We start from the raw sequence: 70852 nt of genomic DNA on the forward strand, positions 1-70852 counted from the left end.
AATCTGAGTTGGGCTTCTGTCACTTGCAACAAAAGGAGTCGAGGTTGAAATAGCCAGTGATGGCTACAGTTCAGGGGGAAAAGCAACCCCAGAATCCAAGGACTTAAAAACCCAAAGAATAGCACTAGGGGCTCAAGAACTCTCGAAGGAGGGTTTCTGGGGCTGGTGCCCTGACCTGCAGCCCAGCAGGTGACCCCTGCTTTCCCATCTCCTCCTTCCTTCACACTCTCCTCTCCTTTCCTTCCTGGGCCATTGACTGTTGCTGTGATTATAACTGCAGAGTTCGTTGTCCCATTACAAAGTCATTCATGTTTACCATCGCATTTTAAACCCCACATTTCCATAAATTTAAAAGAACAGAGAAAGGACACCTGGGTGGCTCAGTGGTTGAGTGTCTGCCTTTGGCTCAAGTCGTGATCCCAGGGTCCTGAGACCAAGTCTGGCAACGGGCTCCCTGCAGAGAGCTTGCTTCTCCCTCTGCCTATCTCTCTGCCTCTGTCTCTGTGTCTCTCATCAATAAATAAATAAAATCTTTAAAAAGAAAAACAAAAAGAGCAGAGAAGCTTTTTTTTTTGCAGTGAAAAAAACATTTTGTTACAGCATTACCTCCAGCAGGCAAATGCTAGAAATAGTGAATGTGTTCAATGACGGGATAGAAATGTTCATCAGGATGCTTCTGTTCCATGGGATGTGCATGGAACGCATGCATGGAAGCCAAACACGAAGACATGAAGAAACATGGAGAATGTTCATGAAAACATATGCATAAAAAGAGCAGAATACAGAACCCTGGGATGGTAAAGATAAAGTGTCCCAGGACAGGTCCCTGAACACAAAAATAATAGTTAGAGTGGTGGGCAGGCATTGTGGATAATTTTTCCCATTTCACGTTTTTTTTTAATGGTATTTTTTATACATAACTAGAAATCCAAAGGGTAGAAAATCCACCTTTACGAATTGCTTTCCCTCTTGGTCGGATGTGGGAAGGGAAACAGACCTCAGCTTTGCAACCATCGTAGTTAAATTAATGGAGAGGCTAAATGAGGAGGAAGGGACTGCAGTAAAAACAGAAGTCATCCTCCAGCCCAGCCCCAGCTTTGCTCTCAGGGTCAGCAGACATCGGCCCAGTCCCCCCAGTTGGGTGCAGCCAGCAGGTCTTGGTGACAACGGCCTTCACCTGGCTACCACCCCCAGCTTAATGATGTTCTCTGCTGTGGATCAGCAGAAACAAGCCCTTGGGAAGAGGAAGCGAGAGCTGGCCAAAGTGGAGGCCCTCTCTCACTTGGAGCCCAGGTCTGGGGATCTGATGGAGGCTGGGGAAGTGCAGATGGCCTGGCTCCGGGATGGCACTGGCTGAGCGCTGCTGTTTTACCCAAAGGCAGCACCTTCTTTCCCAGGAGCACCTGCTTCTGAGGTGATCCCATAGTTAAGGGTGTAGACTTGGATCAGATAGACATTGGGGCCTTTGCCAGTTGGTAGCTGGACCTTGGGCAAGTTAGGGAACCTTTGATGCCTTGGTTTCTCATCAGCAAAATGAGGTCTTAATCTGAGCTGTGGACACTGTGGCTGTGGTGGCAGTGGCCTTTCACTGTGTCCGTGAGCTCCAAGGTGTGGCCATGTCCAATAGGAGGTCATAATGACCTTCAAGGGCACTTCTGACAGAGTGGTGCAGGTGGAAGTAGGTAGGGGGGCCACTGAGAAATCTGCTAGCGAGGAGGGAATTCCTGCAAAACAATCTTTGTGTTCGAATGCTGAGAAGTGGCAGAGGTGGCTAATGAAGCAGAGGAGGCATTTCCCAAAGACGGGGGTGTGAACCCCAAATAACAGAGGGATGGAGGATTTGAGAGAACGAGGAGCATGGTCTCCATGTAGATAGGGTCTTTGTTTCCTGAAGGATGCCCTGGGCTGGAACAGAGCCCGGCCTTGAGCCAGCAGCTGCTCCGTATCTAAACTGAGTGCCCCTTCCCTGGGGCCTGGCCCCCTGAGGCTGGGCCGTGAGGTGCTGCATGCTCAGCCTGCACCCCGTAAATGTATAGGTGGAGGGATGCATGCAGCCAGCACACCGTGGAGCCCGGGCCTCCATGGGAGGGGGCACGGAGAGGGAGGGTGCACATTCAGAAGACAAAGGAGACGCAGTCATGCCTCCACCTTCCTGGATGGGCGAAGGTGAATTTGGGCATCAGAAGTGTGACATAGTATGGCACGGAGACCACAGGAGGCAACTGGGAGAAACATTAGGAACCCTGGACGACAGCAAAATAAAAATCATAGAGCTACCAAAATCCAGAGCCAGGGGTGGGGGTGCAGGTGACGGGAAGCTGTGTGAGAGCCCATGTCTTTACCTATTGAAGTCAGCAGACCCCCAAATCGAAATCGAAGCATGGAGTTAAAAAGCCATGCTAAAAACCAGTGAGGACCCCAGCCTCTTAATGTTTTCGATACTTCTCATGTTAAAGAACCCTTTTTGGAAATAGTAGGTCTCGTGTGACCAAGTATTTACATGGAGTTCAGCAACACTTTCAATTTCAAGGAAAATAATTAATGCACTATTGAAGTTGAAATTAGCTTCAAGAGAAGGATCTTGTCTTTACAAAATATTTTTGATCTGTTCTATTTGTATCCATGTCTTGCAAGAAGTTCACCTAATGCCACTGTTGCTTGTTTCCGGGGATTTTTTTTTTTTTTTTGCATTTATTTGTGTCCTTTTGGGTACAGTTAAAATTCAGTTATAGGGATTCCCTGGGTGGCGCAGCGGTTTAGCGCCTGCCTTTGGCCCAGGGCATGATCCTGGAGAGCCGGGATCGAATCCCACGTCAGGCTCCCAGTGCATGGAGCCTGCTTCTCCCTCTGCCTGTGTCTCTGCCTCTCTCTCTCTGTGTGTGACTATCATTAAAAATAAATAAATTAAAAAATTCAGTTGTACCCAGCATGCATTATTTTTACCAAAATATGCGATTTTGTTTTTTTCAAAAAAAAAAAAAAAAGGTCAATATCCAAAGATCTTATAATGGTTAATGCTGAGTGGAAGTGATCTACATGGATTAGTATTCTTTTTTTTTTTTTTAAAAGATTTAATTTATTTATTCATGAGAGACACAGAGAGAGAAAGAGGCAGAGACACAGGCAGAGGGAGAAGCAGGCTCCATGCCGGGAGCCCGATGCGGGACTCGATCCCAGGACTCCAGGATCACGTCCTGAGAAGGCAGACGCTCAACTGCTGAGCCACCCAGGTGCCCCTAGTTTAATATTCTTATCTTTGCTTTTCTGTATTATTTTTTTCTTTCTGTTAAAAATGAAAGCATGTGGAGCAGCAGGGAGGGTGTAAGTGGTGGCATGAGCCTAGTTTTATGACTTTTATTTCCAACAATGCTTCTTCAAACAAAAAATATGATGGCAATGTCCACAGGCCTGTTGGGGCTCGGGACGAGAGAGGGGAGCGGCTGTGCCCACACCCCTCAGGATGGGAGGAGCGGATGAGGCACAGGGGTGGGGGGGTCACGCCTGCCAATGTCCGGCAGCCACATTGACCCCTGGCCCCGCTCCCCATCTGCAGTAAGCCGGAAAGTCCCAGGTGTGAGGGTAGACCTTGCCTCACTTCTGCATCCCCCCCATCACCCCAACATGAGTACTGGCGCCCGTTGCAGCTGCTGCTGTGAAGTGGGAGATGCAATCTCCCCTGGAGGTGATGCCATGTATCAGTCTCCCCTCTGGCTGCAACACCCACCTTGTCCTCTACCCATCTGGCCTCTTGCATTGGCTGCCCTGGCTTCGAGAAGCTCTGCCAATGGCGCCCTGTGGAAGCTTCGCGGTCCCAGGCACCAGCCCTGTTCTGTCCTCACCCACAGACACCTACCTCGGGGCTCCCCAGCAGACCTGCCTGAGCCTCTCTTGGTGACTCTCCCCCAGGCTCCTGCTGGGATAGCCTCCCTGCATTACTGAGATGGCCCTGCTCAGTAGGTCCTCCAGGAGGAGGCACCTGTGAGCAAGGACTTCAGGACAGTCCCTGAACTTTCCCAGCCATAGCTGACAATTTTTGTCCAGCTTTCACGATCACCCTCTATCCATTCGGTCACACATTTACTGCGCCGCAGCCATGTAGAGTCTCTGGGGTCTTGGTACTCACTCAGTGGACAGGTCAGGGACAGTGGGCAGATGGGGGAGAGAACAGGACAGCCAGTGGCATCCAACCACACCGTCCCCCTCTGCTGGGGGCCCAGGGTGCAAGCTGACGCCCTCCAGGGCTCTGGCTGTGGTCCTGCAGGGCTGGGAGGAGACTCCGGAGAAGCCCTTTAGGCCAGGGTTTCCTGAGCTTGTCCGCCAAGAGCTCCATCCCTCCTGCCCTTCTGACTTGCTTTGCAAACACTTTGGTCAAGCAAGAAAAATGGTCCAGATGAAGAGACCACCAAGAGCCAAAGCGCTATAGCACTGGGCCAGCCAGAGCTGGTGTGGCCACCCTGGACTGATGAAAGCCTGGCCTGGACGGAGCCATCTGCCCTCCTGATGGGCCCCAGCCACCTCTCGGGTCACTGTGGGGTTTCTGTTGGGCTTCCTCATCCCCCGCCCCTCAGCTGTGGTGCCTCTTAAGTGTATTCCTTGCCACAGGTGACAGCCCTATTTTCACTAATTGAAGCTCCTGCAAATCAATGATCAGTGGGCAGTATCACAGTGCGACTGGTGTCTGGGTCTGGGGTGGCTCCCTGGGCTCTGCTCTGCCGTGCCCCTCACTCTCAGGCTCCTCGTGGCGGGCGAGGGCTGCCAGCAGGTCCAGGACACAGAACAGCTTTGGCTCTCATCCTTGAATTCACTCTGATTTGATTGACAGTCCCCACCGAGCCAGTCACTGCAGCTGTGGGCATCGGACATCTTGTCTCTCCAGGACCCCTGAACACAAGTACACGGAGGCTCCCAGGGAAGGGGGCGGGAGGGAGGGGAGACTCTCCACTGCTGCCTTCACAGACACCAGCTGGGCCCCCAGCAGACAGTAGGGAACCAACACTGGTCTCTCTCCCAGCTCTGGGCCACCTCCCCAGAAGCACATTCTCCGCACACTTCCTGGGATGCAGCAGAGCCGAGGACTCTCTGGTCCCTGGGGACATCATTCTCTGGATGAACCTGTGGCTCTTGTCACTGCCTCGTGAGGTCACCACACCTCCTTAGGGCCCACAGCCAGTGAATCTCTGGCTCCCATACCCCCACCCCCCATGGTTCTGACACTTTATCTGACCCCTCCCCCAAATCTTTAGGTTCCTGGGAACATGACACAGGTTGGAGGTGAAAACCGACTAGAGGACACAAAAATGACCAACTATGGCCATCAAGCCCTGCAGCTTTCAGAGGAGCTCCCTCCTGGTGTCTCCCTCTCAGACACCACAATATACCCCCTCTGGGCAAGGTTTTCCCCAGCTGGTAGGCTGCCAGAAATGCTGGGCGAATGGCTTAGAGACCCATGAAGTCCAGTCACCTGGCCCACTGCGGTCTCTCCCAGGAGGCCTGTGGGTCTCGTACCAATGGGATGCAGCTGGCTTGTCCCCACACACCTGCACCTGCAGTGAGGACGTCAGGAGGTCTTCCCTCCCAGACCTTACTCACCTCCAAGAGCACGCAGAGCACAATGGCCAGGTCTGAAACCCACGCACCCTGTCTCCCAGAGGAAGAAGGAGAGCATGGACTGTGGCAAAACAATTTTATTGTTTAAAAAATAAATGTTACATTTGACATACAAAAAGTCTTTTTAAAAACTCCATTCTGAATGTGTCTCATGGTCTGAGACATCTTTGAGTGTTCACCACTTCCATAAAAACCAGGGGCAGTTTCTCTGCGTGAGAAAACAAGGCACATTCCTGCTGCCTGGCAGAGAGCAGTTTTCATGCCTACTGTCGCCCGGCCACATAAGGGACATGGTCCCTCTGAGAAAGGAGCTTCCCTGTCTCTCTGCTCGCTAGAAGCCCAGGATGGAGTGTCCCAGCATGGGACAGAGAAGGCCCGGCACGGCCCTGATTGTAACAGACCCTGGTTTCCACACTGGCCACCCCCACACCGCCACACCCCTGTCTAGGTCTCCTGCAGGCACCGGACCAGCACGGCCTTCCGGCTGAAGGCTCTGCACTCAGGCCGGGGCAGCACCACCCTTGGGCCCAGTGGAGGCCCTGCTGGTTGTGGGGCCTGGAGGAGCAGACTGCACAGGTCACACCTCAGACAGCTGGATGCACCCTGGGCCCTGGTCTGGAGCTAACCCAGGGTCCTTTCCTTTCCCAGTTATGTATCTTGTGACATGTTCTAACTGACCTTCCTAGACTTCCGTAGCGGTAAGGCTAAAGACCCAAACCGACAAATTTATGTAGTGTCTGTTTGCACTTCCACTTTCAAAGCAAACGACTAGCCAATATGCTCCACTGGGCTCTGAGCAAATGCAAACATGTTTACCTGGCCCTACACCTGAGGGACAGAAGAGATGCAGAGACGCGCTGTAAAGCACCTGAGAGCAGGGCAAGAGGCTTAGACAAAGACCATCCTTGGGAATCAACAAACAAGTGGAAGCATAATTCACCTAGACCTACACCCTATCTCACCTTCAGGTCACACACAAATGCAACCCCAGGGATCTGCTTTGCAAACAGAAGCGACCAGAAGCTGGCTGGGGAGGTAGGTTTCCTGGTGTGCTATAATTTCAGAAAGGCCTCAAATCCTGCCACTTCTGTCTCATGCTGGTGACAGTGCTAATGAACTTGTACCTCATTTAGTGATGAGCTGTGGAAGTCGTGCTCAAAGACCACCCAGAGCTGTTGGCTGGGCAGGGGGGAGCGGAGGGAGGCCAGAGCATCGCTTCTAGGGAAGACATCTGCTACTGTGTGTCCCCAGAAAACATGCTGGCCTGGGTTCCCGCTTGCTCCACCCGGTGGAGACCTGTGTGGAGCGAAGGCTGCTCTGAAGGGGGGCAGCGATCTGCTCTAGTGCTGATAGGGCACCCAGGGACTGTGGCTTCGTACTGAGACTGCACAGCGTGGGGCACAGGGCACCCCATAGCCAGAAACACGAGATGGACGCTGGGCCGCAGAGCCTGTGGCTCGGGTGACCTGCCGGTGAGCCGAGGGAAGAGAGGGCAGGCAGGACTCAGGCAGGAACCAATCCACGCTTGCAACCAGGCGACACCCGTTGCTAGAACTCAAATGCCCAGAGCCTCTGAGAACTGGGAGAACCAACTGAGCCCATTTTTTCCCGTTTATCTGCCTAGACACCCCCTCAGGTTCCCATCGGCTGCCAGATGCTGGTTAGGCTGGACAAAGTCCCCTCTTCCTCGAGGGGAGGTCACCTGAACAAAGCGAGCAGCCCCCCAGGCGCCACCAGCATGGGCTGCAGACTGGTCCACAGGCCCAGCAGAGCAGTGGTGGGAGGTATAGGAGGGGTGCAAGCAACAAGGTCTTCAGGTCAGGATGCTGACAGCAGGGGACGGCCTGACACCGGTCTGGTGACATGGGGGTGGGGGGTGGGCAGCAGCCCTCTTCAGGCCCTTGCCCCCCTGGGGTCTACCTTTCGAGGGGCAGGCAGCTGCGGATGGTGCTGGCGGGCCATCACGGGCATTACCAGTCTTTCCTGTGCCTGGTTCATTTGAGAACATGCAAGGCAGCTTCTCTACAAGTGGAGAAAGTTCTGCAGGGTCCTGTCTGCTCAGGATAAAAGCCTAACTGGATACAACTGATGCTGAGTCTGCTTATGTGAGGCTGCGTGTATTTTTGTCGGAAAAAAAATTTTTTTTTTTTTGTTCCTGAAAACTAAATTGCGGGAAACTGCCCCTTAAGGCCTGGTGGAAGCTTCTTCCCTCCTCTGTCACACTGCCCTCAGCTCTGTACAAACGGGGAAGGAGGGAGCAAGGCAGAGCAGGAGCAAGCTCTGGGCCTGGGGCCAGAAGCCTGTACTTGGGGGAGGACGCCCCAGAGGGGCATCCTGAACCATCAGTTTGCTGGCAGCGAGCTTTGATTCTTCGCACCTGGAGGCCCAAGAGCGGGAATAAAGCACTGTCTGCAGAGAAACAAGCAGCAGGAAGGTCAACAAGGCACCATTTTTTCACTTGCTTAGCAGAAAACTGCTCCCAGATCAGAACCACAATCTAGTTTACAACAGCCTGGAAAGTCCCTAGTTCATTCCACACAACAAATAGTACCGTGCTTGCTCTAGAGATGCTCATTTGCTGTGGAGGGGCCCTGGGCCTCTTCCAGGACCCCAAGGGCATGCAGGCTTGCGACCACCTTGGAAGCGCCCCTTTTGAGCAACAAGAGCCCCCTGGGAAGGAGGGGGCAGGACAGCGCTGGCACCCAGGCCTGCTGTCAACAGACAGGTTCAGGTTCAATGTCATCCAGAAAAAAGACTGCACCCCTTTCCTCAGGGTTGGTTGAGAGGGTAGATGAGACCAAGTGAGCAGGGCAAGCAGGGTGTGTAGCCCCAGGCCTGGTCCTCTTCACTCCCCTGATGAAGGCTCCTCTGCCGGCCACGCCCGGAGGGCCGGGGCGGTGCAAGAGCGCCCCCACGCGGCCACAGGTGGCACCACCCGGCCTGCAACCACCTGCGTCCCCTCAGGAGCACGGCCCACCAGATGCAAAAACAAAAACAAAAAAACAAACCAAAAAACCCTAAAATGCGGACCCCCAGAGAGAAAGAGAGAGACAGACAGACATCCAGACCCAGCAGTGAGGTTCCGCTTTTCTGAGGTTAGCTCTCTTGGTGTAAGGAGATGTCCTGTCCAGACGGGTCAGAGGACGCCAGGGACTTTTAACACCAGTGCCTTTCACATAGAGAACCCCCACTCGGGCACCCAATTCACATGCACGCGTCTCAAATGAAAGCCAGAATTCTTTGAAATCCATTGCCTTGAAGAAAGTGTAAACAATCAAAAGCAGAGAAATACACTTTGCGATGCTCCTTCTCACGAAAGCCCTCGGGGTGACACCAACACCTGACACAAAGTGTGACTTTACAACAAGAGAGCAGTCACACAGAATGATTGGTCTTATTCCTTTACGGTAATGTCTGGGGAGCATGATGTGGGAAGTTGAAATAATAATTAGTGAGAATATTTTAAAAAAGATTTTCAGAGGGACCTTCCACACACTAGTACTGGCCCAGCACTAATCAAGAACAGAGGACCCAACCTGCTCCAAACAGAAGCTATCTATTGTTCCCTAGGTGGTCAGCAGTGTTGGCAGTGACATAAGAGGTGGCAGGAGGGGCCAGCAGATAGCAAGTAGGCAGGCTCCGTGTCCCCGAGGGGTAGCGAGGAAGGTAGACTGCCACTTGTCCCCCGAAGGCTGCAAACTGGCCACATTCCTGAGAAGCTGGTGGGTAGCCAGTGCGGCCTAGGAGCCACCTGGCCTGTGGAGGAGGCCTGGCTCCTGTCTGGAGAGATCAGAGCACCTGGAGGGTCTGGACCACTTGACATCACATCTCTCCCCACAAATGATGTGTCCCATCACAGAAAGACTCAACCGAATTTCCTGGTAAAGTGAGAGGGTATACTGAGAGTATACACCCACCGGAAGTCCCCTGAGGTGCAAAGGACCCTCTTGATTGAGGGACCCCTGGAATGGCCGAATCGTCTATGCCCACTGTGTATCACGAGGGGGTTGGCTAGAGAAGGGGGAGTGGGCAGGGGCCTCCCCCACGCAGAGCTGTTCATCTACTGAGAAAGGAAGCTCCAAATACCAGTTGTGAGATTTCTGGGGCCTTTTAACTTCCTAGTTATCTGTTGCTGTGTTACTACTACCATCCTTCATCTGTCTGAGAGTCAGCACAGAGACAGAGCAGGAGGCAGCCACAAAGAGGCCAGGACAGTAGACTAAATGTCAAAGTCTCAGAAAGAAGGGAATAGATGGGAGAAATAGGGACTCAGCCAACTCAAGGTCTCTGAACAGTTTCTAGCACCCTGCTTTGCATGGGCTCTGTACCTGATGAACACCTGTGCTCCCTTCTATCATCCATATTTTTCTTTTGCACAGGAGCCTGTTCAAGGATCACCCCTTCCAGGAAGCCTTCTCTAATTAATCCTAGCCATTGTATTGCTATTGAAGTTGGGAGCTTTCACAGTGTCCTATTTGTGCTGGCTGGTATTAATGTGTAACTGCTACAGCTATGTTCTTAAGGGGGCTACTTCTCTCCTAACTTGGACTGGAAGTTCTCAAGAGCAGAGACTCCACTTCTTCCTTATGTCTGTGCCTACCCACCACAACTAGATACAGACTGTCAAAGGGACTGGGATAAGGCCTCATCCTTTCCTCTCTGGGGCTTAACCCTGAGGCATCGGGTTCCAGAGAGCCGGGGCAGGTGGTGGGATGAAGAGGAAGGGGGCAGTACAGGGGAAAGCAAGCATGGGAGTGAGCAAAGGCCAAAGGTACCATCACCCCAGAAATGCCTCATAGTCCATATACCAAACCAGCTGGCCAGAACTAGGCAGGACACCTGAAATGGGCCACTTCTTGGGCTCATGGCCTGCGCGGCTCACCAGCATGGTGATCTCACGCTTCACTCTGCCCATGACCAGGACTGCCACCTTCCTGGCACGGTTGATGAGGGGCAGGCTAAGGCTCATGCGCTGGTGTGGCTTGTAGGGGCTCCTGGTCAGCACTACTGGCTGTGTGCCATCTAGGCCAGTAGGGGACTGTGGGAAGAGGGAGGCTGTGTGCCCGTCCGTGCCCATGCCCAGCAGCACCAGGTCAAAGCTGCTGTTGGCCACCAGGGCTGAGATCTCGCTGGCATACATCTGGGCCCCCTGGTCCTCCTCAGCACAGAGCCGCTGGTGCAGATGCACAGGCATGGGGTGGATATTGTAGTAGGGGACCCTGATGTACCGCAGCAGGTGAGCCTGCAGGCCCTGGAAGTTTGACTCAGGATCCCAAAGTGGGACACAGCGCTCATCCACCAGCCACAGATGCGTCTGGGCCCAGGGGAAGCCAAAGTGCCCAGTGGCCAGCTGCTCCAACAGGGGCACAGGGCTTGAGCCACCAGAGAGTGCCAGATGGAACTCGCCAAACCGCCGTACGGCCCGCACAGCTGTGGCCTCGATGTCATCGGCCAGCTTAGAGATCAGCTCCTCAGGCCAGGCCGAGATCAGGGGGCTTTCCCGGTACTTGGCCGTAAGAACCTGGAAGTTACTGGGCATTGGAGCAGAACCTGGCCCAGGCACCAGCTGCTCCAGCTGCTGCTGGCAAAAGCGCAGCTGGGCGCCACTGAGCTCAAAGTCCAACAGGTACCCATTCTCAGCTCCTCCTGGGTAGAGGCGTGGGACCTCTTGGGCCAGGCTGTCCAGCAAGGGTGTCCAGAAGACCCAGGAGGCCAGCAAGTTCTCCGTGGTGATGAAGGAGTCCTTTCGGCCGTGGAAGATATGAGATATGAGGACAGAATAGGCATCCTGCTCCCTCACGGGGCTGTAGGCATAGTAATCAGAGATAGGGCGGCCGAAAAGGTGGAGCCCGGGTCGGCCCTCCACTTCCTTCCAGCTCTTGGAGGGCAGGGAGGGTCTGAACAGGTTCCGACTGACCAGCACGGCAGGGCTGCCCAGCTCACCATGTCCAATGTAGAAGATGATCTGTCGAGGCAGGCACTGGCTCTGGTCCACCACCCAGCGCTTCTCATTCTGGACACAGTAAGCCTGGTTCCTAAACAAGATCCGAATGTAGCCCACTCTCTCATCCAAGGCTTTGCCAGACATCAAGATGAAAGGGACGCCCTCCCAGCGAAGGTTGTCCACGTGAACAAGGATGCCTGAGATGACAGGGGACAGTGGAGGTGACACTCAGGCACAGAGAACCCAGGACTTCCAGTGCACCTGCCTTCCCTTCCTTACCACCCCACCAACCTTTCTCCTCTCTGAATGGGGCACCCCTGGCCTTGCTATTCTCATCCTTTCTAGCATCTTCTCCCCCAAACCAGTCCTCAAAATCCAGCCTCTAGGCCACCTCAGATGCCCACCTCTGTGAGGCACCTTAGAGTCCTGGCCTCCCCCAGCCCCAAGCAAAGAAAACTGAAGTCTTATGGTGGAGGCATTTCTGACTCTTGGTGGGGGGAGGATCCTTGAGAACCCAGATGCGCATGAGTCAAGGCCAGACAGCAGAGAAGAGGTGGGCTGGGGTTCTGAGCCAACAGCAGGGTGGGGTGCAGGTAAGGGGGCTGCAGTGGGAGGGGGGCAGGCACCAAAGTGGTGGAAGCCAGTGGCTGAGGGCACACCTGATTTGAGTTCCAAGCCTGGTTTTTCCATGTACTATCTGTGCCTAACCTTGGGCAAGTTTCTGAACTTCACTGAACCTCTGGTTTCCTGACCTCTGGATGGGGTAGCAATCATGGCTGCGTCACGGATCTGTGCACCTGAGGATTATATAAGGTAGCGTATATCAAGTGCCTGGCATGTCAGAAGTGCCCCATAAACAGTCACTGCTCTTGTAGTAGAGTTTATTATCTGCAGCCTTAGGGAGTCAGCCCTTTCCAGGAACGCTCTGGGCCTAGGGAAGTGTCCATAGGATGGCTCGAGAGGACATTTGTCTGAGCAGCAGGGTGACTGCCTCCTGGCAATGCTGTGGGCTGTGGCCAGACAGATGGATAACCTCACTGGGGGGCTGGATATAAGCGGGAGCCAGGTCTGAACCCGGCTCAGAGAGCTCTGGAAGTGTGTGTGGATGTGGATTGAACTGAGACCATCACTGGGGTGTCCTTTACCCAGAACGACCCAAAAGGTGACCTACTGCTGAAAGACGGTGGAAGGCCAGAGAGGCAAAGGACTTTCCTCCTTGGTGATGAGCACCCCCGTGAATATCCCTCCTGAGGTCTCTTCCAACCCAAACCAAAGGGTGTCTGGCCTTGGAAAGCTGTGGCCCCAGAGCCCACCTGCGAAGGTTGGCGTCAGGCTGTAGAAGCTGTCTGGCTTTTGCTGCTCTCTGCGCACCTGCGTGCTGTACGCCTGGTACTGGCCCAGGACAGCACTGCCCTTCTGCAGGCCCCGCAGAGCTTGGAAGGCTTGCAGCTTGTGCTGCAGCACAGCCGTGGAGCTGCTGATGTTGTAGGGTAGCTCCATAGCCACGAGGGTGAGGACCTCTGTCAGGTGGTTCTGGAGCACATCTCGGATGACACCATACTCCTCATAGAAGCTGGTGCGGCCTACACGGGAGGAGGAGGGGGGGCAGAGGTTGTCAAAGACTGGCAACATGCCCAACTTCCCCAAGAAACACCTGGACCCCCGCCCTGCACCCCTGCCCTGCCCGCCCACTCTGCAGCTGGAGTCCTCATCCCTCAGAGAGCTTATAAAAATGACTTATGTCAGAGCAAACCATTTTTTTTTAATATATGAAGTTTTTTTAAAGATTTTATTTATTTATTCATGAGAGACACAGAAACATAGGCAGAGGGAGAAGCAGGCTCCATGCAAGGAGTTCAACGCAGGACTCCATCCCAGGACCCCAGGATCACGCCCCGGGCCAAAGGCAGGCGCTAAAGGGATCCTAAGTTTTTATTTTTTTATTTTTTTATTTATTGATTTGAAAGAGAGAGAGAGAGAAAGCATGAAAGGGGGAGGGTCAGAGGGAGAAGCAGACTCCCTGCTGAGTGGGGAGCCTGATGCAGATGGGGTTCCATCCCAGGATCCTGGGATCATGACCTGAGCTGAAGGCAGATACTTAAATCATCTGAGCCACCCAGACACCCCAGAGCAAACCTCAACAAAAGAAGGAAGGAGAGTGCCTGAGCATTTTAAGTGAAGCTGTCAAACTCCTTGGGCCTTCCTAAGAATCTGCGTGGGGAAGGGTCTTGTCCCAGCAAAGGCCAGAGGGCATTTATTTGCAGATGGGTGGCCAGACTCCTGCTCTCCTCAGGAATTGGTGGGTGGGTGTGGTGCCAGAGAAGGAGGTGGCGTTATGGTGAGGGCCTGGGCTCTAGGGTCCCAGTGCCACTTAGTACTGTGTGATTCTAGGCATTCCCTGACTTCTGGGTCTGTTTTCGCACCCTGCCATTAAATGGGCTAATAACCACCACCCCATTACTAAGGGCACAGCTGCACCAGGCAGTGTGCAGGTGTGAGGGCCCTGCCCTTGGCTTTCAGTGAGAAGGAAAGAAAACAAAGTAAGTCAGCAAAGAAATTACAGGGGCACCTGGCTGCCTCAGTCAGTTGGGTGTCTGACTCTTGGTATCAACTTAAGTCTTAATCTCAGGGTCATGGGTCCAAGCCCTGCATTGGGCTCTATGCTGGATGCAGAGCTGACTTAAAAAAATAAAAAAGAAATTACAGACAGAGTGAGAAGAGGGCCTGAGGACTCCAGAGTGAGCTGCAAAAAAATAGGTAAAGATGATAAAGGAGCCTTCAGATGCACACACCCCGAGGCAGGAAAGAGCTCGGCTGTGATGGTCTACAGGAAGGTGAGCAGGGGCTGGTGGTACCAGCAGTACCAGCTTCTACCTTCAGAGGAAGCCAGCGGAGAATCTGAGGCAGGGAAAGACGAGATCTGGTGCGCATTCAGAACAGATTCCAGACCGCTGTGGGGAGAATGGATGCAGAAGCAACAAGCCCATGGCAGAGGCCACACAGTTGCCCAGCAGAGTGGCAACCAGGCTGGAGTTGAAGTGGCAGCAGAAAAGCCAGAGGGAGTGGATGATTTGTTGCAGGATCAGAAGTGACTGGGCTTACTGCACACTGGTGGCAAGCCTAAGCCCAAGGTGGGGGCCAAAGGTAACTTCTAGAACTGAGGCCTAAGCAAAGAATGGGCAGTGGGGAGGCCCCACTGGGAGAGGAGCAGTTTGATGGAGGGGAAATCATGAGGTCCGTTTTGTGTGTGTTTAAGTGTAAGACCCCCAGATGCAGACACCAGCTTGGCAGGAGGGCAGGGTCCTGCAAGGGTAGAGGAGAGTAGCACAGAAGACATTGAGCAGAGAGCCCCGCCACAGCAGCTAGGTGCTCACCGTACCCCTTCCGCTCACACACACACACGGGGTCCTGCACGGCAGCCACCACCATTACCCCTGCTGCACACCACATGGAAGCACTGAATGTCTAGGGCCAGCACATGCAACACTACACCATACCCTCCAGAACTCAGGGCGAGGTCTGATGATCAGCGACTCAAATACATACAAGCCCGCAGTCTCTCACAGCCTGGGCTTCAAATGCACAACACCTCACAGGGCATAGTTCATATTCCGCCCACCTGCCGACACCCAGCCAATCCAGAGCTTTATAGAAAAAGCCTGACATCATGACAGAAGGAGCAATCATCTGTCAAAGGCTTCATGTGAGTGAGCTGGAACTTGGGATTGGGTCTTCACCCACTAACATCTACCTGTCCTGCAGGTCCCTGCTTCTAGAGGGTTTCACTGACCCCTTGGCCTGCACTCCTTGGGGGCCCTGTCTTCTGCAAGCCCAGGTGAATGACTCAGTGCCCGCTCGTCCCTCTCCCTGCCACACCTGAATCTGGAGCAGACTAGGAGCTCACCTGTCTGCCCACTGCTGTGTGCCCTGTGCCTGCCACAGCCTCATGACCATACCATGGGACCCTGGACAGCAGAGAACATGAACATCCATGCTCACAGAAACACAATGTCGAGAGAGAAACATGCTTGCTTTGATAACATAAAAATTAATTTTGAAAGTAGGATATTAAATGAACTGTATACATAGAACTCCAATAAATGAAAAACACAACTGGAAATTAGAAATGCAATGAATGGGTTTTATGAATTAGAAACAGTAGAAAAGAGTCAGCCATCAGAAGACACAACTGAAGAGATTATCTTGTATACAGGATAGAGAGACAAAAAGACCCACACTCTCTCACTCAGACACACACACACGCACACGCATGCACACGCAGTATGTCTCCTCTTCAAAACTAAACAATATATTGTCTTGGGAATCAGACCTACACAGAAACAATCAAGAGCAGCAAGGGAGTAACTGAACCAAAATCTGGAATAGTAAAGGAGAGGAAATGGGACAGAATTTGGGGAAGGACACAAAGAGCTCTTTTTATTTTTTTTTTTAAGAAGCTCTTTTTAAACAATGGTTGCTGGGTACACTGGTGTTTGTTATATCACACTTCTTCACATCCTATACACATTTAGTAAGAATTCTTTTTTATCTAGTCAATATTTAATTCAAACAAGCAAAAACAAGTGGTCCCTAGTTTAGACCTGCTTAGCCTCACATGCTCCCTTCCAGGGGCCGTGCAGGGTCCCCGGCACCAGTCCGAACCACCTGCCCCAACCAGGCCTGCGGTGCTTGGTCACGCCAGCTGGACGGCGAGCAGGACCAGCCACGACTGGCAGAATGTGCCCTGAATTCAGCCCAAGATGCCAGGCCTGGGAGCACCCGGCTTGTGGGGCAAGAAGTGGAGCCAGGAGCCCGCTTGCAGGAAGGCACCTTTGTCCTCAGTAGTGGGAGTCTGACTCTCTTATTCTTAGCCAGGAATTAGGGTACAGCTCTGGCCAGTCATGCTAAACCCTCGAAGAGCTGGACAATCAGCCCAGCGGGGCCAGCCAAAATGCCAAAAGCACCCCTGCCCCCGCTCCATGGAAACAATGCCTGAGCTCCCCTAGCCCCACAGGGTTCTGGTCTTCAAGGTTCTTAGAGTATGGTTGAGAAGGCATCAAGAAAAGACAATAATTATAATAACAGCATCTACCAGTCTATTTATTCCTCACAGTAACAATCTATAAGGAGATCTTACTTTGAAAATACAAATTTTGGTGATCTCTGGGTGGCTCAGTGGTTTAGCACCGCCTTCAGCCTGGGGCCTGATCCTGGAGACCGGGTATCAAGTCCCACATCAGGCTCCCTGCACGGAGCCTGCCTCTTCCTCTGTCTGTGTCTCTGCCTCTCTCTCTCTTTCTCTCTCTGTGTGTGTGTGTGTCTCTATGAATAAATAAATAAAATCTTTTAAAAAATACAAATTTTAATTTTAAAAATACAAGGAAACTGAGGTTCAGAGAAGTTAGAAATAGGGCCACACAGCTCACAAAGGGGTAAATATGAATTTGAACCCAAAGCCTGCAATTCTTACCACCCCTTTTAACTTCCACCACTCCCATTTAAACAACCATACAATGGCATGAGCACCAGTGACTTGGAGTGAGAAGCTAGTGGAGCTTGGGTCTGGAAGGATGGATCTAGGTCAAAGGCAAGGGCCCCAACACAGTTTGCCTGGTGACGGTAAGCCTGGTCTAGCAGAAGCAGCCAGTCTGTGATTCAGAATAGCAGAAATCAAGAACGGTTGGAAAGGGCCTTGGAAACTCGGCTGAGAAGTCATGGGGCTAGTATAAGTTCTTCACCTCCACTGGTTAAACAGAACTACCATATGATCCAGCCATTTCACTCCCATGTGCACACCCATGAGCAATGAACACATAGTCCACACAGATGCTGGTACGTGAACCTCCACAGCAGCATTATTCACAATGGCCAAAGAGCAGAAACAACCCAAATGCCTATCAACTGATGAATGGAGGGATAAAGTGTGGTCTGTCCGTACAACAGAATATTATTCACAATAAGAAAAGAAGCACTGGTACATGCCGCAGCATGGATGCACCCCGAAACCATGCCACTGTGACAGAAGCTAAACACAAAAGGCCACCACTGTGTGATGTCGTTTAGATGAAGTGTCAGGAACAGGCAGGTCCACAGAGAAAGCAGGTCGTCTGCTGCATGGGGCTGGGAGGGAATATGGATGAGGATGGAGGGTACAGGGTTTCTCTTGGGGGTGATGAAAACTTTCTAAAACTGGCTGTGGTGGTGGGTGCATGACTGTGAATACACTAAAATCTCCTGGATTATATGCTGTACATGGGGAAATTGTCTGACATGTGAATTGAATCTCTAATAAGATTTTTTTTTTTTAAAAGACTTTTTCTAGCAAGTATCAGAGCAGAAGTAGAATCACATAGGGGTGCCGTGGGACAGTGGGGCTATCTCCCATCTACCTGCAAGACAAGTTTATTGAGAGTGGGCTGGTGGTGGTGTAGCAGCAAGGCAGCACTTGGGGCAAATGAGGGAAGTAACAAGGGTCACAGCAAATGCAAAGACATTGGTCGGGGAGGAGTAAAAGCTGTGTGGGAGGAGTAAAAGCTGCGTGGTGCCTGGCTAGACCTGAGAGGCCGCAGGAGTCATGACCTGGAGTATGGTCTCTGGAGTCAGATGTAGGGATTCAAGTACCTGCTCTGCCACCTTTCAGCTCTGCAACCCCACGTGAGCGGCCCTCCCTCACACAAAGAAGAGGACAGTGGCGTCCCTCCCTTGCAGGGCTGCTGTGGACGTTAATGAGTTAACACATCTATCTATGGGGCTTGGAACAGTGCCTGGCACACAGGAAGCACTGGCAGGTCCTGCCTAGGATTTGTATTTTTACAGGAGCTGAAAAAGAGGGGCTACTGGCCTGGCAACGCAGAGGGCAGTCACCATCTGGAAATAAAGAAGGCAGAAAATGTAGCTCGTGTTTCAATGACAGTTTAAGTTCTAAATCTGCTGAGTCTGAAGTGGTGACATCCTGTGAACATCTCTAGACGGCCAGTCAGATAAAAGAAAAAAAAAAAAAGAAGGCCAGTCAGATATAGAAGACTAGAGCTTGGAGAGGCAACAGAAGTCAGAGATATACTGGATTTCATCAAATCCAAAATGCCAATCATGGTGAAAGCATCACTGGTTTTCAACCACTAAGAAACAGCCAGACCACAGACTATATCAACCACAGCACGCCATCAATGGTACACGCAATTTCTGAGATGTTCAAATGTAAAATTAAAAAAAAAAAAAAAAGGTGTGTCCTGGAATTAGTGAATTACAGATTTAAGGGTATAAACAGGATAGTTAAAGCTTTGAGAACAGATGAATTTTTGATGAAGAGAACACAGCAGAGTCCTCAAAAGCCCTGTTATCTGTTTACTATTCATTAGTTTAGCAAATCCCTAAGTAGCCCTCTTCCTATTTTTATCCTCTTACACTCCACAGGGAGAATGCACTTCACAGATTTACTACCCGCTGTGTAAAAGAGAGCTTCCTTTATTCCTTAATTTCAAGCTTCAGGGGGTGCCTGTGTTTAGCACAGCCAGGAGACTTGTGGCCTTCCATCTCTCCTCGGTTAGCTCTGCCTTTTCACCTCTCAGGGAGAGGCCACACAGTGAAGCACAGGATGGGAAGTCATGTCAGGGGACGGGCTCTCCCAAGGATGCCAACCACTCCATTTTTTCCCTAGTCATCATGGGCTGATTTTTCCTGAAAATGATCTAACATTAACCCCTGGCATCCTTTCCTACATTGAAAGTTGAGGGTTAGAAACCCACTGATGTATTAACAAAGGCAGAAAAAAACTCCACCAGGTTGCACAACTGGAAGCAAGACCCCCATAAACCTGGCTACCAAACGGTTCAAGTTCAAGACTAACCCAAGACCATAAGATCACCAGCATGGGGGATCCCTGGGTGGCACAGCGGTTTAGCGCCTCCCTTTGGCCCAGGGCGCGATCCTGGAGACCCGGGATTGAATCCCACGTCGGGCTCTGGGTGCATGGAGCCTGCTTCTCCCTCTGCCTGTGTCTCTGCCCCCCCCCCTCTCTGTGTGTGACTATCATAAATAAATAAAAAATTTAAAAAAAAAAAGATCACCAGCATGGGAGACCCACTGCTCTGCCCTTTGGCTGTGCTGCCCCTCAAACTTTCATAGGGTAGTATCCCATGGACGGCAGGAGAAGCTGTGTCCCACGTGCTTGGAGAAGACCCCCACGTGCTTGGAGAAGACCCCCATGGGGCACCTGGCTGGCTCTGCCGGTAGAGCTTGTGACTCTTACTTCGGGATTATGAGTTTGTGATTCAAGTTGGGTGTAGCGATTACTTAAAAAAAAGAAAGAAAAGGACCCCTACAAAGCTACCAGACTGCAAGGACAGGAAGGACAGAGCACCCAAGGTGAGCAAAGCTGTAGGAAAAATAGGTACAAACACATATTGCACACGTTCTAGAAAACAGCCTAATGAGATGTAATAAGAGTAATAAAGTCATTTCTACCATGTGGCCTAATAATTCTACTTCAGAAGCATACTCAAAGGAAAAATATTTTTTAAGTGTTCATAAGTGTTCTAGAATGATAGTGGTTGAACAACTTTGTGAATCTATTAAAAACTATTAAACTGTATACTTTAAAGGAGTAAATTTTATGATATGTGAATTATATCTTAATTTTTTAAAAGCTTGCAAAGTACTATTTAAAATGGCAAAAAGTGAGAACAGCCAAAATGCCTCATAATAGGGCAATTCATTTTCTGTGAAACAAAATCGAGCAGAAATACAGAGGTTATACTTTATACAGACTGTCGATATGTGCAAGTTTAAATACATATTCAGCTATATATATGAGACGAAGAGAGATGGTATTAGGTGAAGAACAGACATGAAAGAGTATTACAGACCAGTAGGGTCCGTACATCACCCAGTATACGTCACAGAGAAGTCACGGGGAGCCCCAGAGAACTCGGCTGCTTCCTCTCCTTGCCAGCTTGGAAGAACAGCATTTCTATTTGTAAAGTATTTCCATGTATGTTATTTTACCTAATCCTTAAAACAACCCTGAGAGAGAGGTAATGGGGGGAGGGGTGGTTACCATCATTACACAGAGACATGCTGAGGAGGGCACCCCCTCCCCGTCGCCTCCACACTGTGGGAGATCCGGATTTTCCTGGGAAAACACAGATTTCAGAACACCACCACTGAAAGCTAGCTGTGATCCCAACCGATACCTTCAGGGAGAACTAAAAATAAAAAGCAGGGAGGGCCAAGGAGAGAGCAGGTCTGCGGGCGGGCTGGCCAGCGTGCTCTCTGGTCAGGAGGCCTGGCGGCTGCCCCAACTCACCTTGCAGATAGCTCTGCAGGAGGGGAGCACAGCAGGCTGGACAGCAAGACAGCTGGTGCACACCTGGGAGGACCCCGGCTGCCTTGGTCTCTGGGAGAGAGGCAGGAGCTGGCCACTCTGACCCTCAGAGGTCAGCATGCACCATGCCCCTTCCCCAGTGTCCAAACAGGGACCCTCCCAGGCAGGGAGAGCTACACCATCCTCAGGGAGTCTCCCTTTCTTCCTACCAAAAAAAAAAAAAAAAAAAAAAACCTTCCAGCCAGAGGGGAAAGTAGGGCAGCAAAGAGACGCAGAGACGCTACGAGCACATCCTGGCAGGAAGGCCAAGTGCCAAGGGCCTAGACAGACACTGCAGCCACAGGCGCAGTGGTCAGAAACCATGATTCTGAGGTGCTGCAGACCTTGGATCACATTCCTGCTGCACCCCTAGAAGAGAGGACAGTCCAGCCTGGACGGCTGCCCCTCAGGCCACTCATGATGCAGCCCTCTTTTCCGTGGGGCCCCTCAGGGGCCGTGATGACAGTCAGGCAGGGTCATCCTCACACGGTGGCTCAGTGGCCCAGCCCCGGTCACCCCTGGTCCAACCCACAGTACTGCAGCTTCAGGAGACCCCTGGCCCCAGGGGTTTCTGAGGCTCTGAGAGGGGTGCCCCAGATGAAACTGAGAGGAGCAGGGGCCCTGGGACTGGGGAGGAAGGCTCTTCTTTTCCTCCGCCACTCCTGCTCTCTCCCTCCTGCTATGCAGTGGCCGTGGTGACACTGCAGCAGATGTCTCTGGGCCCCAGGCTGCGGCAGGGAAGGAGAGCGGTTCACACAGCCCATGGCCACAGAGGGGGACAGGCAGCTCTGATGTTTGGGAAGTGAGGGGAGACATCCCAACCACTCTGCTGCTCAGAAGCTCCCTCCTGGGGCCTGCAGCAGCTTGGGATCCAGCACTCAGCCAGAACTGGGCTGCTCCAGAGCTTCTCTGTGCAGGAGTCAGAGGGGCTGCACATATGAAGCGGGCCCTGGCCAGGTGGGGGATACAGCCACTGCCCTTTGCCCTTCTGAAGCTTCACAGTCAGACTGCTGGGCTCTAAAGTCTACCTCAGAAACTTCCAGGCCATGCTCCATCTCACCGTGGCTACCCTCCTGAGAAGCATACTGAACCACAGCAAGGCATTGTGACCTCCAGTAGGAGGGCAGTCCTTCCTCCTGCCCACCTCCCATCCCCAACCCCAGGAGGAGGCACAGCCCAGGCCCCAATGAGCTGGTCACAGGGCTCACTGGCCACGGAGTGGCTGCAGGGTCCCCAGCTCCTGTCCCTTCTCTCCAGCCTAGACTCAAGAATCCATAAGGGGCCCCCTGAGGGACAGTGAGGATCAGTGTTTGGGCCTCCAGAGCTACACCAGGCCACTTTCTCAGCATGCAGAGAATGCTTGTCCTTCTGGGTCCCCAAGGCCCAGGAGACAGGGATAACTCACTGTTGCCAGAGGTCCTCCTTGCTACAGGGATGAGCACAGTAGCAGGAACTCAGCCCCTGTAACCCTGGTCTGGGCCCAGGTATGCAACTGGCAGGCAAATAGGCCGACCAAGGAGATCCAACCTCCAGGACAGCTTCAGTCCCCCTGGCCATCTCTGACAGGGACAGGTGGCTGAACTAGCCCACTGACCACACACTTACTGGTTATAAGTCCCCTAGGGGCTAGTGGGTCCCCTGTTGCCTGCCTGCCTGCTCTGTGTCTCCGGGCTGAAGCCACAGGGCCCAGAGGAGTGAAAAAGCTGTATGCTCTGGAGCATGGCAGCAATGAGACTTTCCTCTCAAAAATCACACTCTGCAGGCAGCTGGGCCCATGCTTTGGTTCCACACAGCAACCTCCAAAGCAGAGCCACTGTGCCTTCCTTTCTTGACCTCGGCTGTCTACTGCTATCCAAACCTGAGACTCCCCCGCCTCAGGCCAGGCCTTGGCAAATAGATCTGCCCAGGCCTCTGCCCACCTTTCTATCTTGCCTTCTCCCTTCCTTTCTCCAATATCCAAAGGTACCTTTGCTGGGGTAAACAGACCTTTAGTTTGCCTAGCCCCTGGCTCCCAAGGGATCCCACAAAAAGAAACCCTACAGATGACATCAGAAACCAAAAGGGAAATGGGGTGGGAGGCCTGGAAGGAACACAGGACAACAGTGTCAAGTGGTTAACTCCAGATGCCAGCTCTTCCCCAGCCCAGGGTGGGCACAGCAAGGACTTGCTAAAAATGGGGGAGGAGTCCCGGTGTCCCAGCCCTGCTGGTGGCTGAGCCAAATCCAGGCAGAGACTGGTGCTAGCCTACAGAAGGGGTGACAGCAGCACCTTCCCATCCTCTACCCACCACACACTCGGCGCCAGATCTGAGGTGCATCTCTCTGCAGATGAAGCAGGAGCAAGGCCTAGCACTCACCCCCACAGGGACACAGCACAAGGAGCAAACCCATAGCCTGAGCCCCTGCTGAGGACAGGAGGGAAAGATGGAGGAGGTGGGGGAGGTTCCTGAGACCCACGAAGGCTCAGTGAAGTGTGGAGAGGGCTTCTGCTCTGGTATGGGCTCCTGGCTGGAGAAACCCAGCTCCTCTCTAGGCCAGCCATGCCCTCAGAGGCCTGGCTCGCGGGGCCCCTCACACTGCCTGCCTGCATCATTCATTTTGGAGTCTGTACAGATATAGCCTCTCCCCCAGTGACCTGCGAGGTATCAGGGGCTGAGGCTGTGCCTCACACACTCTGCACAGCCTTGAGCTCCCCTCACACCCTCTGCATGGCCTTCAGCCCCGGATACACATTTGAAGAGGAAGGGAGGGAGGGAGGGTAGACAGAATAGCCAAGGGAAGGAGAAAGAAGAGGAGGAAAAGGCAAATGGAAGGAGACAAGACCTCCTGGACCCCCACCAGGCCCGAAGAGTCTGTGGCCCCCAATCTGCCCAGGGGCACACTGCAGGATGGGCACAGTGGCCCTGGGCACTCCAGAGCAGGCTGCACAGAGCAGCCAGCGGGATAAACAGGATGCCATGGTGCAGAGCCTGGGTCCCAGAGCCAGACTGCACCCCAAGAACCCAGTCCTGCCACTTCCTGCTCAGTGACCTTGGCCACACCACCAAACTAGGTCTGTAGGTAGAGGCTAATAATAGGACCCACCTCATTTGGCCATTGTGTTTTTTTTTTTTTGGGCGGGGGGTGGCTGACACAAGAAGAATTAGCTTGTACTGTCTCGGGTAAGAATGGATGTTTGAACGTAACCACTGATGCTCCAAACAGCTGGAGAAATCCCAGAATGCCAGAGATCTGAGAAGCCTCGGGAGGTGCTATCCCCTGCACGCCACCTCACAAATGATAGGAGTGACGTGCTGAGGTCACCCAGCAAAGACAGGCCCAACACTCCCAGGTCCACACTGCTCATTCACTTGGTATTTATTCAGCACTTCTGACATGTGTGCCAGGAGCCAGAATGGAGGGGCCTGGTGCCTACAGCCCCGAGAGTGGCACACTGGACCCGGAAAAGACCCAGAAAAGACTGGAGGGTAGACAAGGGAGGCAGGTAGCTGACAGTGTGATGGGAGTGGACCCTATGGAGAACGGCCCCCGAGCAAAACCCCCTGAGAAAGTGGCAGCCAAGCTGGCAATGAACAACCAGCAGGGACAGGCAGTAAGGAGCAGGTGAGAAGAAGCATCTAGGCAGACCGGGCCACCTATATAGTACAAGGTCTGAGGAGCCCCTGTGCAGCTCTGAGGGTCTCCACCACATCCATGTAAAACTCAGGTTGGCTTCCAGGTCTGTGTCCCCTAAGGGCAGCAAGGACCATGTGGGCTTTGCCTGTGGGCACCCTGAGGGTTAGCATGGTCCAGAACTGGGCATGCAGCAGCCCTGGAGGGAGACACATGCCAGCAAAATCCTCCCCAAGAAGCACCAACCAAGGCAGGCAGAGGCTGGGCAGATCCTCCTGCCCTGCAGGGCCCTATGCCTCACCAGGCCCAGAGCAGGCGGAGGTTGTAGCACAGGACCACTCACGCACCTTCTGCATCCACTGTCTCCTTCATGATGATCTCCACCCGCTCCACATGGTGCCGGTTCCAGAGGCCATCTAGAGCCTTGCGGTTCTGGTCTCGGAAAGGCAGGATCTGAGCCACGGCCTGCCAGGGAAGGAGACGGTTATGCTGCTGATTCTCAGGATGAAATAATCCTGACTCCAGGGGAGGGCCCTGACGTCTCTACTCCTGGCTCAGTGAAGATGCTCTCAGGAGCCACAGTCCCTGGGCTTTAGGACTTCACAGCTCTATACAGTCTCCAAAAACTAAGTGACCTCCACAGGATTACCAGCTTTTTATTTTGCAAGGAGAAAAATATTTAAGATTACTTATCTTCTATTATCATCAACTTTTATTATTTTTAAGATTTTATTTATTTATTTGAGAGCGAGAGAGAGAGAGAAAGCATGAGAGAAAGATCACAAGCAGGGGGAGGGGCAGAGGGCAAAGCAGACTCCCCACTGAGCAGGGAGCCTGATGTGGACTGGATCCCAGGACTCCAGGATCATGACCTGAGCCAAAGGCAGACACCTAACTGACTAAGCCACCCAGGCGCCCACTATTACCATCAGCTTTTAATAAAAAAAAGATATTTTAACACCAAAAATGGAGCAAAAAAACCTTTAGATTGTATACATTTAGGAAGTGCTCTTTTTTCATTTTCCCAGAAACAAGTGAAAACCTCACCAGGTCAGACACTGGCCCAAGAATCACTCTTTGGGAATGTTGCAGCTCTAAATAAGACTGGCTAGAAAGCAATGCCTCTGTCCTGGAAGACTATGAGGTGCCCACACACGTGGCCCTGGGCTCCCCAGCCTGGTCACTACCAGAGAATACTTCACTATGTGCTCTCTGCTGGGGTTTCTAGGAAGGGATGTTCTGGAGGTGCTTGAAGGGCATGCTCAGAGTGAAGTGGCCAGCCGGCCTGCATCGCCTAGGAGCTCAGCCTCATGCTCTGCCACAGAACCTGACTGGGAAGCATGGATGTAGGGTCTGTCCTCACTGTAGGACCTTGTTACCAGCCTTCTGGCTCAAAACAGAACTCAGGAAAACAGAGATACTGAAAAAAGGCAGATTGAGTGTGGAATAAGTTAATTCTAATTCCCACACCACGACCCCCTGGAAGTCAGGCCCACATCTGCATACAGGATGCAGGGCAATGAGAAACAAACCACTGGAAACATGGACAAAGGCCACGCAGTCCTGCCCTTGCTGAACTGCTTTTCCTGCAGCCTCTCACTGCCTGCCCACCTTCAGGACAGCCATGGGAGCTCGGATTTCGCAATGGCTTCAGGCCTAATCCCACAAATCGCAGTGTGGCTCTGTCAATGGGGTCTACCTATCTACCCGGCTCACTCTAACTCTGGCAAGCTCCCAGGTGAAGCTCACCTGCTTGCCCAGGTAGTGGTCCACCCGATACATCTCCTCCTCTTGGAAAAAGCTCCCGAGCTCTGTGGCCAGCTGCTGGGCAGAGACGTAGTCATGGCCAAAGGGTTTCTCCAGGACAACCCGCAGCCAGGCGCCCGGGCCTGGGCGGCAGCTGCTGTTGATGCTACGAGCAATATCCGCATAGGCGAAGGGTGGCACTGAAAAGTAGAAAATCCTGCCAGCCTCCTGAAGGCCTTCATGTTGGAGCTGTGCCTCAATGTCCTTGCTCAGGGCCATGTAGTCCTCATTTGTTTTCAGGTGGCGGTACTGGCTCAGCCGCTGGAACTGGCCCTTGAGTTCGGCACAGCGCCCAGGCTCCATGTCCTCAGGGCAGGAGAGGGACTCCAGGACCTTGGCGATTAACTCTTGGCCCTGCTTGGTGGAGGTCAGAGCAGCCCCATGGAAGCTGAAACTGTAGCCCTTCCCCACTTCATCCAGGTACAGCTGGAATAGTCCCTGCCATAAGTATTTTTTGGCCAGGTCCCCAGTTGCTCCCAGCAGGATTATGGAGACATGGCCCTGGAGCTCCTGAGCCTGCAGGCAAGCCAGAAAGGCCATGCACACTGCCACTGTGAGCATCTTCCAACAGCCAGGGGGCCTAGGCAGAGGTAGGACAGACAAGGAACAGGAAGGATCAGACATGGTTCAGGTGGCTGGGATGTGGAGGTAAACACATTTCTAGGCTATCAAACATTTCCTGTCTGGCAAAACACCACCACATGTTTTCTCAGAAAAAAATTTTATAATCCCACAGCTTGCCCCTCCCTCCTCAGCAGCTTGGCTTCTATGCCAGGAGCAGGTGGGTAGGGAGCCTAGCCTGTAAACAGGGACTACACCCAGAAAGGTGGTAGGCCACTTGCTGGAGATGGGCCAATGTGCTGCAGGAGGCACCAGGGAAGCCCGCAGGGGCTGCCACAGAATTGGAGCTGTCCACTCTCTAACCAAGGCCAGTCTTGTTCATGAGCACAGGTCACCAGGACCATCGGGGCAGCTCAGGAATGGAAACAGGCCCTCAGGTGCTGGCTGGAACTGTGAGAAGATATGATCATCCCCTCTCATCCTCCTTTTGTTTTTTCCATGGCCGCTGGGCTCCAAGCACAAAATGATTCCTAGGAACTGCCACAGTGTAGGGATTCAAAACATAGACACTGGGGACCCCTGGGGGGGGGCTCAGTCAGTTATGCTTAAGCATCCGACTCTTAGTCTCAGCTCAGGTCTTGATCTCAGAACCTGAGTTCAGGCCCTGAGTTGGGCTCCACACTGGGCAATGGAGACTACTTTAAATTAATTAATTAAAATAAAATAAAAATATAGTCTCTGGAACCGAGTTTGAATCCCAGCTCAACTCTTTACTGTTTGACCATGGACAATTATTTAACCTCCCCATACCTCAGTTTCCTCATCTGAAGTGGGGGGGGGGTAATAGTGACCTACGTGTAGAATAATCATAAGAACAAAATGAGTTAATATTTAGAAAATGTTCAGGACGCTGCCTACCACTTATGAAGCACTGCCTAAGTGATATTACTATGATATGTTAATAATAGTCGCAACACTGAACTAAGTGCTCATGTGCGGAAGATCTTCTGGGATCCAGAGAGAAGTCCTGAAAACAGACCAGTGGAGTGGATACTATTCCCCTTCTGCAGTGAGAGAAGCCGAGGCTCAGGTGGTGAAGGGGGCTAGGTGAGGAAGGGGGGGGCTGGACAGGCACTAGGTTCTCTAGGTTCTCTGGCCCTTGAGCACACACACAGTAAAGGCACACCACAGCCTCCTCTCACATTTTAGCTGGTTTCCAGCCTAATTTAAAGCAGCTGACACATCTGAAAGGCCAGAGGCCTCGGACCTGCCTCAACCGCACCAAAGGATTTGCTTTCACCTGCGTCTGTCCTGATCAAGGCTGTGGGGGCTTACTATGTTGCGTTCTTATTCTGGCTCTTCTGTTCAGTCTCCCACCAAGGCCAGTGCTCTGAGGGCAAGGGAGGAGTGGTGACGGAGAAAGTAATCATGGTCAGAAACACGGCTCTCAGAAACGCAAGCGACAATGGGGCCCGGCCTGGGGCACTGAAGCAGTGAAGAGAGATTCACTAAACCCTCAGCTAGGACACTCTAGTGTATTGGTCAGGCAGAGAAACTGAGGTTTCAAGAGATACCTGGCCAGCTCACCCTCCTGCATCCCTATACCATCCTCCATCCTGAGGACAGCCAGCAACCCCTGCCCCAACTTTTCCCTCTGCCTCTTCATCTCTCTCTGTCAGTGGCCAAACCAAGGTGAGGGTCCAACTGCAGTATCTGCATACCAGACATTTCCACTGCTGAAGCTTCAACCAGGGGATCAAGGGACCAGCTGAGTGGCCTCCCAGGCTTCTCCTTCCCCTCCCCCTTAACCTGAACACTCACTTCCAAATCAGATGGCCCACTGGACCATTCTATACTTTCTTCTGCTTCCCAATCCCTTTCCTTGGCCCTTTATGCATTTTCTCTCTCAACTGGCCATCATCTCTGTCTGGAGGGAAGAAAAAGCTGCAAGGTCAGTGCGGGAAAGAGGCAGTGAGAAATCTGAAGCCCAGAGAACAGCCTGGAGGAGGAGAAGCCTCCAGCTGGCAGGCTGCATTTCAGAGCTCCTGATCCTATATGGGTAGCAAGGGCTCTGGATGTGCCGGGAACAAGAGGAGGAGCTCAGGAACCTGAGAGAGCCTGGTACCAGGCAGGTGAGGGAGCTCCAAGGGCCAGCACCCCTACCCCAACTCCGTAAGACTGCAGAACTGTCATGTCACCAAGCCAGAGGCCCCAGCCACTGTGCTAATCAGATTCCTCAGTCAAGTGGAGGAACGTGGCATTTGGGTCAGAGGACCAGGGCTCAAGACCACCTCCCCCTGGTGTGTGATCTAATTAAGTCACCTATTCAATTTGGGCCTATATTTCCTATCAAACAGGGCTAGTTCCACCAAACTAAATGGGGGGTCAGAAAGATCAGCTGAGGTGACACACGTGACAAACCCTATGCAGATGTGAACTATGTTAGCTAAATGGAAGGCCCCTCCTAGCTCCTAAGGGTGGCATAATGCTGCTGCTGTCAGGAAAAACTGAACGCCCCTTGTCTCAGGGGCTACAGAAGGCAGCACCGAAGAACCAAAACAGGCATTCCCATAACATTCCCCAGACTAGCCCTGATGCCCTGCTCTGAGCAGGGCGACAATGACAGATATGGCTGTCCTCCCTGCTGCCCCAACAGGGACATAAACAGGCTCGGAGAAGCCCACCAGAGTCAAGAACAGGGTCCCAGGTCGGGAGTGGCGGTGAGGGAAACCAGATGGGCCCAACACGTCCACCGGTGGTCTAAACTGCTCCCGTGCTATGAGGCTCTACTTCTGAAGGGTTTTCTTTCTTTTTTAAAAAAAGATTTATTTGACAGAGAGAACGAGAGAGCACAAGCAAGGGGAGCAGCAGAGGGAGAGGGAGACACAGGCTCCCCATTGAGCAGGTAGCCTGATGCGGGGCTTGATCCCAGGACCCCAGGGATCACAACCTGAGCCGACCTGAGCCGAAGGCAGACACTCAACCAACTGAGCCACCCACGTGCCCCTTGATGGGTTTTCTGAAGCACTTCCTCCTGCCTCCTTGCTTGCCCTAAGAGGAATGAACCTAAATACGCCTCCTAAAGTTACACACTTGAAGTGAGCCCAGAAGCATGGATGCGGCATTCCAACAGCTGGTACTGCCATGAATGGTTTCTATTTTTAATGAATAAGTAAATAAGAAAGCCGTTGGTGAAAAGTTCAAAGAACCCCAGCACAGCAAGGATAGTGGATCAGGCAGTGGGTTGGACTGTGTGGTGGCTCTGCTCTGGCTCCTGGGGGAAACCACATCACCGTGCACATATCTTGGGCCCTGCGTAGGCCTCCGTGCCTCATCTATGGTGTGAATAGACTTAGCTGAAGCACCACTACTTCACTGCCTCCAGATCCTCTGTTTTCCATGGAAAGGAAGTAGCCCCTCTCCTATCAGGGAGATGCCAGAGCTCCGCCTTCCTGCAGGGCAGTTAAGTGCTCAGTGCCTTAGAGCCGGGCAGCAGGGCCAGGGAAAGAGGGCTAAAACAGGAAGCAAGGGGCTGATGGCTACGTGTCATTCGAAAGTTAAGACAAAACTCTCTGAAGCTTTAACTTAAATGTGTGAAGGATGCGATTTCATTTACAACAATTATTATTCGAGAAACCTGCCAGAAACACAAAAGCAGAGCTATGGGGGCCTCTTCCAGGGAGGTGCAGAAGACCTTCTCCAGACAGGCGCATCTCAGCCTCAGGCCTGACGAGGCACATGTACACAGTCCAGGGCACCTTTCATGGCACCCCCACCCAGTCGGAGGGGTTCCCATCAGACTTCCTGGCGGACTCACCTTTTAAAATGTAGCTAACATTCCCAAAGCTTCAAACGCTGACCCGGCCCAACCAGAAGGATTGGATCAGAGTCAGGGTACCAGGCTTTGTTTCTGCCCAAGCAAGACTGGCAGGAATGGTGGCAGGGAGGGGCCTGCAGCCATGCCTGAGCCACCTCTGCATGGACCCAGCATGTGCTGGCACTCCAGTGCAGGGTGGTTTCTGGTAAACCACAGGAAGCAGCAGCTCCAGTTCCCTATTCCCAGCAGACGAGGGGCAGGAGTAAAGTTCAGTGGCTGCCGCAGCCTGTTCCTTTCCCAATGCCACACTGACACCTCTGACCTCTACCTTCTGTTTGCCAAGCAGGAAGGAGGGAGGTTTTCTTCAAATCACAGCCCATGAGTTTGGAATTTTTGAAAGAACATGTGGGAGTAAAACAAGAGTTCAAACTGAAGATCATTTTTAACCGAAGTGGGAGGGGACGTGCCCAGTTCTCTCTACAATCACCAACACCAGCATTTTTCCTGCACTCTCCTTGTTCGGGCCCATCAGCACCCAACACACCCCTGCAGGTCAAATCCTTCAGCCGCTGTGAGACCTGTACTCCTTCCCTACTTGTTCCCCTTGGCTAGACTGGGGACAAGACTTACAAGATCAGGCTCTGGGGCCCTTTCCCTGCCCTGATCTCAGAGAATTTTTATACCCATCACCTCTTTAGGTGTCTTGGTTCCCTGTGATCACAGTGGTGTGCTGGAGCCACCTTGTACTGGCACACAAGATTTCAACTGCTGCATTTTCAGGAATTTTTCAAGCCAAGTGTTAAACACAGCCATTATTAAAAACCAAATCGCACAATTTTATAGCTAAATAAATTATATTAAAAACAAAGATAATAAATACTTATTGCAGCTCATCCCTTCCTAATTATTTTACTACGTTTTATTCCTAACCCGTGCTCTTTACATTTTTTATATCTACTGTATCTGTAAGGTGAAGATACTCTCTACTGCGGTGCTTGCAACAGCCAATTAGGAATATTGCACCACAGATATTGGCAAATGCTGTAAATCGGGCTCTCCATCACCAACCCCCACCCCTGCTGAGTCGTTATACATTTACCAGCATGCCACACCAGGCCTTCATCTCTGGTCTGGGCTTTCTCCCCCTCAACTCTAGGCTGATACAATCAGCTACTCCTCTGACACCATTAGCTGGATGCCTACAAGACTTACTGTGTTCAAAATCGAACGGATTTCTCCCCAGAAGTCCCCAATCTGGTCCAAATGCAGATTCCCCCAGCCTCAGTAAATGGCAACTCCATCCTTACAGATGCTGAGACCAGAAATATTGGAGGTCATCCAATCTGTTAGCAAATCCTATAGTTTCTTTCTTTCTTTTTTTAATCCTATAGTTTCTATCAGCAAAATTTATCCAGAACACAGCTACTAACCCACCACCACTCCACTCTAGTCCCAGCCACCATTACCTGTGGTCTAGATTACTGTAGGAACTGCTTAAATGGCCTCCCATTTCTGTCTTCCCCACTCATTACCTCCTTGCCTCTTTTGCTACTGTGCCTCCCTCTCAGCTCCAGCCACCCATCCTCCTGCCTCAGGGCCTTTGTACTTGCTGTTCGCTCTGCCTGACCTACTTTTCCCTGCAGATGTCCACATGGTTCACTCCCTCACTAACTTGAATTCTTTGCTAAAATGTCACCTTCTCTGTAAGGCTTTCTCAGCCGACTCTAAAATTGCAAACCTCCCACCTCCATCTCACTCCCTGCTTTTCTCTCCGCGGTACGTATCAGTCTCCAATACATTGTCCTTGGAAAGTATATTTGTTTTGTTTGGTCCTTGCCGCCCCTCCCCTCAAGAATGTAAGTATCTAAAACCGGGCCCAGCACACAGAAGGTACATTCTAAATATGTGCTGAATGAACAAATAAATCCCATCTGCAGAACACCACTGTCACCTGTGTAGGAGCTATCTGCATCTGAATGATGGCACAAAGGAAGAAATGTCTACTGCTGACCTCAAGCACAGTGACACAGCACACCTTAACACCAGCTTCCTAACCGTAACGACGCGATTAATAATAAAAAGAAACATTTACAGAGTATTTAACTATATGCCAAATACTAGAGCTTCACATTCAACAATGGATTTAAATTCTTGCCACAGCCTATGAGAAAGGCACATTATCCCCATTTTTAAAACAAGAACACAGGAAACCAAGGTGCACAGAAGGAAAACCACTGAAGGGCAGACAGTTCAGAGGTGATCAGATGTGAATACGGGCAGTCTGGCTTTGGCACTTACCTCCCACCTGCCAGGAAAACACGGAATCACAACCCCAAGTGGTAAAATTTAAAACACTGTATTGGCGTGGACACCGATCCTGCCCCTCTGAGAGACTGGAGCAAACTGTCTACTTCTCTCATGTGTTGAAACCATGGAGTAGGAAAACAAGTTGATAAGAAGCACAAGATGAGGCAATCCATATAAAACACGTGGCAGGACACTTGGCATACAGTAAGCACCCAAGAAATGTAGCTTCTATCATTAAACCAAAGGTATCTTGGGTAAAGTTAGTTTTCTTGCTAGCTTCTTGGAATCGCTACAAAATTAATTAACAAGTGCGGAACAGAAAAAATCCCAAGGAACAGCTCATCAACAGCTTCATGACCCTCCAGTCATACTGATGAAAAATCAAAGAAATATCAGGCTAAAAAGGTTAAAAGTCCCCACTCCAGTCCTTGAAGGATTTATAATCTGGCCCAAAGAAGAGGGGCCAGCATAAACCCCTTCCTCTGCAGCCACAGGCCTGTCACCTACCTACCCAACTGTAAAATGGGGACCCATCGGCCTCATTTCAACTTTGGGCTAAAAAAAAAAAAAAAAAAAAAAAATCCAGTTCGTGGCTGCAAAAATACTTTAGGGGGCAATGGTTTTAAGAGCTCTCCCAGACGGAGAGCCACCTGGCTCCCAACTCAGGGCAGCAAAAAGCAAAACCAGACTTCCTGCTCTGCCCCTGGGTGAGGGTCTGTCAGGAAGGGTGGGCGGGGTGGGGTGGGGGTGGGGAATCTGGCATCCTGCAATGACATCTTACCTTGTTCCTATTCCATCAATAGTGAGAAGTGGCGGGGCCACGGATGGCCAAAGGTGCCTCTTGGTTTCCCTTTTAGATGACCTGAAACCATCTGACTGTAAGAGTAACTTAGTGAACTCCAATCTTTGGATAAAAATAACTTGAATGTTTGCCTAGAGTGGTTATTTATTGGGCAGTCATGGACCTCAAAGAAAAGTTACACAAAGTACTGTCTGAAAAATAAGCTCCGTTCATGCCAAATAGGGAGCATTTTTATCTCAGGTGCTCCTAAAAACTTACCAAAAGATTAGCCTCATAAGCTCAAAGTCTGTCCGCCATCCATCACTGCAGAGAATGCAGAGAATAGTTTGAAATATGCCCACTCTACACCAGTCTCCCCGAATTCGCTCCCTTTCATGAACGGGGGCGGGGGGGCGGGGGGGACGGTTGGGAGGACAGGGGAGGTTGAGTGGGCAAAGAATTCCGGCTTATGATCTTTCCAGAAGTTCTCACTTCCGACTGCATTCAAGTGAGCTGGTTTTCAGAGATGCAGATAGGTTCACTCCTGGAAAACTATTCACTGTTGGGAGTATTGCAAACGCTGATTGAAACCTGAGGGCTCCTGCCAAAAGTTATAATGACCCCAGGGGGAAAACAAACAAACAAACAAAGCAACTGGAGGAGGAAGGGAGCGGTCTGTGTGCAGGGCGCGGGGCCCGGCGGGCGCTCGGCGGGCTGGGCTGCAGGCCCCGCGGGAGCGCGGCACACGCGGCGGCGCCGCCCAGAAGGCCCGAGAGCTCCGGGCCGCGGGGCCGCCACCCGCCCCGCCCGCGGCCGAAGGAGCCGGAGACCCGGCGGGGGAGGCAGCTTACTTCATCGGGCCCGTCGGAGCCGGCCGCTTCTCCGGGCAAGATCGGCGGCGGCGCGGGGCGCGCGACACTGCGGGCCGGGCTCGGGCCAGGCCGCGGCCCCGCGCATCCTCTTCCGCAGGCGCCGCCCGCCCCGACAGGTGCGTGTCACGCGGCCCCGCGTCGGACGCGCGCTCGGGTTTCGCCGAGAGGAACCGGGGGCGACCGGCGCGGAGGGCGCGGAGGGCGCGGAGGGCGCGGAGGGCGCGGAGGGCGCGGAGGGCGCGAGGCCGAGTCCGCCCGGCCGCCCCTTCCGTGCCCCACACGAGCCGTGGCAGGACCGGCAGCACGGGGAGGTCCCCCAACCCCGACCCCCCGCGCGCGGGCCCGGGACCCAAACCACAGCGGCCTCGGCTCGCGCGCGCGCGCGCAGTGGGGCCGACTCAGGGGCGCGCGCGCGCAGTCGGGTCCGCGGCGAGGGGCGCGCGGCGGAGGCGCAGGCGAAGCCACGCCCCCTAGTTCGGGGTCGCCCCGGGGGGGGGAGGCGGGGCCTCCGGAATGATTTCTTGGTTAGCGTGGATGGGGCGGGACTTCAGAGCGAAGTGGGCGGGCAAGCGGCGCGGCTGCCCTTCTGGTCGCCAGCGCAGGGTTCTGCTGTGCATCTGAGGCGCTGCCCTCTGAGACCCACGAATGGCCGGGGAAGTGGTTGTGTCGTGGAGGAAGCCTGGAGGGCGGGTGGCTGGGTCGTCCCCAGGATCTGGCATGAGCTGTGGGACCTGGAACAGGTTACCTGACCTCCTCAGGCCTTGCCCATACAAGGCCTTGCCCATCTGTACAAAGAGCAGCTTGGTTCATCCCACTTGCGACGCCCCGCAGTGGTGATTTAGGTGATTTAGGGGTCCGAGAGCTCACTATGGCCCCGGCTCTGCTTTTAGCTTCAAATCTCTGCTAATACCCACGTGACCTTGGAGACCCAAACCTGTACAGTAGGGGCAGTAAGAGGATGTGCTTCAGCGGTGACACGGCCTGTGACAAGCACTCAGTAAATGGGAGCTTGCACCTGTGTGCCATTATTAGCAAGACACAGTAAATGGGGCTAAGCCCTCCCTGTAGGGTAGTGGCAGGGTGTGTACATGGGATGACATGGTCATTGCTGCTGCTTTCAGCACCCAGGGGATGGTACACTAGTCCTCTACCCTTGTCCTTACCAAGGTCATGCAGCATCTGACCCTCACCCTGCCGCGACCTTGTGCCTGCTTTTCTCCCAGCCCTACAGGGCTGTGGGTGCTCCTAGTGGCACCCCAGCCATGAGAGAGGCAGCTGCTGCTTCCTGAGTGAAGATCCTGAGTGACCTCAGGTCATTACGGCAAGACCACCCAGGACCACCTCCTGGATATGAATCCCACATCCCTTCTCCTGGAGCATCTTAGCTCTGTCCCTTCTCCAGATCCACCTTCCTCCCAGCGCAGGGACAGGAGAACACATGGTCTCCTCTGCTGAGGTGTGCAGACCACCCAGGAAATGGATTCTGACTGGAGAGGAAAAGCTGGTAGCAGCCTTTTATTTCACAAAGGTTCCATTAGAGGTAGTGCATTGAGAACTAGTAGAGGGAACGTGGCAGTGGCCAGCAAAACGGAGTGGAGCCAACAGGCAAGATTACCACACAGGATATTGGGCAAGAAGGTTCCAGGAAGACTGGGAAGCCAAAGTGGGTGGTGCCCCACTGTCAGCACGGCCAGGGGGCCACCTGGGGGCTTGCAGTGAGCTGCCAGGCCTCAGGAAGAATTAAGGCCATACAGGGTGGGAGCTGGGGAGAGGGTCAAGAAGCCAGGTATACACTGGCTGGAAGTGGGCAGGAGAGTCTGGGGCATGGGGAGCCAAACCAGTCTGGGTGATACCAGGACTCTTGGCCAAGAGCCCTTCCCATGTTCTGTAACCCTGGGTGCACCATGCCTCACACAACTGTGTAAACTGGGGCTGAGGGAGGTACAGATGAGAGAAGACAGGTGCCCAAGGACTAAGACGAGCCCAGGGGATATTTCCTAGGTCCCTAATACAGCCATCGCAAAGGTGATCTGTGGGTACCTTGAGGACATAGTCAAATCAATCATAAGCAGCTTTTTTTTTTTTAAAGAATTATTGATTTATCTTAGGGAGAGAGAGAGTGCACATGCACATGCAAGCAGACAGAGGGGCAGAAGGAGAGGGAGAGAGAATCCTCAAGCAGATTCCCAGCTGAGCTCAGACTCCCACTTCCTACCAAGGGGCTTGATCCAACCATTCTGAGATCACAACCAGAGCCAAAATCAAGAGTTGGCCGCTTAACTGACTCAGCCATCCAGGCACCTCAATTGTAAGCAGTTTATTAAGAAAATGCATGTGTCCACTTAGGTGTCGGTGGGGTGGGGTCTGAGGAGTGACTTGAAATGAGCCTAGGATCTCACAACTGTTTTCCCTGCTGGTCCTTCCACTCCCATGCATCACTGAGATGTTTTTATTTCTCTACCCTCCTCCCTTACTTTTTTTTTTTTATTATTTATTTACGATAGTCATACAGAGAGAGAGAGAGGCAGAGACACAGGCAGAGGGAGAAGCAGGCTCCATGCACCGGGAGCCCGACGTGGGATTCGATCCCGGGACTCCAGGATCGCGCCCTGGGCCAAAGGCAGGCGCCTAACCGCTGTGCCACCCAGGGATCCCTCCTCCCTTACTTTTAAAGTCCATATCTCAGGCTCATCCTGACTCTGTACCTTCTAGTCTGATATGAACCAGTACTTTGCTTTCTTTCCATCATGAAAACAATTTGGTCTCGGGGCACCTGGGTGGCTTACTTGGTTAAGCATCTGCCTTCAACTCAGATCATGATCCCGGGGTCCTGGGATGGAGCCCCACATCAGGCTCCCTGCTCAGTGGAGAGCCTGCTTCTCTCTCTCCCTCTGCTGCTCCCCCTTGCTTGTGCGCGCGCGCTCTCTCTCTCTTTCTCTCTCTCTCTGTCAAATAAATAAATAAAATCTTTTTAAAGAGAAAAAAGAAAACAATTTTCTTTTCAGGGGTAAGAGTATTGCCCCACCAAACCCACAAATCTAAGACCTTGCTTGGGCGTGTTACTGGCTTCTACACATTTGCCTACCTGAAGTTTTTCTCATTTCTGTGTTACCAACAGCTACAAGACAATCCAGACTACATCACAGAGGACAAGGTGTGCCCCAAGCCCTCTGAAGGAAGCCAGAAGAAAGGAACAATAACCTGTGAGGCATCCTGCGACCCAGACTGCGTCGGTGGCTTTCCACCTGTCAAGGAGCACCCTATGGTTCTCTTTATGAAACTGATTTTTTTTCATCTTCCTAAACTGTGGGGTAGGCAGAAGTCAGGGTTAAGCCAGCCTGCTTCACAGACATGGAAAGTGAGACCCAGAAAGATGAATGACTCACAAGAGATGTCTGTGGAGTTAGAAATAAAATCACGTTGCAGTTTCTATTTTCAGAACCACTCACTAAGTCAGCTCTGCTTGTTCACTCTGCTTTTTGCACCAGGTGGGGAGGGGGAGAACAGGTGTTGTGGATTTTCAGCCACAAGTAGATCTTTTCGTCCCCAGACATGAGAAAGCTCAGCACTTCCCCCCCCCCTAAAGATTAGCTTCATAAAGTCTACATGAAGCAGCTCTGTATTATTTTTCTATTGCTGCCATGACTACTTGCCACCATTTAGTGACTCAAACAATGCAAACGTATTATCTTACAGCCCTATGGATCGGGAATCCAGCATGGGTCTCAGTGGGCTCAAGCCCCAAGGCTGCAGGGCTGTGTTCCTTTCTACAGCAGCCTTTTTCTTGCTCATTTGGATGCTGCCAGAAGTCAGTTCCTTGTGGCTTGGGACTGAGAGTCCTATTCCCTAGCTGGCTGTCAGCTGAGAGCCATTCCCAGCTTCTGGAAGCTACCATATTCCCTGGCTTATGGTCCCCTTCATCAGTCTTCAAAGCCACACAGAAGGTTGAGTGCTTTAATATCTCCTCTTTTTTTGGGTTCATCTCTGACCCTTCTGAGAAAGGGCTTCTGCTGTTTGTTTGTTTTTTAAGATTTATTTATTTATTTTTGAGAGAAAGGGAGAGTGTGTGTGAGCAGGGGGAGGGGCAGAGGGAGAGAAGCAGACTCCCTACTGGGCATGGAGCCTGACATGGGGCTTGAATCTGTGACCCTGAAGAGTCAGATGCTTAACCAAATGAACCACCCAGGCGCCCCAGTTTTTAAAAGCTTCTGCTTTTAAGAACTCACGTGATTAGACTGGGCCCACTCAAATAATCCAGGATGATCTCTCCCGTCTTCAGAGGCCATATCCTTAGTCACATCTGCAAAGCCTGTTTTGCCACGTAAAGTGACATTTTCACAGGTTCCAGACATTAGAGCCTGGACATCTTCAAGGGATCATATTCTGTGTGCTACAAATTATAACTTTCCAGAGTCTCAAGCCCTCCTGATAGTCCAGGATCTTGAGGACTTTCTACTAATAGCTTTACTAAAATATAACTCACCCATTTAAAGTGTAAAGTTTATTGGTCTTTAGTGTGTTCACTGAGTGGTGCAGCATCACCAATATCCATTTAGAACACTTTTATCACCCCAACAAGAAACTGTATGTATTAGCACATACTCCCTGTGTCTCCCCAACTGTCTGAACCCTAGGCAGCCTCTAGTCTACTTTCTGTCTCTGTGATTTGCCAATTCTGGACATTTCATATACATGGAATCATAGAATATGTGATCTTTTGTGTCTATATACATTAGATACACATACATATAATGTGTACTTACATAATGTTTTCTTTTTCTTTTCTTTTTTTACATAATGTTTTCAAGGGTCATCCATGTTGTAGTGTGTATCAATGTTTCATTCCTTTTATTGCTAAATCATATTTAATTGTATGGATAGGCAGCATTTTGTTTATCCATTCATCGGTTCCTGGGCATCTGTGTTATGGGTTATTTCCACTTTGGGGGTATTATAAATAATGCTGCTATGAACATATGCATACATGTTTTTCTGTGGAAGGTTCTTATTTCTCTTAGGTATATACCCAGGAGTGGCATTGGCCAATCTTATGGTAACTCGCCCATTAACTTTTTGAGGAACCACCAGGCTGTTTGCCACAGTGGCTGGGCCAATCTACATTCCCACCAACAGTGTATGAACTTTCCTATTTCTATTTCTCCGCATTCTGGCCAATACTTGTTATTATCTGACTTTTTGATTCCAACCATCCTCATAGGTGTGAATTGGGATCTAATTGTGGTTTTGATTTACATTTTCTTTTTTTTTTAAGATTTTATTTATTTATTCATGAGAGACAGAGAGAGAGAGAGAGAGAGAGAGAGAGAGAGAGAGAGAGAGGAAGAGACAAGGCAGAGGGAGAAGCAGGCTCCATGCAGGAAGCCCTATGCAGGACTCGATTCTGGGACCCCGGGATCATGCCCTGAACCAAAATCTCAACCTCTGAGCCACCCAGGTGTCCCTTTTTTTTATTTTATAGATTTTATTTATTGATTGATATACATTTTCTTGATGGCTTTAGACATTGGGCATCTTTTCATGAGCTTCTTGGCCACTTGTTTATATCCTTTGGAAAAATGTCTAGTCAGATTCTTTACCCATTTTTCAGTTGGGGTGTCTTTTTGTTACTGAGTTACAATTCTTTTTTTTAATTTTTAAAAAAAATATTTTATTTATTTATTCATGAGAGACACAGAGAGAGAGAGGCAGAGACACAGGCAGAGAGAGAAGCAGGCTCCATGCAGGGAGCCTGACATGGGACTCAGTCCCATGGGCTGAAAGCAGGGCTAAACTGCTGAGCCACCCGGGCTACCCCTTTTTAAAAAAAAAGTGTTGGGATCCCTGGGTGGCGCAGCGGTTTGGCGCCTGCCTTTGGCCCAGGGCGCGATCCTGGAGACCCGGGATCGAATCCCACATCGGGCTTCCGGTGCATGGAGCCTGCTTCTCCCTCTGCCTGTGTTTCTGCCTCTCTCTCTCTCTGTGACTATCATAAATAAGTAAAAATTAAAAAAAAAAAAAAAATTATAAAAAAAAGTGTTTTTTGTTTTTTTTTTAAGAGAGTTGTTACAATTCTTTATATATTCTGGATATAAGTTCCTTCCTAGGTAGATGGTTTACAAACATGTTCTCCCATCCTGTGGGTTGTCTTTTCATTTTCTTGATAGCACCCCTTGAAGCATAAGCTAATTCTGTAATGATATCCAACTGATCTATTTTTCCTTTTGTTGCTTCTGCTCTTAGTGTCATGTTCTAAGGAGGCTTTGCCTAATCCAAAGTCGTGGAAATTTATGCTTGCATTTTCTTCTAAGAGTTCAATAGTGTTAGCTCTTACACTGAGACTTTTGGTCCACTCTGAGTTGGATCTGGTATATGAGGTGAGAGGTAGTGGGTCTAACTTCAGTCTTTTGCATGTGGATGTCCAATTGTCCTAGGATGCTTTGTTTGATTAACACATAATGTGCTCTGAAAACATTGGTTTGGATAGTCATGCAACATGGACGTGACCAAAGTCCCTGCCCCGCCCAGTGAGACAGTCCCCAGCAGACCGATGCCTGACACATAATAGACTCTTAAAAAATGCTGACAAATGAATGTCATTGAAGGTGGGGAGCCAGAGCTACCAGGTTCAGCTGTTGGAGTCCCCTTCATTTGGCACATGGCTGTGAGTCACTCCGAGAGTGTTTTCTCTAAGCACCCTCTTGGCAGCAGCCTGAGAGGTGCATTGGTGCCCTTGGGTAAGAGAGATAAACCAGTAGTGCCACTATAGCCCAAGCCAGATCTCTGGGGGGGGGGGGGGTGGAAATCCCAAATTTTGTTCTGAGGCTGCCCAGGAGGTAAGGAGTCAAGAGAAAAGAAGAGAGAAGATGGGGGAGCAGCTGGCCTGGATGTGAACCAGGACAGGGGACCTTGAGTAACAAAGGAAGAGGTGCCTGTACTCAAGGTCAATGTTTCTTGCCTTAAGCTTCAAGAGTCAAAAGCAGGGAAAAGCTCTTGGCTGGCAGATGAAATGAAAAGATAAAAGTGCTGGCAGCCACCCCAGACATCTCTGCACCAGCAAAAGCTGCATCGTATCCTTTGGGCCAAGTGGAGACGCAGCCTGGGGACAGCCAAGCTTCTGGAACAGGCGATGGATGAGCCTGGGGTCTGGCGAAGGATAGGGCACCTTTGCTGGGGAAACGTGATGGTCAGCAGGACCTCATGAGACAGAGGTTGGTTTCCCGTTGGCTTCTCCAGGAAGCAGGCATGCTCTGTCTCTCCTGGCCCTGACACTACAGTCATCTTGTCTGGGGGCTGGGAATGTGGGAGCCTCTGGTGAGCCAGCAGCTCCCTGGTGGCTGCGGGGTCATTGCAGGGGACATCTCCATTGTCATCAGACCCTTCCACTTCTTCCCTCTTCAGTGGTGGAAATGCAGGGAAGGTGCCCCTTGTTAATTAGTCCAGTGCTACATGCCAGTCTGTGAAGGCTCGGGGGTTGTAAACATGGACAAGGCTCCTGTTCACTGGGCGCTTCCATTCTACTCCAGGTGGAGGGGTGGAGGGGCGCATGTAAAAGAATGAGTACAGAGTGACAAACACAAGGACCACAATAAGACAGAATAATGGAGTGGAATGTCCCTGAGGCAGGAAAGGGTGTGGAATCTCTGAAGAATGGAGGGAAGGCCAGTGGGGAAGAGCACCGAGCAAGAAGTGTCCCAAGCCTAGTTGTGCAAGAAGTGTCCCAAGCCTAGTTGTAGGTGCCCGTGAGGATGGTGCATTTTATTCCAACTTTCAGTGGAAGGCTCTGGGGAATTATGAGTAAGAGAGCAACACAATTGGTTTTCATTTTGGAAAAGGCCCCGGGGCTCCTGGACCATGGGCTTAAAGGAGAAACACATTGAGAGGGTGGGGGTGGGGGTGAGGGGTGAAGTGGGGATGGTTATCAAAGGGTCCAGATAGGCAGGGGAGGGGCACAAATGTGTTACTATTTTTTAAAATGTGTTACTATTATTCAGGTTTGGCAAGGCCAACTGATTAGGAGACACTGTCATTGGAAAAGTAGTTTGTGACAGTCCCCGGGAAAGAGGACAGGCTACACCACCCACAGGACTACGTGGGGAAGCCCCAGGGTCAGTCAGAAAAAAGGTGGAAGGAGCCTGGGAAAATGTGCACAAGGTTCCCGTGGGAAAGCATGGGCAAGGCAGGGTAAGAAGCCTGAGTATTGGCTAGTCTGATAGTTTCATCAGGCTCTGGGCCACGGAAACTGCTCCCTAGTTGTCAGTACCTGGTTCTGGGGGATTCAGGCAGGTGGCCCTGAGTGTGACAGCATGATAGAGGAGGTGGTTGGGAGTGTGGGCTCTGAATTGGTTGGTTTGTGTATGAAATGCATACTCCAGGGTAAATAATTTACGATCTCTAGGAACTGGCTATTCTAAGAAGGGCAAGGCCCTCCAGAGCCAGCCAGGCTGCAGGTGTCAGAGCATCAGGGGCTCCTGTATCTTATGGAGAGAAGTTTGGGAGACAATATTGGCAGGATTGGCTGATGGGTTAGACATAGGAATGAGGGAGGAGGAATCACCGAGGATGCTGCCTGGGTTTTGGTTTAAGCAACTGGGTCCCTCACTCTCAAAGTAGGTCTTTGGGAGGTCAGAAGACATAGCTCCCCCTAGGGAGCTTAAACTCTTGTAGGGAAGACCAGCTTCAAGTTGGGAAGGTTGGCAAGTCAAGTCAAGTGGCATTAGGCTCCCTGAAGTATGGGTGGACCTTGCCTTAAATCACAGAAATATTGCTAAAAAGTATTGCATAATACAAACATTCATAGTAACCATTTAGAAGTCCTATTTCTCCATGGACTTACATGATGAGGGGCTCTGCTGCCATCATCCAGGAATGTTATGCTTTCCCTAAACTCACCTTATCTGTCTTAGAAAAATCTCTTCATGGGAATTTAAGATGAAGCCTTTCAAAAATATACTCTTTTACTCCATGTAAATAATTGCTTTTTAACTTTCTTGTTTTAGAAGATCGTATTTCATCAAATTCAATTACATGTAACAGTAAATAACTTCTATTATTACTTGGAATCAAGATTTAAACAACAGTACCCATGACATAAAATAATTTCTGTGTGGATTCGATTTGATGGTATAGGTTCCACGAAAGGTGGGACTGCTGATATATTTATATCTGTCACAAAGCTATAAAGTAGTATCTTCCTGGAATACAACCTTGACCTGGTAAGGGACCAGATGGGCAGGGGATGTTATAACACCTAAGTTAACATTCTCGAGTGCTTGCTAATTTAGATGTCACACAGCAGTTACTGTGAGGGTGGAAATATTGATTGCTGGTGAGAAATTTGATTGTGTGGTTTGGGGCAGGTGATAAAGGGCTTGAGTGGCTTTCCCTGACTAACCTCCCTTGATGCTGGAACATCCCATCCCATCAACTGGAAATCACACATTTGAAATGATCATATAACACCTGCAAATATCTATTGTTATTATTTTTTGGCCTCCGTTTTATAGGAAGCATCTTGTCTACTACACTATAAGCACTTTGAAAGTGGTCTGGTGGCAACTGTATCTTATGAATACAGACCTCTCCGCAACACCCAGCACCAAACTCTCCTTAGCACATACTTGGGTTAAATACTCTCTATATTACATGTATAAATGAGTGAATTAATTAACATAACATAGGTGTCCTCTGGCAGATCTTTGTCGGATCAACTTTTTTTAAACATATGCAAGAAGTCAGTTTGGTTGTGCATCAAAGGACACTATTGAGAGAGAGCAGAATGAGACAAAATTCTGCAAATCATATGTCTGATATGGGATCAATATTCAGAAGATAAAGAGAACTCTTACAACTCAACAAAAAACCGAACAACCCAATTAAAAAATGAGCAGAGGACTTGAAAAGACATTTCTCCAAAGAAGACAGACAGTAAGATATACAATGGCCAACAAGTACATGAAAAGATGCTCAGCATCACTAGTTGTTAGGGAAATGCAAATCAAAACCATAATGAGAGCCCACTCATACTCACTAGAAGGCTACCGTCTAACAAACCAATCAAAAAAAAGTGATAATAACAAGTGTTGGTAAGGATGTAGAGAAAACAGAACTCTCATGCATCACTTGTATGGATATAAAATGGAGCAGCTGCTGCAGAAAAACAATTTAGAGGTCCCTGCAAATATTCAACATAGAATTACTATGTGATCCAGAGATTCCATTGCTAAGTACACACCCAAAAGAATTGAAAGCACAGACTCAGATACTTGTACATCAACATTCATGGCAGTATTTTTAAAAATTATTATTCATGAGAGATACACAGAGAGAGGCAGAGGGAGAAGCAGGCTCCCTGCAGTGAGCCCAATGTGGGACTTGATCCAGGACCCAGGATCACGACCTGAGCCAAAGGCAGATGCTCAACCACTGAGCCACCCAGGTGCCCTTTATGGTGGTATTATTCACAACAGTCAAAAGGTAGAAACAACCCAAGTATCAGCCAACAGATGAATAGATAAATGAAATGTGGTCTAGCCCCACAATGAAGTAGTATTTGGACACAAGATGGAAGGACATTCTGATACCTGCTACAACGCAGATGAATGCTGAAGAGGTTTATGTTTAGTGAAATGTGAAACATTTTATGCCAGACACAAAAGGACAAATAGTGTAGGATTCCACTTACATGTGGTACCTAAAACAGGCACTTTCAAAGGAGACTGAAAGAATGATGGTTACCAGGACTAGGAGAGGGGGAGATGGATCAGACGGTAGCATTTAATGGGAAAAGAGATTCTGTTTGGGAGCATGAAAAAAGTTTTGGAGATGGATGGTAGCGATGGTTACTCAACATCATGAATGCTTAATTCCACTGAACCCTATGCTCAAAAATGATGAAAATGGTAAATGTTATATTTTGTCACAATTTTAAAAATCACTAAAAAGAAGCCAAGTCACATCGGGCAGCATCCCATGGACAAGGGGCTGAGAGGTACTTAGCTTGGGTAGCATCATTTAACCAGGTGCCCACATGTGTCTGCTGCACCCCAGGATTACATCATGCCAGTCATCCTTTTACCTTTGTCTGGGGAGGGTTGGACACATGGATGTTTATCCCAGGGGCTGACATCTGCCAGAGCGGGGACAGCAGCCAATGTTCATGAGGCAGAAAGGGAACTGCTTCAAGGGTCCAGACCCTGCCTCCATTGCTCCTTGTCCTTCCCAACACCCCAGCAATGCCTGTCCTGTTGCAATTTTATTGTAACAGGTTAGTCATGTATTAGCTGAAGTCAGATACTTTGCCTTGATGACTGGTCCAGTATGGGAGAGTGCTGAGTACCTGTTAAGTTCCTGTTGCGAAATAAAAAGTTTTGCATATGAAATTCAAACACATGCCAAGGGCTCTGAAATACGACATTCCAGGGACCCATGCAATCGGGCAAGGCAACAGTGATGCTCTCCTAATTCTCCTAGAATGAAGCACCACGTGGATAAGGCCCCCAAATGGATTTATCTGTATTAAGTTCCAGGATGCTTGGTAAAGTCAGAGGGAGGCTCTCAGGTATTTGAAGAAATCCAAATTGCAAATAGAACCCTAATGAGTGCAGCTCCACATAAACAGGTATTTAGATGTGAGGTAGGAAGTGTAAATGGAGCCCTACTTAATGCATGTGCTAATTGTGTTTCCCTGCAATTGGGACATCAACCCTGACTGTCTTAAAGCTTTTGTGTGTAGCTGGTGATTGGGCAGGGGTGGGGGGAGATGGGTGTGTGTGTGTGGGGGGGGTGGCAACGGGACTCCCCAGGTGCAAAAAAGAACAACTTCCTATCCCCACTGATGGTGTGTAGCTGGTGAATGGGGGTGCGGTGGGGTGGACAGGACTCCCCAGGTGCAAAAGAAAACAACTTCCTATCCTCACTGCTGGCTCAGACCTGCTGGGATGCTCTAACTCCACCCTTGGATGGAATCGAAGGAGGAAATCTGACTTTCCAGGCCTCGCTCTCTAGCCAGGATTTTAAATGTCCAGTCCCATATACTAGTCAAAACCCCAAAGTTACAGCTTCTCCCCACCGCCCAGCTTCTGGGGGAGGTGGGGGAAGGGCTGGTGCATGCTTCCACCTGCTATCTGTAGTCCCTGCCTCCTCTAGAATCACAGTTGGGGCAGGAAAAAGACACAAAAGGGGACAGGTGAGGTTTACCTCGACTGGGAAGCCATGGATCGGCATGAGTGCTCCCGGGGTTCATCAGGGATCTGAAGCCTACTGCACCAGGCACTTTGGAGGGTCTTTGGAGACTCCAACTGGGAGGAGCTCACACCTTTTGATTCCAGTGAAAACACCTTCTCTGGCTAGTCTTCTGTTATTTATTTGTAATCCCACCCCCAGCCCCTAGAGATTTGAACTCATCCTCTGGTTCCCCCTCCAGGCCTTCCCATCTCATCTGGCTGGGAAGATTTAAGAACCTAGACGCACAGCTGGTCTGCAGAAGCACCCACCTCAGACCCTCTGCCTGGGGAAGAATGTCACTGCCAGGGGCTGCTTAAGCCACACACCCCCTCTCTGCCTTCAGATGTGTCAGGGGAGGGCTGCATCCCTGGCGCTGGGGGCTGTGTGCCTGCCCTCTGAGTTCTCTCCAGAAAGATCCCTCCAGTCTGCTGGAGAATAGGAGAAAACAAGCCACTGCTCCTCCACATGGGGGCGATATGCACAAGACACTGACCCCTGAATGCCATCTTTTCCCTGACCTCAAAAGTGCTGCCCGCTTTTTCTTCTTCATTGTAGTTGTTGGATGTAAAGCGGTCCAGCTGTCCATACCTCACTCTGGAATGGGGAATCATGGCCTCTAAAGACTGAATGGAGCCTGGGTCCTTTTTAGCGTCCCTCTACACATGCTTCTCATGACCATAGATTGCAGGCAAAGCAAGGAGAGTCTCCCTGCAAAGAGCCTGCTTCTCCCTCTGCCTATGTCTCTGCCTCTCTCTCTCTTTGTGTGTCTCTCATGAATAAATAAATACAATCTTTTTTTTTTAAGAGTTTCACTTAATACTAAATCTAAAAGGTGAAAAATTCTCAGCAGAACTTCAGGGAGTCATGCAAATCATTCAGGGACTTCGGGGGGCCCAGAAAATTACTCCAAAATACCAGTTGCAGGTAAGAGCTCTAGCAGCTAATGAAGATCTTCACGGCCCATGCAGAGCATCAGCAAACTGGAATCCTCCACCAATAGGTGAGTTTTGTCCAGAATATTAATGAATCCACCAGGGCCTTCCTCCCAGGTACTGCAACATGGATGCAACCTAATTAGAATGCAACCGGGTACCCTCTTGGACCATTTCACACTCGTTTACCACCTCTGGGAGCAGGCACCCCAATGGAGGGTCCCCTTCACCCAGTGTTCTCTCCCCTCCATCATAGCACCCTGCCTAGCACATGGTGGGATCTAGACATGCCCCAATAGAATTACAGTCTAAGGATGGAAAATGGGTGATCCACAGAGACCAGGTATTTATTCTTCAAGGGTTTACTCCTTTCCTTAAAAATATTCTTTTAAAATTAGATTTGAGATATAAAAAAAATCAATTTGCTGCTTTATTTTATTACTCTTCTGATATATTAAATTATGCCCTTGGTGGTTTAGAACTGTAACCAGAAAAGTCTATAAAACAAAACAGTAAGCATGTTAAAATTGCCTGTATTTTTAAAAAGTGGGCCTTTAACATCCTCCTGCAGAAAAGGCCAGGTGCCCTAATAAATGAGGAAAGAGGACACAGTGTTCTACTGAGCCCATTTGCCTCCCCAGTATCCACTCGCCCTCTCTTCTAGTAACAGACACTTGATTTTATTCAGTGTGGCAATGTACACAGTACTGCATTTCAAGCTTCTCTTACAGCTAAATATGACCACCACATGACTAAGTTCTGGCCTATGAGATATAAGCAGAAGTTGTCCGAACAGATGAAAAGGGGGAATAGACTGCTGGCATGTGCTTTTTTCATATTCTTCCTCCACCTGCTCCTTGCTTCTTGCCTAGAATGCTGATATGACAACCGGGGCTTCAGCAACTCTTTTGGCTCATGAGGCAACCATGAGGCTGGAGGTTTAAGAATGGAAGAAGAAAAGGTAGGAGGAGCTCAGGTCCCTGGTCACCTGGTGGAGCCACCAAGATATCCTAGGACCTTTGACCTCTAGATTTTTTTTTTATTTGCGAGAGAAATTTCTATTTTGTTTGTTTCTTTATTTCCAGCTTCTGTCATTTACTCAGTTTTACCTGTTACATTTGTCATAAAGGATCACTTAAGCACCAATCTTTTTTTTTTTTACCCATTTTGGAAAAAAATCTTTCCAGAATGCATGGCACACTCTCTTGTCTTTTTAAAGTACCCACATAGGGCGCCTGGGTGGCTCAGTTAAGTGTCTCCCTTCAGCTCAGGTCATGATCCCAGGGTCTTGGGATCTAGTCCCCGCCGAGCAGGGAGCCTGCTTCCCCTTTCCCTCTATGTGCCACTCCCCTTGCTTGTGTTCTCTCTCTGTCTCTGTCAAATGAATAAAATCTAAAAAAAAAAAAAAAGGCTTAAAAAATAATAGACAAACCATGTAGTGAACATATAAAGTCACTGGATTAAAATACAGGACACCCAGTAAATCTGAATTTCAGATAAGCAACAAATAATTCTTTGGTAGAAGCATGGCCCAAATATTGCCTAGAATGCACTCATATGAAAAAATAACTTGCTGTTTATATGAAATTTAAATGCAACTGGGAGTCCTGCATTTTTATTGCCTAACTCTGCCAGCCCTAACAGAACAGACCTTTTTCCTGCTGTTACTCATGATGATGTGTATGGCGATGCCGTGGGGGCCTACTGAGGCATGTAGGGCAACCAGCCCTTCCGTGAAATGGACCTCTGCTTTTCAGTCTTTGTCCTGCCCTCACAATATTTCCTTATCCTCTTTGATTGTCGGTCTTTCAGTAGGTCTGTCTGTTGCTTGGATTCCTGCCTAGATAAGAGGGGGGCAGTTAGAGCTGCCTTGTGGCTTATGTGAGCCTTAAATGTGGGAAGGGATGGGGCAGCGCCTGGCCCTTCGGACGCCCCCGGCAAGTGTGGTAATTGCTGTGCAGTGGGCAGAGTAACTGGATAGTCCAACTGGAGAAACAAAGATCTAAGGAGAAAGCTTCGATGAGTAAAATGTGAGCAACAGGGATGCCGAGGTTGCTGAGAGGAGACACAGGCGGGGGGCCGGGGGCTGGGAGCTGAGGTCACCCAAAAGCCTGAGGACATGCACCCAGCCAGTGTGGGTGGAGCCGGTGGGTGGCATGGGTGTTGTTATGTGTTCCCCAAAATTCACATGCTGAGGCCCAGACCCCCCAGCACCTTAGGATGGGACTATATGAGGGATGGGGTCTTTCAAGAGGTGACTGAGTTCAAATGAGGTCATTAGGTGGGACTCTGATCCAATCCAACTGGTGGCCTTAGAAGAAAGGTTAGCACCAGACCCGCACAGAGGGACAACCACACAAGGACCCAGAGAGAGGATGCCATCTACACACCAAGGAGAGGGACCTCAGGAGAAAGCAACCCTGCCGACACCGTGGTCCCGGATTTCCAGCCTCCAGAACTGGGAAAATAAATGTCTGTTGTTTGTGCTGCGCTGTCCACACCCTCTGTTATGGCAGCCCCAGCAAACCGGTAGAGGTGTTGCAGCAGAAGGCTGTGGAAAGGTGGCAGCAGGCCGAGTGCCTGGACACAGAAATTGGTCCCTTTATCCAATAGATAGTATTATTGCTACTGCTGTCCTTACAGATGTCAGGGAGCTCAGCAATGAACACTGTCCTCCCTGTGAGGAGGACAGAAACCTAAGTGAAGGACAAACTAGAGAACCACAGGCAGTGGCAAGTGCCAGGCTGAGGGACCGTCCGGGAGGGAGTGAGGATCAGGGAGACAAGTGCCAGTTCAGGGAACCAGTCAGAAAAGGCTCCAAGGATTGTGAGCAGGGGAGAAGGGGCCGGCTGGGCAAGGGGCTGTGTCAGGTGAGGGAACTGCAAGGGGCATTTTCTTTTTTTCTTTCTTTTTTTTTTTTATATTATATTTATTTATTCATGAGAGACACACAGAGAGAGGCAGAGAAGCAGAGGGAGAACTAGGCTCCCCATGGGAAGCCTGATATGGGACTTGATCCCAGGACCCCGGGATCACGACCTGAGCTGAAGGCAGGCGCTCAACCACTGAGTCACCCAGGTGCCCTCGCAAAGGGCATTTTAAAAAACCCCAAGGAGGCCATGCCGCCAGAGCTCAACATGGAAAGTAGCCAAGAGGAGGCCAGGAGTGGGTGCAGTGGGCCTGGGCCCCAGGGAGGCGTTTGCACTTACCCTAAGATGAGGGGCAGCCAAGAAGGGCTGTGCCCATAGAGGAGGCGAGCTCCTTCCGTCTGTGTTGGCAACGGTGGGGGTGACTCCCAAGGGCATGATCTGAGCAGACGTAACTCAGGCTTCTGGGGAGCCAACTTGCACTTATGCTGGAACACCAGAAGTCCCCAAGTGGCGGAGGTCATAGGTTTGCCTAGAATTGGTAAAGAATTCCACTGGGCACAGTGGAAAAAAAGATATAAATGCAGCTTCTCCTGCACACCGGGCGCTGCTCTGGTGCTGAGGACACAGCAGCAATGCAACAGCCAACTTCTCTGCGTTGGGGGAGGTGGCAATCCAATGCAGTGTGGTTACAAATCAATAAGCCTATGATGCCAGGCACAATATATCAGCTCAGAAGAGAAGTAAAAGTGAGGTGAGAAACAGGGGGAAGAGGCGGTGCTAGTGTGCTACTTGGAAGAAGGGAAGGACTCTCCCATAGAGGACACTTGGGCACAGACCAAAAGATCTGGGTTCCACAACCAGAGTGGTAATTTCAAGGACCCCCAGGAATGCTTCCTGGCACTGGAGAGATTTTTCATCTGGCATCGGGGCCCAGGAATGCCCCTATCAATCCCCTGCAGCTTCCATACAGACATTCCTGGGAAGAACCTCAGCCTCAGCCGGCGCACCTCCGGCGGAGATACGTTAACAATCTGTGCTGTGCAAACTCACCTTTGCCCAGCGTGGATGGAAGTTGTGTCTCTCCACTGCTCTGTGCATGGTAGGTGCTCCAGAAACGTTTTTTTTTTATTTTATTTTATTTTTATTTTATTTTATTTTATTTTTTTCCAGAAACGTTTTTTAAACGAGTAAGTGTGAATATCCATGGAGTGCCCGGGTAAGCCCTCAGATGTGATAACTGAGCATTTATGATTCTGTTCAAACATACCCAGAGGTGGATCAGGAGGGTAGGAGATGGCCATATGATCACTGACAAGGAAGAGGCAGGAGGAAGAGACAGTGCTTGGGGTGGAAGGGCTGTTGCTGATCAGAACCGGGTTTGGCTCCATCATGTCGCCTGGCTCATGGCAGAGGGAGCACATGACGAGGTTATCAATATGGGGTAAGAGATTCAAGACACAGAAGGCCTTTATCCCCTGTTGGAAACAGAAGCCGCCCTCTTGCACACCCTCCCTGGTGATGGTGGTTTTGTGTTAGGAAGCAAAGGCGAAGCACATGGAAATCATCACAGAAGGCTTTACTCATCCGGAAAGAAAAACCACTGTGGCGCATTCGACACCCCAGTCCCAACCCAGATGTTTTGCTACCCAAAGGTCGAGGGACTTTTTATGAGTTAAGATGTAGGGAATCTCCTGACTCAGATAGCAATCTGGAGCTTATCTCCAGGCGGTACCACTCCTGGCCCTTTAGGCCTTTTACCTCACCCTAAAAAGGGAAAGACCCTGAAATCAACCCTAGAGTGATATTTTAGAACAACTGCCAGTTAGAGCACTCTTCCTAGGTGTCACCCAGTTTTCTCCCGCTGTTATGGGACATAAAAGAGAATTGTTGCATATTAACCTCACATAAGGTGGCCGGGGAAGGAAACAGGCTGGATCTGCCTTCCACCTCCAAGCATGCAACCTGAGTGAGGCCAGCATGGGAGACAGAACGAGGAACTGCATGTATTTTTTTCCCAAGGTCTAAGTTGACAAGGTCATTCGTAAGCTAAAGATACAAGGATTTGGAGTCTAAGAAGAAATCTCTTGTGTGTTAGAGCTTGTCCTTGAAAAAGGGGAAAGAATTGGTGGGTTTGCTAAAACACCATGAGCAAGGCGAAGTAAAACACAGGACCCATAATGTTGGCAGTTCCTGAAGACCAAGGAACTGGTCTGTCGTTCCTAAGTTTCTTCCTTTTCCTATTGGTTTAAAAACGAATGCTCATTTCATGTTAGTTATCAACCTGGCAGGTGTTTTGCTAATCACTAGTGACACAGCGAGATGTGCAGAGATATGGCCCCTCCATTCTCAAGGTGATCCCGCACGCTCATCAGCAGAGTTGTGTGTGTGGATGGGCTGTAGAGCCATCCTAAGTAGGGATGGCAAAGAATGGTGTCCCACAGTATGTCAGCACAGAGTACACATCCAAAAATGCCCAGTATCTGCAAAAGAAACAAATCCAAGATGTGGGTTGGATAGCAAATCAATGGTGTCAAGTTGAAAGAGAGAGATAGAGAGAGAGAGAGAGAGAAAGAGAGGAGTCTGCAGCCATGGCAGGAATTAGCAGAAGTGTGGTTAAGAGCGCACATTCTAGAACCAGATGGCCTACCTCCCACCACTCGGTAGCTGTGTGACCCAAACCTCTTTATTGGTTTCCTTGACTGTAAAATGGAGGTGATAAGGAAGTACCTGCCTCAGAGGGTTGTTGTAAGAATTAAGTCAAGGTTGTTGTAAGAATTAACTCAAAATGAGCAGAGCCCTTATAAAAAGGCTGAACATTCCATAGATGTAGCTATTCACTTCTTCTAACCAAAGGGGTGGGCATGTCATGGCATCTTTGAAGCCTGAAATGGGATTGGCCGGCATCACATCTCATCACTATTGGTTCTCATAGGAAACCTTTCATCAGACAAGGTAGTGGGCTGAACAATGGGGCCCCCAAAGATCTGTCCAGCTGCAATCTGTGAAGATGAATTTATTTGAGAAAGGGGTTTTGCAGAGTAATTTAGGATCTGAGGACGAGACCAGGCTGGATTAGGGCAGGTCCTAAATCCAATGACAAGTGTCCTTATCAGAGGAAAGACAAAAAGAGAAGTAAGACACCAGGGAGGAGACCGAGTGAAGAAGGAGACAGAGATTGGTGTGGTGCGTCTACAAGCCAAGGAATGCCAGGAACTGCCGGCTACCACCAAAAACCAGCTGACAGAGATGTGCAACAGATGCTCTCTCAGAGCCTCCAGAAGGAACCCACCATGCCAACACCTTCGTTTCAGACTTTGGGCCTTTAGAACTGTGAGAATCATTCCTATGGCCTTAAGCCACCAATTTTGTGGGAATTTGTTACAGCAGCCCTAGCAGATGAATGCAAATGATATTTTGGTTCTCAAAATTGGAGGATGCTGAAGAAAGCTCCTTCTGCATGGCCTTGCCTCTAGCAACAAGAAAATGACTTGGTATTCCTTGGCCTAAGTCTGCAGACCATCTAGGGAGGGGATATTGAGTGACAGAGCAGAGAGTAATCCTCAAGGTCATGTGAGGAGGTGGCTGGGGCAGATGGCTCACCTAAGGTGATGACAGGTACAGGGGGAGGATGACAGGACGAAGCATCTGAAGATCCAAATTCTAATCTAGGTTCTGTACTTCACTAGCCAGGTCACTGTCTTGGGGCTCAGCTTTCTTGTCTGTGAAATGGCAGGATTGGGCTGTGTGCTCTCTGGGGTCCATGAGTCTGCAGCCGTCCGCCACGGCCGCCAGGGGTGTAGCCTGGAGGAGGACAGTGCCAACAGCCTGACTGCGGCTAGGTCCTTGGCTCTGTCCGCTGGCACAGCCTTACCTGTCTGCCAAGGCCCCAGAGCGAGGAAGGTGGGTGAGGGCGGCGGGCACGATGCAGTGCACTGCAGCAGCAGTGTGGCCGAGTGTGTCCCAGGCAGGGCGCAGCAGCAGAGCCTTCCCTCCTGGTCTGTTTAGAAACAAGTCACACACACCGCGTCTTCCTTGCTTAATGAAACATACATGGAATTGATGCAATTGGTCCCTCTGAACTATTTATTTATGAGTCTCAATTGCCCTCCCCCCACTTTCTCCTTTACTGTCCTTTCTCAGACTCTGAGTTGGCATTAAATTCAAAATCGGGGGATACTTCATATCCCCCCCACACCCTCCTCAACTTCTGGGTTTATCTATTCTGCATCACCTCTCATGAATTATACTAGGATGTGCCATTCTAACCATATCTGCATTTAAAGTGCTTCTCTCCCCTGGAACGTTCCCAATTAAATCCCTGCCTCAATCTTCAATGATACTAACTTGCAGAGAGGCGGGAGCAAAAACTTTAAGAATCATGGACGTTGTCAGGACAAAATTTACACTTTGTGGGGCCCACCCTGTGTGTTTCACGTGAACACAAATTTCTTAAATGGGATTTTCTTGAAACAAAGCAAAAAATAGACATTTCCAAACTGTTGAAACTTTGCCAGGGGACAGAAAGGAATATTTTTCTATTCCTTTTACTCTGGGTCTTTCTCTGTCCTTTCTCAGTAAAGTGATGGTGTGATCTTGTCTGAAGCAAAGCAGACCATCACTCGTCACTCTCTGTCTCTGCTCCTTCCTGGGCATCAGGCTCCAATTCCCAAACTTCAGAACAAGTCCCACCTTCTCCAAAATGTGGTCCCAGAAAGGAAGGAATTAAGGATTCCGCAGTCCCGGTCTTCTCTTTTTTCTTGTTCTTTTTTTTTTTTTTTTTTTTTTTTTTTTTTTGCAAGAAAAGCATCTTCAGGTGAACAAATGGGGGGAGGTGGAGCAAAGCCTTGGACCTGGTTGTGAGGAAGAGTGGGGAGGGAGGAGGTTCTTTGGAGATCTAGGAGCGGGCATCTTGCAGTGTCAGGGGTTTAAATTAAACGGAGGGGAGGAGGAGAGACCATCCCGGTGGCGCCTGCAGCGTTGACTCCGGGCATCATTTCGGTGCAGGGACCCAGCTGACACTTCTTATTTCGGGTCCTGCCTCCCCAGCAGCAGTCTGCAACTTGCCGGCATCCGGGCAGCACCACGGCAGCTGATGAGCAGAGGAAAGAGGTAACTTTCAGGGAGGGGTGTGTTGGCTTCTTGATGCTAGATCAGCTCATTTCACAGGCTCCTTAGGCAGGCGGCAGGAAGATCCCCTTTCCTTTGGGTTTCAGAAAGCTTTCTCCTCTGAGAAGCTTCAGCCCTCTCCCTGCACTTTGCGGAAACTCCGGGCTTGATGAAGTTCCTCTATGTCCTTCCCCGCATGGCTTTCCAGCCGAGCAGTGCAAGGAAAGCTGAGTCAGTCGCTCACAGGGGTACATTTTTCAAAATAATTTTAAGACGCTGTTTGGATTATTATTTTTAATGGGGTTCTTTCTCGTGTTGGTTTCATGTTTGCACCTTGTGTTTTGAGGAAGCTGCAAAGAATGTTAAGTTTACGGAGGAAATTTTGGTGGGGGTTTTACGGTTTAAAAAAAAAAATTCTACTCCATTGCAGTCCTGCTGCAGTCCCAGCAACCTGGTTTAGCTGCAGAGGCTCTCATGGTGCCGTCTGCCTCTCCTCTTTACCCTTGCTAGAGTCAGAGTCTCTGATTCCCACCTGCCTGGCTTCTCTAAGCCCCCCCACCCATTCCCTCTCTTCTTGCCCACCCACCATCTGCAAAGGACCCCGTAAGTGAGCTGATGTTCGTGACACTTGGGGCTTGAAGGAGAATTTGGGCACTGCAGCTTTAAGAATGCCGTACTGCGAAATCTTTCTCCTTCAAGTGACTGCAGAAGCTCTTCGGCAGTGGGAGGAGGCAGCTGAGGGGGGGGGGGGGGAGGGAGAAGGGGGAGGGGGGGAGGGAGGGGAGGGGGAAGAGATTGGGATACCCACTCTCCGGGTCTGCCCCTGTGTACCTCAGCCTGGGGAGCACTCAGCCCCAGGGCAAAATCCAAAAGCCCGATCAGGATCTTACTTTGGTTTGGTTTCCCTCTCCTGCATGCTTGGGGCAGGGGACCCCACAGACTTATGGATGAGTTTAAGCTTAGTCCTTGCCTCGGAGCGCGCGTTTGTATCTGGTTAACTGGCTCTCTAAGTTATGGGGAATCGGGCTGAGGCATTCGGTCCATCTCTGTTGTGATTTTTCCTAGTGTGGCTTGAACCCTGGGAACACAGATGCAGCCTTATTAATCGGGGGTAGAGGTTTTCGTCTTCTGGGTAAACTGAGGCAAGCTTTGGAGGGAAACTCAAAATGCAAATTACTGTTTGCGATCACTGGGGCAGAGGCTGTGGTATTTAAGAATGGATGGATTCCCTCTGTGTTAGTAACAGGTATTGAATGATGATACATGGGGTACCCGCCAGTTGGGGGGCTCCACTGGGGGCTCATCTAGATGGGATGGCACAGCAGCAGCTGAAAGCACACTTTGGGCAGTGGCTTTTTCTGGGGAAATGAACAAGCAGCTTAAGGCCCCTGAGCTCTGGTCTCTGGGACCAGACTCCTCCCCACCTGGCCAAAGGGCCGCCCCAAAGCCAGTCGCTGCCTCAGTAGGTGCTGGCTGGAGGAGCTCCCAGGCTGGCAATGCTGGCATGGCATTCCCGGACATACAGTGCTGGGATCCTGGTCTGTGCTGAGAGTGATGTCATGCAGGGCCAATGCCCGCAGCTGCCCAGGTGGTCCCAGGCACTGGTAGGGCTGAGCTCCTCACAATTCTCCCAAAGCAAACGGTGTCCCTTTACCAAAAAAGAAAACAAAAAAAAGGCAAAAAACACACACAAAAAAACCCATATTCAGTCTCACAATAAATCAGCACTAAGGATGTGCAGCAAACGTCTCAGATATAAATTATCCAGGCAAGCCCCTGAAACAGCAACTGGGCTGAGGCTGGCAATGTGCCATGACCTCCGTGAGTTCCTGCGTCGTTCTGGTTCTTGCTGGAGACAGGAGCCAGACTGGAGGGCTCGTCCTGAGAAAGCCTGCCTGCGCTCGGCCGGCCAGCGGAGCCAGAGATAGAGCTCCCTGGGGCACGACAGGTGCTCCTATCAAGCCTCTATAGGCATTTGGGAAACTACATGCTCACAGACCAGTATTTCATAGAGTCTCAGACCACAGAACCACCCAGACTGGAGGAGCACTCTGCGGTGAAAGCACCCCATTCCCAAATTAGAAGTGTCTTTCTGCTTCTCTACTCTGGCCATCCCCATTCTGTCCCACAGAGCCCTCAGTTTTGCTCCAGCCATTTTTATACATTCCCTGTGTATTTAAAACCATCTCTGACCCCTGCTTATAAATCTGGGGTGACTGGGGTCAGGTGTTTGTAGGATTCCCTGGTGATATGCAGCAACTTTATCTTTCCAGACAAGCATCCTTCGACATGAAAGATATCGAGCCTGGTCCACCCAAACCAGTCACTGGGGTCCTACGTTCTGGGGCTTTTGAGGTCAGCTTTGTGTGGCACCGAAGTGCAGTCTCATTGGTGCGTCAGCCAGAACTGGCCCTCCACCCCCACCCCGGAAGCTGCTAGGATGTGCTATTTGGACAAACCTTGAGTTTTCCCTCATCGATGGGACAGAGATGTCGGTGGCCTTGCCACCCTGGGAGGAGGAGAACAGCTGGCAGGCTCAGGCATCTCCTCTCCCATCTGGGGCCTCCCCACCCAGCCTGGATGACAAATGAGCATCCTTCAGATCTGCAATTAATTCCTTTCTATCTGGAATTAGCCAAGAGAAAAGCCTCTAGTTGATGCAAAGCAAGTGTTGCTGTGCCCCCCCCCCCAGCATGCTATCCAAGTGTACCAGTCTCTGGGCCCCTCAGGGAGGTCAGGTGACACAGGAACTAGCACATGCGCTCTGAGGGGGAGTAGGTGACCCTGAGCCTAGCACTCTGACTCTGCTGGGGTTTTGGGAATAAGCTCCACTGGCTGCCAGTGTGAGAGGAGTGGGGGGCTTCTCACTGCAAGCAAGGTGCCCCTCCCCACAGGCCGGTGCCATCTGGGCCTGAGTGACAGCAGCAAGGCAGCTGGGGAAGAAGCAGTCAGGGTGACAGGAGACCCTCAGGGTTGGTAGGTGGGGGCAGGCCCTTAGCTCCTGGATGTCCCGGTCTCTGGTCTCTGGGGCAGCAGACAGGGAGCTGGTGAGGTAAGAGCTGGCCTAGGATAGCAAGGGGTCAGCACTTCCTGGGTTTTGTCAGGCAGCAAAGCCAACATGATTGGCGATGATCGCCACACACCCCCACGGCCCCCACCCCCATGGCAGACCCACAGGCCTGAGAAAAGGAATCTCCCCTGCCCTCCCGTGGGTCAGACCTCCGCGGCCTTGGGCCTGACCCCACGGTAATATCTAGGTGGGGGACATGGGCCTGGGCTGCTTTTTAAAGAGAATTCTCTCTTTCCATCCCCCCGGAGTCCTCAGCGGCGGGCTCACCGTGCTCCCCTAATTGTTGAGAGGGGAAATGAGGCTAGAGCTGGTCCCTGAGTCAGGTGGGGGCTGTGCCCAGAGGCGCGGGGTGGGGGGGTAGTGGTGGGGGTGGGTACGTCTGGGTCGGAGGCTGGGGCACCTCGCAATGCACCAGTGCTGAGTCAGGGCTTCTCGGCGCGCTCCCCTCCCACCCCGCCCAGCCTTGGCCGGCCCTGCCATCGCTGCTGCTGCTGCTCCAGGTCCTCTTCTGCAGGGGCAGCTGGAACCCCACGCTAATGCAGGTCCCCCGCCCTCCCCGCTGCCCGGGCCAAGTCAGCAGTGCTGGCGGCTGCAGGGCTGCAGCGGGCGGTGCGGAGGCCCTGCACCACTGCTCCGGCGGGCGGGCTGGCGGGCTGCTCCTGCTCCTGCTCCGTCCCGACGGCCACCTCCCGGCGGCTGCGCGCAGCCAGCCCGAGACAGGACCCGGTCCTGATTGGTGCACTGAGTGAGTCTCGGGCTTTATTTATACCACCTTTTCTTCGCGACTCTTCATCAGAGTTGACGTCTGGGGCAGGAGGCAGGAGGCAGGAGGCAGGAGGCAGGAGGCAGCAGGCAGCCTTCCCCGGTGGGAAGATGACAAACAGGGCTCCTGCGCTGACTGGCTTCCCGCTTCCTTGGACGAGCCTTGGCCATGGGCGCCTGGATACTCAGCGTCCACCAAGCCGGGGGCACGATGCGGAAGCCCCCACAGAAGAGCAAGATGGGCAGCACCTCGGAAGGATCAGGAGGGAGGAGGCTTTGAGATGAGCCAGGGGGAGCTGTGACCGAGGCCCTGGCTTTGGACCTCCTGCCCCTCACACCGTGGACACCAGTTTGGAAAGCGAGGCTGCCTTTCCAGTAGGGGGGTAAGGAAAGGATTCCCACCTCAGCATCTTCTTGGGTGTGAGCAGAGGGACCTTCTCGGACTGCATTCTTGAACGCTCCCGCTCAGGATTGCTGGAAAAGCCTATGGAGACAGACTGAGGCACGGAGACAGAGACGATGGGAGAAGGTTTTCTCCCCATTGTCATGGAGGCAGTAGCAGGAGGTTAAAGACGACGTGGAGGAGGTCCAGCTTCCCCTGCAGAGGGAAGCCCAGCCAGCAAATGTGGCTGTACAGCTGACCCTCCTGGGTGATGCGAAGGGCTTAGGTGGCAGGAGCCAAGGGTCTGGGGGACGGAGAGGGCAGCCCCAGGGGGTTTAGCCAGCACCTTGCACCCAGAATAGCAACCTCTGGTGCAGGTTGTCCTTTATGCCAGCAGCAGGAAAGTACTGCTCCACTCGTCCTCAGGGGCCTGTTCCTGGCAAACGCCCCATCGCCTGGCAGGATGGGAAGTGATGTCACGCTGCGTACATGAGCCTACTCTTTGGGGGCTGTTCGTGCTTGTGAGACAGTTCAGAGACTGGTGTCTCTCACAGTCCTGGACCCTGGACGTCCACAAGGAGAGCCCTGGTGCTGGTAGCCAGTGCTCTTTTTAGTGTCCCCATCTCTGGAGGCTGCCCTAGGAGCCTGCATTGCGCTGGGAGAGGAGGGTGACTGGAGAAGGGGAGGAGGAGGAGATGGCAGGGGCCAGGGGCTGTAGAACCTGCTCTGCACTGATGTCATCAGTTTGGGGGCCCTGTTCAGGCCCATGGCTGCCCCAGAACTCACACCAGGAGCCCTGATCAGTCTGGGACAGGCACTGCGGCTGCCAGTCTTCCTGCCAAGGGCACGGGGACAGGCGGTTCTCCAGGGGACCGTCTGCACCCTCTGGGCAGAGCCAACTGGCCAACTCTGTCCCTGCAGCTCCTCCAGGGTCGAGGTCTGTCGAAAGGGTCCGTGAATGGAAGGTCTGGGTTTCCACTGCAGATGGGATGCTCTGGTGTCCACCTGGCAAAGCGGCAACCCAGAAACCCCAAGACGGGGAGTACCAGGGAGGCAGGTGGCAGATGGCAGGAAAAGGCTTCAGAGCCAGACCCCGACCCATGGGTGTCCCACTGACCATCTTTTGCTTTCTATCTTCCCAATGTAGAATCGGCAGTTTCTCTGCCGTGCTCACTCACGCAAATCTGATTAAGGACCAGAACCTGTCTTTCCTTTTATGCACGTAAACTTTAACCTCCCAAATGGGAGATACTTAGAAATCATCTGGTCCAAGCCCCCGGCTCAGAGATGAGGACAGGGAGCCCCAGAGACCACTCGACTTGACCAAGGACACAGGAGGCTCAGGGCAGACCTGGGAGTCAGTCTCTGGGACGTGCTTGGACCTGGGCCTGTGGGACAAGGATGAAATCATCAACACTGGATCCACCCTAACTCTGGTGAAATAGGACAAGGTAAGGAAAGTGGGCATCGGGAGGTGGCAGGAACCTGAGCTCCTGAGGACCATGGGCAAAACGTAATGGCCATCAGATCGTTCTGCCCCGGGACCTGGGTGCTGCATTTGAGCAGGTTTACGGCACTTCTGGTTTACAATTATCGTGGGGTAAAGTGCCGGGTGGGCCAGGAGGTGGGGTGCGAAAACATGGGGCTTCATCATAGTTGCTTTTCTGGTCAATTCCAGCAAGTGGGGCCTCTGGCGCGGATGGCGGTTATCGGAGCTGTAAGTCAGGCTTCCTCCAGCAGAGGGCGCCCGAGGACGTGGGAAGGAAGCCCAGCCGCTTGCCGCTCGGGGGGCGGGCTGCGGGGTCGGTGGGGTGCCCGATGGGGCTTTTGGTTTTACTTGGTTCACGCCGTCAGGCAAAAGAATTTTTCGGGATTTTGTTTCAACTAATAAAAGAAAGGAGGACTGGCCATCCTCGAATAAGGTGGCAAATGACAGATGGGACTGCCCACCAGCGACGCTAAACTGAGAGCATCCTGGTCCTCTTGCAAGATCTACAGGCCACGCTTGCGTTTCTGGTGGGGACCTGTGCCCATCCCTGCTTGGGGATCCACGGGGGTCCACATGGATTAGCCACTGGGTTTGCTTGTTCTTGTCCCATCAACCTTTCCTGATGACTCTTTTTGTCACTTGGTTGGGGGCTTCTATTGCAGAGTCTCAGCTCACTTTTGCATGGGATGAGCTCCGGCCGCCTTCCCATCCCCCGCGGTTCCTCTTGTTCAGAGTTGATTTGGTGTTGTGAATAGGGCCGATCTGAACACCCTGGAAACTAAAATGCGGTGTACTGGTGACCTTCAGGTGCTGGGAGGTGAATTAGTGCGATTATGTAGAAGACAGTCCATTTTCTTGTATCATGAGATTACTTCTCCGTGATAAAATAGGTTGCACAGGTCACACATTATTGTGCCCTACTCACCGTTCTTCTTGTGACAGTGTGAGATGATAAAATGCCTACGTGCAGAGATGAAGGCAGGTGAACTAAGATCGCACGTCTTAGTTCTCCAGTGTAGGGCAGGTCTGAGACTGTCATGCTTGTGTGCACCGCATGGACTCCCGGACAGAGGAGCAGGGCAGCTGCTGGGCCCCTTGCTAAGATGTGGGTGGTGTTTATGCCTACATGACAGAAATAGGGACAGTTAACCGAGTGATTTGACTGGGGCAGTCTCAAGGGGCACCAGTAGGCAATGCGTGGCTTTCTGACCCTCTGACAGTGTAAAATTGTTACCGTCCTCCCGCTTGCCGCAATTTTGCTCTCTGCAGTGTCCCTCAGTCAACCGCGGTCCAGAAGCAAAAGATCCTCCTTCTGAGCTACCGTCAGATGGTCAATAGTAGCCTAAGGCTATGTCCCAGCGCCTAGTCATTCACCTCCCTTCATCTCTGCACGTAGGCATTTTATCATCTGACACTGTCACAGAAGGGTGAGTAGGGTACAATAAAATAGAGACACAGAGAGACTACATTCACACAACTTTTATTCCATTATAGTCCTATAATTGTTCTACTTTATTATTCATTATTCTTGTGCCTAATTTATAAATTAAACATTAACGCAGGTGCACATGCATAGGAAAAAACATAGAGCATATAGGTTTATCCAAGGTTTCAGGCACCTACTGGGGGTCTTGGAACACATGGCCCTGCAGAGAAGGGAAGACTACTGTCTATCTCCCAAGGAATTCTTTTTTTTTTTTTTAAGATTATATATTTCTTTGAGAGAGAGTGCGTGTGCATGAGCAGGGCAGGGTGGGGGGAGGGATGGGGGGCAGTGTGGTGGGGTGGGGAGCAGAGGAAGAGGGCAAAGCAGGTTCCCCACTGAGCAGGGAGCCCCCTGCAGGGCTCCATGCAGGACTCGATTCCAGGATCCTAGGATCATGACCTGAGCCGAAGGCAGACACTTAACGGACTGGCCACCCAGGCACCCCTGTATATCTCCCAAGGAATTCTTGATCATACTTTCTTGATAATATGATTCGACCCCACAAGTATTTGTCAAGCATCCACTCACGTGAGAACTGGGGCTGTGAATAGGTGCAAACAGTATAAACAGTCCCTGCCTTTAAAAATCAATAGCAATATCACTGTATGACAATACGGTGGCAAAGCACCAAGGGATGGGGTCACTTCTTAGTGACTGAATTGACAGTTCTGTTTCTGCCTTCTCCTCCTTGAACCAAGTCCTGGTCAAGAGTGGGCACTTGGACATTGTGCCAGAGTGACAGATCACTTGAGTTCAGAAGCAGGGTAAGTAGACCCATCCAGTCCTGGGGCTCAGGTTCCAGTGCCTGGGTCAATGCCCATTACTTGCTTTCTTGGGGTATCTTGCTGTGGGGTCTATCTGCTCCAGGTGGGGCATTTGGCCTGGGCCCTATGTTCAAAAGACCTTCTGTCTTTTTTTATCAGTTCTAGTGTACAGCACAGTTCTCTTGTATTTGGGGTATTTGTTAAAAGCATTCTGTTTTAAAATATTAAATGTTTGAAACACATTTTTTTTAAGATTTTGTTTATTTATTCATGAGAGACACAGAGAGAGAGAGAGAGGCAGAGACACAGGCAGAGGGAGAAGCAGGCTCCGTGTAGGGAACCCGATGTGGGACTTGATCTTGGCACTCCAGGACCACGCCCTGGGCCGAAGGCAGGTGGCAAACCGCTGAGCCACCCAGGGATCCCCCTGAAACACATTTTTTAACCCTATTTTGACATTTCTTCCTTTTGCAACCTCCCAGGTCCCCTACAACGGGGAAGTGGCCTGCATGTCTCACGTCTTCTTTGAAAGGCCAGGCCACGTCCTTTGAAAGGCCGGACCACATGCAAGGCACTGCCACTCTGGTCTAAAGGTCACCTTGCCCTGCAGCCCACATGTTGCAAATAGTCCTTTCAAGGTCTCAGAGATACCAGGCTTCCTTCTGTGTCATAAATGTGCTTATTTCATAATAGGGAGTAGACTAGGCTCAGGCATTTTTGTGTGTTTCTTTTTTTTTTTTTAAGTACTAATTTGGTTTTTCTTCCTCTTTTTTTTTTTTTTAGATTTTATTTATTCATGAGAGACACACAGAGAAGCAGAGAAGCAGAGACATAGGCAGAGGGAGAAGCAGGCTCCCCATGGGGAGCCTGATGCGGGACTGAATCCCAAGACCCTAGGATCAAAACCTGAGCCAAAGGCAGATGCTCAAGCACTGAGCCACCCAGGTGCCCCTGGTTTTTCTTCAAAACAGAAGGGATTAGATAGGCCTGGCTCATGATAAAAATGTGAAGGGCAACCCGGGTGGCTCAGCGGTTTAGCACCACCTTCAGCCCAGGGCATGATCCTGGAGTCCCAGGATCAAGTCCCACGTCAGGCTCCCTGCATGGAGCCTGCTTCTCCCTCTGCCTGTGCCTCTGTCTCTCAAGAATAAATAAATAAAATCTTTAAAAAAAATGTGAAATGAGCCAAGCTTGTCCTTGACACTCCCCACTGCCTTCACCCCACTAGCCTACCCCACAGGCTCAAAGGGACCCAGGTCACCATGGGGCCTCTTTTTGGTGACTCTGCTCAGCTTGGCGGCCTGAGCTCCATACTTTTGTTAGATCTGACCCATCTCTCTCTCTCTCTCTCTCCTCAGAAGTTTGCAAATTCTGTTGTGGACACCAGTGCATGTAGGTCCCTGGAAGGTACACGCTCTCTGACATTTCCTGGAGACTGCAATGCTTTGACTCAAGAAAGAAATTCCTCCTAGCAAAATCACCCTTGGGAGAGAATGTTGGTGAGGGACCCTTGAGCAGACAAGCCAGGTACCCCCAGGCTACCTCCACATGCACCTGGCCCTGCAGTTGATTTGGTCTTCATGACTTTTTTGCTTCTTAGGTCCTTGCAGGCCAACAGTGGCTGTTCTCCCAAGGTGTTCCTTCTGGGCAAGTGGAGAGACACAGCCCCAGCAAAGAAGCCCGGTCAGTGCCTTTATCTATTCCAGCCAGAAGTCCAGGTGCTCGCCACACACAGTCTTCTGAGGGCTGTGCTAAGAATTCTGCTTATTTATAGAAAGACATGGGTGATGCTAATCCACAGCTAAGTGCGAGGGTTGGGGCAGTGACCACAAACACAAGTTGGCAGTATCTACCAAAGGATGAGGATGTGCATTGGTGTGGCTGAGTAGAGAAAAGGGGGTTCCCTTAAGGACAATGACCCGAGTCATGCATGGGAGTCGTCCCCATAATCCTTATGTTGGAAATATTTATGTGTCCTGGGATGTGGGTGACTTTCTGGCTTTCTGCTGAGCTGTCATCCTTTAGAGTAGACTTACTGTCAGGGGGCAGCCTATTCCACCAATTACTGTGTCTTTTTACCAGCTGCCTGGTTTTATGAGGGCCCCACCTATGCTTAAGGCACTTCCCGCTCCATCTCGTCAAGGGCCAGGTGTGGGACTCTCTCACCCTGCCTTTCAACAGGATTGACTCTTTCTCCTGTCGAATAATCCACATTTTTTTTTTAATCCACATTTTCTACTGGCATGAGGTCACTCTTTTTTTTTCCTTTTTGATTAATCAGTAGAATAATGTAGGTATCTGCATCAGAAATAAAGTACTCGTGTTAATATTTTCTGAATTAAGAGAGAATTGCCACTTTGTACCCCCACAGCCCTGTGGCTGTAAGAGATGGGTGTTTTAACCATGGTCCAGAGCATCTCCTTAGTAACTGTCACCTCTTACGTCTCACTGGGGGTTCAGGATGAACGCGGGCTTAATGGTTATAGCCTCTGGTTCTCATTGGTGATGATGATGTTGGTGACAGTGTTGGCCCCAGGGCCCTGGTCTGGTTCCTCTGGCCTCCCAGGTAGCAGAGAGGACTTCTTGGTGTGTTTCAAGATTGGCAAGGAGGCAGATGTCGCTGGAATAGAGTAACTGAGCAGGAGCGCAATAAGACATGAGGTCAGGAGTCAGGGCCAGGTTTATTTGAAGATTTTAGGCCATAGAAGGGACTTTGGCTTTGACTCTGAGCAGGGGGAGGAGCCACTTTTGAGCAGAGGAGAGATGTGACTAGATTTCATTCTAAACATCACTCCTGCATGCTGTGCTGATGACGGGCCTTGGGGAGCAAGGGCCCAGTAAAACTGTAGGAGGCTGTGACAGTCACTCAGGCAAAAGCATGACAGTGACTTGGACAGTATAGGAGGGATGGCTGTGATGAGAAAAGAGTCTAGGTTCTGGCTTTATTTGAAGGTGGAACCAGCAGGCTTTGCTGATGGACTGGATATTGGGGGAAGAGAGAAAGGAGTCAAGGATGGACAGCAAGGATTTTTGCCAGGGTGCTGGAAGTATGGGGTTCTTATGCATGGAGAAGGAGGAGACTTGAGAGAAGCAGCCTAGGGCGGCCAGGTGTGATCGGAACTTCAGTTTGGCATGTGTCACATTTTCAGATTCCTATTACATATCCGAGAGACTTTGAATTGGCTGTTGGCTCTCAGAGCCTGGAGGTCAGCAGAGAGGTCATGGCTGCTGATAACAGTTTGGGAGTTAGCAGTGTACAGAGGAGATTGATAAGCCATGAGGGTGGATAAAATCACCCAGGGAGGGTGTGTAGGTGGACTGAGCCCTGGGGTCCCCTGACATAAAGAGGTGGGGGCTAGAGGCGGGCCCAGCAGAAGACACTGAAGGGTGGTCAGCGGAGTAGGTGAGAATGAAGACAGTGGCCTCCAAAAATCCAAACAGAAAGGAAAAAAAAAAGAGTTTCAAGTATCAGGGAAGGATGAGCCATGTCAAATGGTGCTGAGGGGACTTGGAAGTGGTCATGGGGTTTCACAGCACAAAGGTCGTCAGTGACCCTGACGAGGTATGAGTGGTACAAAAGCAGGCTTTGGTGCTGTCTCCCCAGACCCAGTTGGCAAGAAAGAGGATCCATCGGACTCAGGCTCATGGCAGCCTTTAGGTTCTGAGGATGCCACAGGCTTAGGGGAAGCTCGTCCCTTCTGCCCTGGGTCTCGTGTGGACGGCTGCAGCTGCAGAGCCCCAGAGCTTATCCTCTTGTGTCCAGTGACTGCAGAGAGACAGCCTCCAGGCCGTTAGTCAATGGGGCCAACCACCTCTATTTCTGGTCCTATTGGGAGCTGCTAGGCACTCAGCACTGGGCTGCCCAGCACAAGTGACACACCAGACCTTTCAAAATATTCTGCCCAAACTTGGTTGGTCACACTACTTCCTTTTAAACACCATCTTTGTCCTCATATTCAATAAGCCAGTGACAGCAAACCGACACATGATGCAGCCTAGGTCTACGATTTCCCGATCTTCTGGGTCACCCCAGGATAGGCTTGAGAACTGCATGGTCCCGTACGGTGGCCACTTGCCACATGTGCTTGTGCACCAAGGAACCAAATGTTACCCTTTATTTTTATTTTTATCTATCTATCTATCTATCTATCTATCTATCTATCTATCTGAGAGAGAGAGTGAGAGGCAGAGACACAGGCAGAGGGAGAAGCAGGCTCCATGCAGGGAGCCCGATGTGGGACTCAATCCCAGGTCTCCAGGATCACACCCTGGGCTGAAGGCAGTGCTGAACTGCTGAGCCACCCGTGCTGCCCCTAAATGTTACCTTTTATTTAATTAATTCCAGGAGTCACGTGAGGCAAAGGCATGGAACTTTCTCACCTTCACGGACACTTCTATTGGACAGCACCATAGTAGTTTCAACTTTTTAAATTTGAGGGGAGGAAAGAGGGGGGAGGAGGCAGCCGAGGGCTTCTGAAATTGTAGGTAAAATTTTGTGTGATGTGAGTTGTTTTTTTTCCCCTGGAAAGGGTTCATAGCTTTCATCATATTCTCAGGGGATTACATAACCCCCAAAAGGGTAAGAACCATTAATCTGGAGCAATAGATGGTAACTACATCATCATCATCACCATCATATGTAATATTTATTTTATTTTTTTAAGATTTTATTTATTTATTTGAGAGAGAGAGAGAACATGAGATGAGTAGGGAGAGGGGCTGAGCAGGGAGCCTGACGTGGGGCTCAATCTTAGGACCTAAGGGTGATGAGCTGAGCCAAAGGCAGATGCTTAGCCAACTGAGCCACCCAGGTGCCCCTCTTATTTTTTTTAATTAGGCTCCACACCCAATGTGGGGTTCACACTCATGACCCTGAGATCAGGAGTCACATGCTCTACCAACTAAGCCAGCCAAGTGCCCCTATATGTTATATAATAAGACATGTATTTCTTATGTAACGTATGTCATCATATATAGTGTGGGGCGGCACCAGGTTTACTTAACCAGAGAAATTGCCTTTCAATGTTGTGTGTTGTTCATAACGCTGGCAGCGGAGTTGTGAAGCCATCTTGGAGTGGTCTTGTCCTAGGAGGAACCACTCAAGGGTCCCTTTGACACTCACTGGCTTCTGGGGGCAATTTAAGACCAGAAGCATCTGGCCGAGGAAGGGCTATAGCCAGGGGAGCTGTGTGGCCCCCCCACTGTGGAGGTAAAGGTGGTTAGAAAGGTGACTAGAAGGTGGCAGTGGGCCAGTAAGCCTTGGGAAAGGAGAGGGTGGAGTTTAGACCTTTCCACTGTCTGGGACGGATGGGGATGACCCTGATGCAGCTGGACAACAAGAAGGAACACACCTCAAAGGTGTCTGGGGAACGAGCCATTGGAAGCCCACCTCAGCAGCTAGGAAGTCCTAGAGAAGCAGGTAGACCCGGCACCCCAATACCCAGGAGGCTATGGTAACACAAACAAGGGGTTGCAGCTGACTCTGGAGCCGGACCACTGGACTCACATCCCAAACTAGCAGCATGACCTTGGGGAGCTTCCTAACCTCTCCACGCCTCAGTTTCTTCATCTGTAAGATGGGAATAATAAAAGCCTAGTGTTTTTATGAAGATTAAAAAAAGTCATTTCTGTACAACACTTGGGCCCAAGCCTGACCAAGGGAGACCCCCAGTGTAAGTCTTTGTTAGATAATCCAGTGTGGATCAGCAAGACTTTCTGTCTCTAAAGAGCTAGACATTGAGGGTAGTGGGTCTGCTCTCTCCAAGACATGGGGCATCCTCCTCCATCACCCTGCCCAGCTGTACCTGGGGAAACCAGCAGACCTCAACCTGACCATCCAGATCTCTTCTGGAGGGATGATGGAGGCAGTAAGCAGGACTGACAGCCTTGGGGTGAGTTGCTGCTCCCAGGGTTCTTTGGGCAGGGGCTATGTCCTTCCTACCATTCTTAGGACAGAAACTGGCCCTATTTTCCTCTTTGAACTGGAGAAATAGGAGGTACCAGTTATGTATATTTATGAAAGCTGCAGGCAGGGCAAAAAGATCTGGGCAAATCTCACTTCTCTGGACTCAGGGTTGGGGAGTTTTCACTCATTCCAATAAAAATGGAGGGGATTCCCCTCTGTCCCTGCAGCCTTTGTTAAATAGTGTCTCTGTGTTCTGAGGCTAAGCATGCCTTTGGGGTTCAGCAGAGGTCCAAATCCCAGGTCTGTCACTTTTTTTTTTTTTAAGATTTTATTTACCTATTTAGAGAGAGAGAGAGAGTGAGCAAGGGGAGGAGCAGAGGGAGAGAGAGAACCTCCAGCAGACTCCTTGCTGAGCGCAGAGCCCGACTTAGGGCTCGATTTCATGACTCTGAGATCAAGACCTGAGTGAAATCAAGAGTTGGACGCTTAGCTGACTGAGCCCCCCAGTTCCCCTAGATCTGTCACTTTTAAGCGATATGACTGAAGCTTCTCTGAGACTCAGTTTATCACCTGCTAAATGGGCATAATATTAAGGATCTCATAGAGCTGCTGGGAGTCAAGTGAGACCAAGTCTGTAAAACACATTAACAGAGTATAACATATAGAATAAGCACCTGATAAAGGGTAGTAAATAACGTATGTATGTATTCATTTGTATTAAATATCTACTGATCAATCAATCCATAGATAGATATCTCCTAAGAATAAGCTGACCTCTCTGTCCTCAATTAGGAAAAAGACTGACTTGATGCATAAGCCAAAGGGTGACTTTAGGAACTGGAAAATAAACAGAACTCAAAACTATGTTTAGTTAAAATGCCCAGTCAGCATAGCAATGAGTAAACATTTCAAAGTAATTCTCCCCTTTGTGCAGCACTCTTCTTACATTTTTTTGCTATTTTTAATCTGGTGGCGATTTCTTCACCAGCCCAACCAGTCAAGTTGGGCTTCCTTATTCAGAGATGGGGCCTTGAAAACTGTGCTTGCTGACACAGGGCTCTGTAATGCTAGGGGGACTCCCTGGAGCACCCCCATGTGCCGTGTGCACATACCCAGACCCCTCCACTATTACTCTCCCAAGCGATTCTCTGATGTCAGGGTTGCAAGGAGGAAAGTTCCTCTGTGCAATAACTCTTT

General features: G+C 50.8%; 1 protein-coding gene across 5 annotated transcripts; it reads right to left on the minus strand.

Annotated features, from left to right (window-relative positions):
- Window positions 1-5669: 5669 nt before the first annotated feature.
- Window positions 5670-35102, minus strand: H6PD (hexose-6-phosphate dehydrogenase/glucose 1-dehydrogenase). 5 transcript variants are annotated; one of them, XM_055305552.1, is made up of 6 exons: window positions 34647-35102; window positions 34075-34119; window positions 26273-26909; window positions 24871-24988; window positions 12865-13134; window positions 5670-11748 (listed from the first exon to the last, which is right to left on the minus strand). In XM_055305552.1, the coding sequence occupies exons 1-6, from the start codon at window positions 34649-34651 to the stop codon at window positions 10385-10387; spliced, it is 2439 nt and encodes an 812-aa protein (XP_055161527.1). In that variant the 5' UTR covers window positions 34652-35102; the 3' UTR covers window positions 5670-10384. The 5 variants fall into 5 exon arrangements, with proteins under 5 accessions (XP_055161527.1, XP_055161528.1, XP_055161531.1 ...); XM_055305553.1 differs by lacking the exon at window positions 34075-34119; XM_055305556.1 differs by lacking the exon at window positions 12865-13134.
- Between the last annotated feature and the right edge of the window lie 35750 nt (window positions 35103-70852).

This window comes from Nyctereutes procyonoides, unplaced genomic scaffold, assembly GCF_905146905.1.
Source record: "Nyctereutes procyonoides isolate TBG_1078 unplaced genomic scaffold, NYPRO_anot_genome, whole genome shotgun sequence".
Classification (NCBI taxonomy): domain Eukaryota; kingdom Metazoa; phylum Chordata; class Mammalia; order Carnivora; family Canidae; genus Nyctereutes; species Nyctereutes procyonoides.

Bases quoted from the DNA above. Each gene is read 5' to 3' on its own strand.
- H6PD (XM_055305552.1), bottom strand. The intron at 26,910-34,074 runs GTAAGTTTTTAG...ACCTCTGCCTAG, and splicing joins CTTATGAGGCTAATCTTTTG to GCCCCCTGGCTGTTGGAAGA. The intron at 13,135-24,870 runs GTGCGTGAGTGG...CCTCCCGTGTAG, and splicing joins GGAGACAGTGGATGCAGAAG to GCCGCACCAGCTTCTATGAG.